This window comes from Aotus nancymaae, unplaced genomic scaffold (genome assembly GCF_030222135.1).
Source record: "Aotus nancymaae isolate 86718 unplaced genomic scaffold, 86718_ANA_hifiasm-v0.15.2.pri h1tg000020l, whole genome shotgun sequence".
Classification (NCBI taxonomy): Eukaryota; Metazoa; Chordata; class Mammalia; order Primates; family Aotidae; genus Aotus; species Aotus nancymaae.
In genome coordinates, this window is record NW_026988432.1 from 67729883 (window position 1) to 67783383 (window position 53501).

General features: G+C 46.2%; 1 protein-coding gene across 2 annotated transcripts; it reads right to left on the reverse strand.

Moving 5' to 3' along the window:
* Positions 1 to 977: 977 nt before the first annotated feature.
* CIDEA (cell death inducing DFFA like effector a) lies at positions 978 to 24321 on the reverse strand. 2 transcript variants are annotated; one of them, XM_064378999.1, is made up of 5 exons: positions 24248 to 24321; positions 15742 to 15886; positions 14271 to 14417; positions 5041 to 5222; positions 978 to 1444 (listed from the first exon to the last, which is right to left on the reverse strand). In XM_064378999.1, exons 1-5 carry the CDS (start codon positions 24283 to 24285, stop codon positions 1297 to 1299), a joined length of 660 nt encoding a protein of 219 aa, XP_064235069.1. In that variant the 5' UTR covers positions 24286 to 24321; the 3' UTR covers positions 978 to 1296. The 2 variants fall into 2 exon arrangements, with proteins under 2 accessions (XP_064235069.1, XP_064235070.1); XM_064379000.1 differs by lacking the exon at positions 24248 to 24321 and adding an exon at positions 23308 to 23375.
* Between the last annotated feature and the right edge of the window lie 29180 nt (positions 24322 to 53501).

Sequence of the window (53501 nt, forward strand, 5' to 3'; positions counted from 1 at the left end):
CTGTGATTCTCCTGCCTCAGCCTCCTGAGTAGCTGGGATTGCAGGTGCGCACCACCATGCCCAGCTAATTTTTGTATTTTTAGTATAGATGGGGTTTCATCATGTTGGCCAGGATGGTCTCGAACTCCTGACCTCTGGTGATCCACCTGCCTTGGCCTCGCAAAGTGCTAGGATTACAGGTGTGAGCCCCTGTGCCCATCTCAGATTCTTATAATGTCATCTGATTGCCTTCAGCCAGCTGTGCCTATAGCTAGAGACCCCAGCCACAGACAGGAGGGACAGAAGGACCGTCCTTGCAGCTGAGCCAGCATGAGGCACAGCTCCACTTTGGCAACCCGGTGCTCTGCCTGGCTGCAGGCAGCATCTGCAGCTGAGGGTGCAGTTTTTTGTTTTTGTTTTTTAAAGAAAAAGACTGGGCCTGGTGTGGTGGCTCCAGTCTATAATCTCAGAACTTTGAGAGGCCCAGGCAGGAGGGTTGCTTGAGTCCAGGAGTTTGAGACCAGCCTGAGCAACATGGCAAGATCCCGTCTCTGCAAAAATAAAAATCTAGGCATGGTGGTGTGCACCTGTAATCCCAGTTACTCGGGAGGCTTAGGTGGGAGAATGGCTTGAGTCCAGGGGGTCGAGGCGGCAGTGAGCCAAGATAACGCCACTGCACTCCAGCCTGGGTGACACAGCTAGACCCTGTCTCAAAAAAAAAAAGCTGAAAAAGTGAAGTCCTTTCACTTTCACAAATGAAAAAGTCCTTGAAGGCCTCCAAAATTGAGTACTTCAGTGTGAGGGCCCCCTTTGGGGGTTTTGAAAAAAACACAATAACATTTTGCAGCTTGTTATTTTTGTGGCACTAATAAAGACTTGTGAGTGGTTATATCTGTTAGCAGAATATTCCTGGCTAAGTTTTGCTTTTATATAAAGTTCTTTCTTTTTTTTCTGTTCTGAGAGACAAAGGAGGCACAGGAAGTATCACACCTTGAAGGTCATTTTGCAATGGATTTATTGCAGGAGATGACAGACCAAATGGCTCTGGCACACGCACACTTCTCCTGGGCACACCTCCTGGTTGGTCGCTTCCCATGGCCCCTGGGGCCCTCCACGCCTCCCTCCCAGGGCACCCTGGCTTACTGTCCACACTTCATGTACCACCAAGCCCTTTCCTTTCCCGGGCACCACTCCTCAGCAGGGTGACCAGTGACCTACAAGTGCACGTGGCTCAGAACATAAAAGCATCTTCAACATTCGTCACTGAGCCAAACGAAGTGCAGTGTTTGGCTCAAGAGCCCGCGGCAGCCTGCATCCCTATCCACATGTGAGCTGGACCCTGGCGTGTGACCGGAGGGATGGCCGCTCTTCTGTGTCATCCAGCACCCGAAGCAGGGATGTGCCCACGTAGATGAGAAACTGTCCCGTTACCTGGGCGGAGTAGGACAGGAACCGCAGCAGGCTCCTGCAACAGAGGGAGATGGGACACGTTAGCTTGGGATTTTGGGCCAGCGAGAAACAGACAAGATGTGGATACTTCACTTGCCCCACCAAAAGGCATTCCAAGAAGGCCAGGCTCACATTTAGAGCATGGCTGTCTGAGCACTCTCAGGGTACCTGTGTCCCGGGGTTGGCACAGATGTGGCTGCTGCAGCAGTGGGTCTGGCCGGGAGCAGGTTTCTGTGAGCTCCCTGGGGACCCCCGGCTGCTGGCCCAAGACCATCCCAAGAAGCACAGTTCCCACGAGCCACCTGAAGCGTGGCCTGCTTGTTGAGTGGCTGGCAAGCTCTGTGTGGAGCACAGCTGTGCTGTGTCCTAGGCTTCGGGCTGCTAGGCTGTTCTAGGGGCCCTGCTACTGAAATCAGTCAGGTCCGGTGAAAGGACAGGTTGGGCTGAAGGAAAGTTCTAGCAAAAACTGGCATCATGATCCTGTGACCCAGGTGGCTGAGGGTGGCCAGATATTCCAACTTGTTCCCGACATTTTGGCAGGGAAAAGCTTGCCCTGTCCTGGCCTCCCAGTCCTCAGGCTGAGTCTGCATTAGTGTTACATTGGACTTACAACACTCTGCCTCAAGTTCTCATTCTCATTCTCTACCTAGTCCAAAGCTAAAGGATTTCATTCCAGTTTTAAAATCGCTTCCTGGCCGGGCGCGGTGGCTCACGACTGTAATCCCAGCACTTTGGGAGGCCAAGGCAGCCAGATTATGAGGTTAAGGGATCAAGACCATCCTGGCCAACATAGTGAAACCCCTTCTCTAGAAAAAAATACAAAAATTAGCCGGGGTGGTGGTGTGCGCCTGGCATTCCAGCTACTTGGGAGGCTGATGCAGGAGAATCCCTTCAACCCGGGAGGCAAGGTTGCAGTGAGCTGAGGTCTAGCCATTGCACTCTAGCCTGGTGACAGAGCGAGACTCTGTCTCAGAAAAAAAAAAAAAAAATCCCTTCCCTTCCTAAGGGAGGAGCAGGACATTCAGCGGTGGCTGAATGAAATGAAATCCTTTAGCCAAGCTTGGGAAGCTGTCTTGTCAGGAAGCCCACTGCTCCCAGCACCAACAACACAGTCCCCAGCAGGCGGTGCCTCCAGTGTGGGGGCTGTCGTGAGTTCGGTGGCTGTTTGTGATGTCATCGGATCCATCAGAGGATACACATTAGTAACAAGAGGGCTGAACCTGTCTTTCAAGAAAGATTTTGTGGTCAGGTGTGGTGGCTCATGCCTATAATCCCAGCACTTTTGGAGGCTGGGGTGGGAGGATCTCTTGAGCCCCGGAGTTGGAAGCTGCAGTGAGCTATGATTGCACCACTGCACTTCAGCCTGGGCAGCAGAATGAGATCTTGTCTATAAAAAAAAAAAAAAAAAAAAATGGCCAGGCATGGTAGCTCATGCCTGTAATCCCAAGCACTTTGGAAGGCCAAGGTGGGTGGATCACCTGAGGCCAGGAGTTTGAGACCAGCTTGGCCAACATGGTGAAACCCCATGTCTACTAAAAATATAGAAGTTAGGCAGGTGTGGTGGTGTGTGCCTTTAGTCCCAGCTACTCGGGAGGCTGAGGCACAAGAATTGCTTGAACTTGGGAGGCAGAGGTTGCAGTGAGCCAAGATCACTTCACTGCACTCCAGCCTGGGCAAGAGAGTGAGACTCTCTCAAAAAAAAAAAAAAAAAAAAGAAAAAAAGAAAGATGAAAAGAAGAAGAAAAAAGATTTTGCTGAGTAGAATTTTGGGTGAGGTTAGCTTTCTTCATTATACCTTTTTCAGTTGTTGTAACGCTCCTGTCTCACTTTAAAAATCCAAGTGTAGGCCAGGCGCAGTGGCTCACTCCTGTAATCCCAGCAGATTGGGAGGCTGAGGCTGGCAGATCACCTGAGGTGGGGAGTTCGAGACCAGCCTGACCAACATGGAGAAACCCCGTCTCTACTAAAAAGACAAAATTAGTCAGGCATGGTGGTGCATGCCTGTAATCCCAGCTACTCAGGAGGCTAAGGCAAGAGAATCGCTTGAACCTGGGAGGCAGAGGTTGTGGTAAGCCAAGATCCTGCCATTGTACTCTAGCCTGGGCAATAAAAGCAAAATTCCATCTCAAAACAAACAAACAAAACCCAAAAACCAAAAAACCAAAGTCACACACCCTGGCCCACCTCAGGTGAAGCCAGGAGACCCCTGAGAGGAGGGCATTCCCCCTTTGCTGTGCTCAGCACTGATCAGAGCAGTTGTCAAGGCCACGGGGGATGGAACCAACACCCTCAAAGAGAAACGGGCAGTCCTGCCAAGGGGACACGTGGGACCACTGGAATGGCAGCAGTTGCAAAACCTGTAGACTTCAAGACCTTTCTACTGCAGTCAGCTGCTCTCCCATCCACTCTCTCCACAGAGATTAATTCTTTAAGGATCAACAGCAGATTTACCGGAGTAGAAGTAGGTGTATTTAGAGCCTTGGCAACTGTAAAGTGCTTGGAAGCAACTTTCTTATTTTATTTTATTTATTTTTTTTTTGTATATTTATTTATTTATTTATTTTTGAGACCGACTCTTGCTCTGTCGCCCAGGCTGGAGTGCAGTGGCATGGTCTCAGCTCACAGTGGTGGATCTTGGCTCACTGCAACCTCCGCCTCTCAGGGTTAAGCAATTCTCCTGCCTCAGCCTCCCCAGTAGTTGGGACTACAGGAGCCCACCACCATGCCTGGCTAATTTTTGTATACTTAGTAGAGACAGGGTTTCGCCATGTTGGCCAGGGTGATCTTGGACTTCTGGGCTCAAGTGATCTGCTTGCCTCGGCCTCCCAAAGTGCTGGGATCATAGGCCTGAGCCATCACACCCGGCCCAACCTTCTCATTTACAGATGGTAAAAGCAAGCCTCAGAGAAGTTAAGGAATCTGTGAAAGGTCACACAGCTGATTCCTTAGAGCAGGGACTACTGTGTCTCTCAGTTCCAGGTTCAGTGGCAGGGGTGCCACCTGGTTATGGAGCAGGAACACCCAGGAAGGCTCCTTTTGGTCACACGGAATTTGTTTGAATAGGTCTGGGGTATGGTTGGATTGGGAATCCCCTGGGATGCTGTGCAACCAGCCTGGCCCTCATCTTTGGGGTGACAGTGCCCTGGCGTTATGTGGAGAAGACACACGCCCGTGCCACCTTACCGGTGAGGCTGAAGTTATCAGGAGTATAGCAGACACACACAAAAGCATGTGATTCGCCTGGGTCTAGGTGGCCGCTCTATACAAACCCAGCCACAACCTCCACGGCTCTGGTTGTAGTTATCATCACCTAGAATTAAGTGCTCAATTTCTTAAAATAAGTGTGGTTCCTCTTTATGTTTAAATTTACCTTTTGTTCTAATGAATAGTTAATGGTCTTTGGAAGAAACAATTCTGTTTTGGCTGGAGACTTTCTGTTTTGTGAAATGAGCCTGTGGCTTAAGAGTTGACCTGCTTCAGACAACATAGCTCCAAGTGGCCTAACAGTAGCAGCCGGCCTGGGAGCCCAGAGGAACAGGGTGGGAACCCTCGACCTGTGCCACACTGCCTGTAGTCTCCAGACCCCTGAAGGTGACCCCCAGAGTGTGTTACCTCAGCAGGGCCTTGAGTCCTGTGCACCGGATGTCATAGGACACGGAGTACATCTCGTATATGGTGGCCTTCACATTGAGGCAGCCGATGAAGTCCTTGGGTTTCAGCTTGTATAAGTCAAAGGTGACTCTCGCTATTCCCGACCTCTTTGTTGGTGAGCAAGTGGGAACGTGCTGGCTGCCCTGCGACAATCAGAGGAGAACACACTTCAGGAACCTTCGTAACATCATCACTCTGCTCTTATGCCAGCTTCAGATTCTCCTATATGTCCGTTTAAGATCTGTGAGCTGCTCTGTGGCTAATCCATCAAGAGATGCTTTTAGCAGGACCCATCTGTGCATACTACAACTGTGTACAAATAGCCACGGGGCGTCTCTCCCTAATTTGCTTTCAGTTCCGGACTCAGGATGAGTCTGGTGTGGCGTCAGGGCCTAGATTTCAGGACCCCTTTGCTCAGTGGATAGTTATCCCTGACAAGTGGTGGGAACCCACTTGCCCTGGAGGCTACTATGGTTACTTGGTGACATGAGACTCTCCTCTCATGACTATAACACAGTTAGGGTTATGGAGAAGCAGGCAGCATTTGTTCAATTTTATGGGCGGCTACTGGGCAGAAAGTACCAGAATCATATGGCTGAAGTGAGGGGTAGAGCGGGCACCTTCCTGGAGCACTCTTGTTGTAAGAATCTCCCAGGATAAGAGCTGACTCCATGGGAAAGCCCAAAGCCATGCAGCAGACCCCCTGGGTTGGAGGAGGAAGTCAGAGACCTCTACACACCCCCAGTTTTATAAATAGCAACGGAACAGAATTTTCCCTACAAGATGCTTTAAAAATATGAGAGCAAAGCTGCCACACAGTACAAATGCCAGGCCAGGAGCTGTTCTTCCTGAGTGGCTTGTGCCACATACAAATCTTGCAGCACTCAGGATTTGGGTCTAGACAATTGACAGGGTTCCTAGGTCTTGTGAGCCTTCAGGGTTGGGAGTAGCTGAGGCTGTGAATGGTAAATCCACTAATGACAGTGACCTCATGAATGGGGACCTAAAACGTAAATACGTCTGAAATTATCCAAACCCTCCTTGTCATGGCCAGCCTTCTTTATTCCCCTGTTCCCACCATACAGACAAACCCACTTGAGGTTCCAGCTGTAGCCTCTAATTCTGATCATACAGAATTTGTTTGAATAGATGTGGGATATGTATGGATTGGGAATCTGTCTTCTAAAAGCTCTCTCTCCTGTGACACTTTAAAAATATGACAGCAAAGCTGCCTCAAGGTACAAATGAAAGACATTTATCTTTGACGTGAATTTGTCTTTCAAGAATGATTTTTGTGGCCAGGTGCAGTGGCTCATGCCCATAGTCTCAGCACGATGGGGGGTGGGGGCTGGGGCAGGAGGACCTCCTGAACCCCAGGAGGTTGAGGCTGCAGTGAGCTGTGATTGCGTCACTGCCCTCCAGACTGGGAGACAGAGTGAGACCCTCTCCACCCACTTCAAAAAAAAAAGGAAAAAAGAAAAGATTTTGTGAGGTGGAATCTCGGGTGAGGTTGACTTCATTATCCTTTTCTAAGCAGTTGTAGCTGTCTCTTCTGACTTTGAAAATCAAAGCAGAGGCTGGGCATGGTGGCTCACTCCTGTAATGCCAGCACTTTGGGAGGCCAAGGCTGGAGGATGACCTGAGGTCAGGAGTTTGAGACCAGCCTGGCCAACACCCGTCTCTACTCAAAATGCAAAAATTAGCCGGGCATAGTGGTACACGCCTGTAATCCCACCTACTCGGAAGGCTGAGGCAGGAGAATCACTTGAACCCGGGAGGCGGAGGCTGCAGTGAGCCGAGATCGCGCCATTACACTCCAGCCTGGGCGACAGAGTGAGGCTCCATCTCAAAAAGACAAACAAGCAAAAACAAAAAAACCCACCACCACCACCACCAAAAAACCAGTTTAAAAAAAAAAAAATTCAAAGCTGAGGCTGTTTCCTCTCAGCGGCCTCTTGGGAACGCTAGCGAGCCCTCGGCCGGGAAACGTGTTTGGAAAGCTCCGATCCTGGCATCAGAGAGGGCTTCTCCTTCTATCCCGCGCCTCTTTTTCCTGGCCTCATATCCCTTTCAGACTTTTGAAAGTTTTAATTTTACTCTCCCTTAATGTCTTCAGTCTTGGTCTTAAAATTATGATGCCCTCTGGTGGCCTCGCCAGGAGGGGGCTGCGGGGCTGCGCTCTTCCTGAGGGCGCTGCCACCGAGGAGCGAGACAGCTGCTGGCAGCTTCCTGCTCGGGCTGTCTGGTCTCAGTCTACACTGGCTTTGCCCAGAAAGCCCGACAGGTGGCTGGGATCCAGGGAATGGCTGGGCAGCCGAACAGGCCACGAGCCCCCTGGAGCGCGTGGCCAGCGGTGGCATCTACACCTGTGACATCGCACCGCCCCCACCACCCTGCTCTGCAGCCGGGTTCCCAGCGCCCATCACCAACTCCTCCTTGTTAGCCGAGTGTCTCCTTTAGAAAAACAAAATCTGCCTTTCCCATCGCCTACTGCGGCTGTAACAAATGACCAGAAATTCACTGGTTTCAAACCCACACACTAATGCTCTCACACGCCAGGTCTGAGACCAAGCCAGGGCGCAGGGCGCAGGGCTGCCGTGGGGGCTGCAGGACCGGGCCGGGCCCTCGCTTTTCCCAGCTTCTCCGGCGCCTGCCTTGGTAGGTACCCCACATCCCTCCTCCTCCTCTGCCTCTGGCCCTCACTCTCACCTCCTGCCTCCCTCTCATAAGGATCCTTGTGAGGACTTCTTCCTCCCCCAGATAATCCAGGACAAGCCCCCAACCCACCCCAACAGTCTTCACTTAATCCTATATGCCACGGCTGAGATTTAAGACAGGGGTGTCTGTGGGGGCATTATTCTTGCTGCTACACTTTCCTTGAGCAAAAAGCCATGCAGCCCAATATTTGCTTTAAAAGATTTATCTAATTCACCTCCAATTAATTGTCTCATCTACAGACATAATCTCCCCACCTGCGTTTTTTTGTTTTTTTTTTTTTGAAACAGAGTCTCGTGTCCCAGGCTGAACTGCAGTGGCATGATCTCAGCTCACTGCACCCTCTGCCTCCCGGATTCAAGCAATTCTCTGCCTCAGCCTCTGGAGTAGCTGGGATTACAGGCATGCACCACCACACCCAGCTAAATTTTGTATTTTTATTAGAGACAGGGTTTCACCATCTTGGCCAGGCTGGTCTTGAACTCCTGACCTCATGATTTACCAGCCTCGGCCTCCCAAAGTGCTGGGATTACAGGTGTGAGTCACCACACACACCTGGTCCCCACTTGCTTTAAAGATTACATTTTATTCTAAATATTATGCTTTTTTAATTGGTCTGTGGTTTCTTTTCCAGTCAGGAAAATTGTGAGGTTTTATATATATATATATATATATATATGAGTATATGTATAATATACATAAAAGTAACGAACAGGACATAAAAGAAAACATACACACTGCCATCCCTTAGAGATCCCATGCACCTCCAAGTCACCTCTCCCTCCCCTCCTCTCAAGAGGTTTTTATGTCATGCATTTTCACCTTCCTTTTCCCTATTTTCAGAACATGTGTATCTCAAACATTATATCGTTAACTTTGCATATTTTTGAATGATCTATAAATGATTTAATGGAGAGGTTATCAAAGTGTAATCTGGAGACACCCAGGAATCCTGAGGCCCTATCAAGAGGCTTGAGAGGTCAAAATGAGGCCAGGCACGGTGGCTCATTCCTGTAATCCCTACACTTTGGGAGGCTGAGGCAGGTGGATCACATGAGCCCAGGAGTTCAAGATTAGCCTGGGCAACATGGAGATACTCCATCTCTACAAAAAATACAAAAATTTAGCTGGGTGTGGTGGCATGCACCAGTAGTCCTAATTACTCAGGAGGATGAGGTGGCAGGATCCCTTGAGCCCAGGAGGTCAAGGCAGCAGTGAACCAAGATAATGCCACTGCTCTCCAGCCTGAGTGACAGAGCAAGACCCTGTCTTAAAAAAAAAGCAGAGAGAGAGAGAGAGAGGTAATAATCATCACAAGAAGTGCTGTTTCCACTGTACATTTGGAAATCCTGCATAACTCAGTGAATCAGTTTTTCTCAATGACCAATGCCTGCTATTACAAAATCTTCTGCAGGAAAAGGGTCCATTCAAAATGCAAGACAGACCAATGGATTCACTGTAACAGAGGAGGCCAACTTCACTGGTATACCTTCAGATTACACGCTATAGCTGAGCTTTCTGAAAACACCTCAACTAACTACCTTGAAACCATGACTTGGTGAGCTCTGGCATAATGTAAAAAGGAATATCTTTAACTCTCTGAATAGACTATTAAAATCCTCCTCCTTTCCCAGCTGCATATTTGTGTCAGAATGAATTTTCTTCATACTTCCATCAAAATAATATGTTACAATAGACTGAATACAAAAAAGCAGATATAAGAATCTTCTATTAAGCTAGACATTAAAGAAATTTACAAAAATGTAAAAAATGTCATTCCTCAATCTTTTTGTTTTGGAAAATAGTCACTTTTCATAAAAATATGTGAGTCAAGTTAACCTGTATTGGGTAATTACTTTTAATGAATTAATACGTATCTTAAAATTTCTGAATTTTAGTTTCTTTAAAAAAAAAACTCATTAGTAACTTCCAAACAGTTTAAATTTTGAATATTGGCTGGGCATGGTGGCTCACACCTGTAATCCCAGCACTTTGGGAGGCAGAGGTGGTGGACTGCTAGAGCTCAGGATCTTGAAACCAGGAGTTTGAAACCAGCCTGGGCAACATGGCAAAACCTTGTCTCTACAAAAAGATAGAAAAATCAGCCAGGTGTGGTGGCATGTGCCTATAGTCCCAGCTACTTGGGAGGCTGAGGTGGGAGGATTGCTTGAGTGCAGGAGGTAGAGGTAGCTGAGATTATGCCACTGCACTCCGGCCTAAGCGACAGTGCAAGACTGTCTCAAAACAAAAAGCAAACAAACAACAACAAAAAACAAAAATCACAGGGCACGGTGGCTCATGCCTGTAATCCCAGCACTTTGGGAGGCCGAGGCATGTAGATGACCTGAGGTCAGGAGTTCGAGACCAGCCTGGGCAACATGGTGAAAACTCGTCTCTACTAAAAACGCAAAAAAAAAAAAAAAAAAAAAAAAAGCCAGGCATGGTGGCAGGCACTTGTAATTCTAGCTACTTGGGAGGCTGAGTCAGGAGAATAACTTGAACCCAGGAGGCAGAGGATTCAGTGAGCCAAGATCGTGCCATTGCACTCCAGCCTGGGCAACAGAGTGAGACTCAGTCTCAAAAAACCAAAAACCAAAAACCTAAAACCACCAATTTTGACTATTGGGAATATCTATATCTATCTATAGCTTATAGTTTCCCAACCTTGACACTACTTACATTTGAGGCTGGATAAGTCTTTGGTGTCGGGTTGTCCTGTGGATTGTAGGGTGTTTGGTAGCATCTCTGGTCTATACCCACCAGATGTAACAGCCTAACATGTCTTCAGATGTTAATAAGTGTCCCCCAAGGGACAAAGTCTCTGCAGTTGAGAACTGCTGATTGTCAGATGTCTACAGAATTTATTGATATAAACTGGGTGTGGTGGCTTCCGCCTGTAATCCCAGGACTTTGGGAGGCTAGGGCAGGTGTGATCACTTGAGGTCAGGTGTTCGAACCTGGCCAACATGGTGAAACCCTGTCTCTACCAAAAATACAAAAATTAGCCAGGTACGGTGGTGTGCGCCTGTGATCCCAGCTACTTGGGAGGCTAAAGCACAAGAATCGCTTGAGCCAAGATTGCACCACTGCACTCCAGACTAGGTGACAGAGAGGCTATCTCAAAAAAAAAAAACAAAAAAAAAAACCACAACCCAAAACGTATCTATTGATATAACCCACACAATCAAAAGCTGTTGGGGTCCTCATTAATTAATTTTTTTTTGGAGATGAAGTTTCATTCTGTCTCCAGGCTGGAGTGCAGTGGCATGATCTCAGCTCACTGTAACCTCCGCCTCCCAGATTCAAGTGATTCTCCTGCCTCAGCCTCCTGAGTAGCTGGGATTACAGGCGCATGCCACCACGCCCAGCTAATTTTTTAATTTTTAGTAGAGATGGGGTTTCACCATGTTGGCCAGGATGGTTTTGAACTCCTGACATCAGGTGATCAGGCTGCCTCGGCCTTCCAAAATGCTAGGATTATAGGCGTGAACCACCATACCTGGCTCCCCATATCTTAAAAATAAAAAAAATCAAGAAGTTTAGCAATACTAAATCTAATGGTGTAAAAATGGTATCATTGTTTATTCTGGAGATGCCTGTCTCTGTCTCTTGTATCCTCCTTTTTTTTCCTTGAAGTTTGCTCTGTCACCCAGGCTGGAATGCAGTGGTGTGATCATAGCTCACTGCAACCTCAAACTCCTGGGCTCAAGCAGTCCTCTTGCTTCAGCTCCCAAGTATCTGGGACTACAGGTGTGCACCACCATGCCTGGCTAATTTTTCTATTTTTAGTAGAGACAAAGTCTTGCTTTGTTGCCTAGGCTGGTCTTGAACTCCTGGGCTCAAGCAATCCTTCCACCTTGGCCTCACAAAGTGCTGGGATTGCAGGTGTGAGCCACCGTGTGTGACCTCTTTTAGCTCATTTTTAAATTGGATTATTTGCTGTTTTCATAATTGATTTATATGAGTTATATACATTTACTGAATACTAATCTTTTATCAGGTGATGTTGAAAATACTTTCTCCCCATTTCGTGGCTTATTGTTTTACTTCCTTTATAGTGTCTTTTGATGAACAACATTCTTAAATGAATTGATTTCTATCTTTTTTTTTTTTAATGACTCGTGCATTGTGTCTTGTTTTAAAAAAATCCTTCCCTACCTAAGGATGCCAAAAAGAGAGATATTAGATTTCAGTCTGGTCTCTCACATCCTTTGTGTTCCTCACCCCTGTTGCTATGTGTTACATCAGAGGAAATATCTTTCAGATCTTTTATCATTACCTCCAGTTCTGTCTAACCTGAGTCTCCATTTACTTAATTTTAGTTGTTACAATTTTCATTTCCAAAAATTCCATTTATTTCAAATCTGCTTAGTCAGTTCTTATTGTCTCTTGTTCTTTCTAAATTTATTTTTATTTTTTGATACAGGGTCTCCCTCTGTCACCGAGGCTGGAGTGCAATGGCGCAATCGTGACTCTCTGCCTTGACCCCCCAGGAGGCTCAAGTGATTCTCCCATCTCAGCCTCCCAAGTTGCTGGGACTACAAGCATGTACCACTATGCCAGGCTAATTTTTGTACTTTTTGGTAGAGATGGGATTTGCCATTTTGCCCAGGCTGGTGTTTTCTTATTTTTTATTGTTTTGGAGACAGGATATTGCTCTGTCATTCAGGCTGGAGTGCAGTGGTGCGATCATAGTTCATTGCAGCCTCCAACTCCTGGGCTCAAGTGATCCTCCTGCCTCAGCCTCCTGAGTAGCTAGGACTTCAAGGATGTACCACCATGCCCAGCTAATCCTTTAAAAAAAATTTTTTTGGTAGAGATTGGGGTTTTGCTATGTTGCCTAGACTGGTCTTGAATTTCTGACTATTCTTACTTTTGGTTATTTTTAATGTTTCTTTGAGCATTTTATTTATTTATTTAGCCAGTCAAATTTAGCCATGTGTGAGCCTTTCTTTTTCTTTTATTTATTTTTCTTTAAAAAAATTTTTTTTTTTTTTTAACAGACACTGAACTATTTAAGCCAAGAATATAACTACTTCACATGCACTATGAGAATCTAAACTTGGGTCTCTGGAGATCTGCTGCCAGAGCCTGCTTGTTCTAACCTTTGTATGCACAAGATACACCACATTATAGTAATTTTGCATTTGTTATCATACATTAGTTATGTACATTTTAAGTACACTAATTATATACTCTGTATCTGATGATTCCAACATCTGCAGTCCTGGCAGGCCTGACTTTACTGCTTCTGCTTACTCTCACGAATGTGGTGCCTGAGTCCTTACATTCTGTGTTTTGACTGTGAACTTGCATTGTGAAAACATTAGGAATGAAAACTCTTTGAGGCCAGGATGGATGTTCATTCCAAGGGGATCTGCCTATGCTCCTGTTAGTTACCTGGGGCATTATCAACCCTGGAAACAGGGCTGGAGCAAAGATAATCCAATAAGCAAACCCCTCCATTGATGCTACTCCCCCAGATCTCTGAAAACTGAACTCTCAGCTTAGGGTTTGGAACTCAGCAGTGCCTAAATCTTCATAAGGGCAGCTTGTAGGCCAAATTCCCAGGAGAGAGCTCTAAGATTCCCTGCTTTGGGCAGATCTTCAAATCTCACCCCCGACTTTCTGTCAGCTGGAGGCTGTCTCCTGTCCTCCTAGCATCTGTCCCTGAGGCGAGTGGGTACTCACAGGTTGAGGGTCCCCAGAGGAGATGCCTGTGGATCTGCCAGCTTCAGTGTTTGCATTGCTCTCTGGATGCTGGCCTCACAAAATTTTAACCACTGAGGATTTATCTTTTTTGGATATCAGTTTATTATGTGAAAAGATGTTTTAATATTGTGCTTTACATTTTTAGGTGTTTTATAATGGGAAAGTTCATTTATTTATTTATTTTTGAAAGAAAGAAAGAAAGAAAGAGAAAGGGGGAGAGAGAACAGGAGTCATGCTCTATTGCCCAGGCTGGAATGCAATCTAAAAGCTACAATCCTGAGCTGCTAGTAATCGGCCATCTTGGATCTGTCTCTGGGAAAGTTTTTTAAACTATATCATCTATAGTTTTCCCAGAGACAGAAGACTTCATTCTGTCTCTTTACTTTTCTAAATCTCTGTATTCACACATGCGCAGGCATGCACACACTCTCCCTACCTTCCTTGATGGTGTTTACTTCTCCAGCCTTCCAAACTGGTGAAGAGTTGCTAGGTTGATTCCATGCATTTTATGGGATCTGTAGCTACTCACTGGCCAAAGCTTGTTCCTTGGAATTTTTCCTTTATATCAAATAGCCTAAGTTCACAGAGAGACTAAGTTTCCTAGAAACACTTATAAGAATACCTTTGAGGGCAGTGGATCCTGTTGTTAGGTGAATACAAAGTGCATATTTAGAAAGTGGGCAAGTCACACCCAAGTAGGGCGTGTACTTTTGTAAGTAAAAAATCTACCCAACAGCTGTTTGGGTGACAATGTTTTCACTTACTGACATCCACTTCTGTCCTTTTTCCAAGATCATGAAATGTGTGTTGTCTCTCAAGGTCTGAAAGAACTCTTCTGTGTCCACCACGGTGCCATCTTCCTCCAGCACCAGAGTGACCAGTCCAGTGGTGATGAGTAGGGCATCCAGAGTCTAGGTGTGCAACGCATCAGAGAAATGGAGTGAAGCCAGATAGACCATCCAATGACATTTATTAAGTTATAATTTTCAAAAATGTTGGTTGATTTTGATAAAATATTAATGGTAAAGGTAACCTTGATTGGTGTCTATGACTCAGTCTTTGCTCAGAAACAGGGAAGTTAAGAATGTTCTTTTTAAGATGGGGACCCACTCTGTCTTCCAGGCTGGAGTGCAGTGGCTATTCACAGACACAATCACAGTCCATCACAGCCTCAAACTCCTGGGCTCAAGCAATCTTCCTGCCACAGCCTCCTGAGTAGCTGGGACTACAGGTACATGCTACTGTATGTGGTCAGGAAGTTAAGATTTTTAATGGATCTGTCTTCTTAAGATACATGAGATAATGGTTACATTAAATAATTATAATTTCTAAGATTACCTACTTATTTAGATGAATAAAAAGAAACTCCTGCATGTATGCTACTGTAAGAGCTGCAGCCTCGTGTGCATAGCTGAGCGTCTCTCTTGCTTCAGACACCGCGTGTTGGTTGCTTGTTTCTTGTTTCCATGGGTGCCTGAGTCTGAGTTATGCCCCTCTGAGAGGCTGGGATTCTTCCTTATTTGGTGGTCTAGGACGCTGTTCTAGATCTCGGCCTTTATAACCAAAACCAGACTTCCAAAGTCAGCTGCTTCCCTGCATCCTCCCTTGTCAAAGAAACAAAGCGACATTCTCCATTGGTGACTCTTTATTGGTTTTTGTCTCTGTACCTAAATTCTTTATGGTACAGAGATGTAATGTTCCCCTTGATGATTTTTACCTATCCTTTGCCCTCAGAATCTCTGAGGCCAAGAGAGGGTCTGATGAGTTTAACTTGTTGTTTCTCCTTCTTTCTTTTCCTCCTCTTTCATACCAGTTTTATTGATATATAATTCACGTATCATATGATCCACTCATTTAAAGTGTCCAGTGCGGTGGTTTTTGGTATGCTCACAGAGTTGGACCACTGTCACCACACTTAATTTTACAGCACTTTCATCACCCAAGAAAGAAATTGGCAGGCAGTTGGGAAGCTGAAGTGGGAGGATCACTTAAGCCAGGAGTTTGAGGCCAGCCTGGGCAACATGGCAAGATCCTGTCTCAAAAACAGAAAAAAAAAAAAAAGGAACTCCATAACCACCAGCAGTCACTCCCAATGTCTCTCCCCGCTCCGTCCCGGTGAGGTGCTGCTTTTCTTGACCTTTGTGTCCTGACCCTGGCTTAGAGCCCAAGACCACGGCCCTGTGTGAGTGCAGGGCGCCCCTGTGGACTGGGGGAGACGTGTGGGCTGGTGGGCACCTTGCTGATGAGCTCCTGCAGGCTGCTCGCCATCACCCCACGCCGGCTGCTCCTGTCATGATTGGAGACCCGGAAAGGGCGAGCTGGATGCATGAGCGGGGTGAGCAGGACTCGCTTAGTCTGCGAACTCATAAATGTCAGGGGCCTGAAAATGGAGATGAAAAGTTAAAACTTTTTAAAAAGAGTCTCTCAGAAGAAGTTTGAAAGTACACAGAAATGATGCATTTTTAATATTTGCATCTAAAACAAACAAAATCAATGGTTGGGATTATTAAAAATTATATATACACATGTGTACACATATGATCAAAGAAGAAACAAGTAACACATCAAGCCAAAAAACACAGCCGTCTTTATTCCTATTTTACTAAGACATCCAAAGTCCTTGCCAAAACTCTGAGAAGGAATGGTTAGGGAATTCAAGTCAAACAAGAAATAAGAGTTATATTCTGCAAATACGGATGGGTTTTGAAGATTAAAAAAATCCAAAAGAATGATTTCTAGTGGCCATGAAGTAGTTATGCAGAGTCAGAAATTCAGTGCACCCAGACACATGCACATAGCTATATATTTACACAATAAGGGTAAGCCAGAAATCAATTCAAAAGTGTGATATTGGTCACTACAGCAATCAATGAAGTTTCTGAAATCAACTTAGAATGAACCAAGAATAGCAGAACCACTCTTAGAACTGTGGCTACAATCACAAAAGGAGAAGACTCTCAGGGCTTACATCACAGGACACTTTGGAGTAAGTCCACATTTATCAAATAATTAATTCAAATATTTACTTTTTTTTTTTCCTTTTAGGTATTGGGTCTTGCTCTGTTGCCCAGGCCAGTGCAGTGGTGTGATCTCAACTCACTGCAGCCTTGACCTCCTGGGCTCAAGTGATCCTGCTGCCTCAGCCTCCTGAGTAGCTGGGACTACAGGTGCAAGCCACCACGATTGGCTGTTTGTATTTTTGTAGAGACAAGGTCTCACTTTGTTGCCCAGGCTGGTCTTGAACTTCTGGGCTCAAGCAGTCCTCTCTTTTGCCTCAGCCTCCCAGATGAAGCTTTTGATAGCAATTTAAGAAATGCAAAACGTGCTGGACATGGTGGCTCATGCCTGTAATTCCAGTACTTTGGGAGGCCGAGGCAGGAAGATAGCTTGAACCCAGGAGTTTGAGACCAGCCTGGGCAACATAGTGAGACCCTGTCTTTAAAAAGAAAATAAAAATAAAAAATTAGCTGGGTGTGGTGGTGTGCCTATACTCTCATCTACTCAGGAGGCTGAGGTGAGATAATTGCTTGAGTCTGGATGAACTCAGAAGGTCAAGGCTGCAGTGAGCCAAGGTCACATCACTGTACTCCAGCCTGGGTGACAGAGTGAGACTCCAACAGAAAAAATAAAAGCAAAACTGCCTTCAGCACATGATTGCGTGCTTTTAAACCAAAAAGCATGAAGGCATGAAGCTATTTAAAAATAATTCCTGGAGGGGAGACACAGGTGCCCTGCTGCTGCCACTAGAAGGTGGGCCAGTAGAGCAACATGTAGAGCTTTCAGCCAGGACTGCAGACTTTTTTTGTTTGTTTTTTTTGAGATGGAGTCTTGCTCTGTCGCCCAGGCTGGAGTGCAGTGGCATGATCTTAGTCCACTGCAACCTCCGCCTCCCAAGTTCAAGCGATTCTCCTGCCTCAGCCTCCTGAGTAGCTGGGATTACAGGCATGTATCACCATGCCCAATTAATTTTTTGTATTTTTAGTAGAGATGGGGTTTCACCATGATGGCCAAGCTGGTTTCACACTCCTGACCTCAAGTGGTCCACTAGCCTCAGCCTCCCAAAGTGCTAGGATTACAGGCATGAGCCACTGCACCTGGTCAACTTTTTACATTTAGAAAGAGATTCATAATGAAATGATTGCAAATAACGTAATCAGAAATCAGCAAGGGTGAGGTCTCACCTAGAGCCAGGCACCATGATAGTGCCGTCCATGTGACCTCATTCAATCCCAATTCCCCACAGAGCAGCACTGGACACTGCAGTGTCCCCTCACCGGCAGAGCACCCACCAACCGCAGATGCTCGGATAGTGGCTATTTGGACAAATGCTTGTACAAGGACATTCAGGAGAATGAAACCAAGGGTTTATTTTTAGGACAACCTTGAAGAATACACAAAGTAAGCACATCACTGCTTTTAGACTCTTAGAGCAGTTTTTCTAGATTAACTCACTGAACACCAAAATCCTAGGGAACACGTGCATGGATTGCCAATGCCCGTCACCTGTGATTTAGCACTTTTGACACACAGCCATCTCTCCCTGCTTTATTTTCCTTATGAATAAAGGCTTCTTTGTTATATTTCCTGTAATACCTATCTTAGTTCTAGCCACATATATTTTAAATAGTATATTGTCTAACTTGAAGCTCTACAAATGGATCCAAGTGAAAATTCAATGACTTGCCAAATTGTTATATAAAAAACTGATAGTTGGCCGAGTGCAGTGGCTCACGCCTATAATCCCAGCACTTTGGAAGGCTGAGGTGGAAAGACTACTTGAGTCCAAGAATTAGATACCAATCTGGGCAACATAGTGAGACCCTCATCGCTACAAAAAATAAATAAATAAAAATTAGCCAGGCATGGTGGTGCATGCCTGTAGTCCTAGCTACTTGGGAGGCTGAGGCAAGGGGATTGCTTGAGCCCTAGATTGAGGCCACAGTGAGCTGTGATTACATCACTGCACTCCAGCCTGGGCAAAAGAGTGACACTCTGTCTCTAAAACAAACAAATGCAAAAACAAATAACCTGAGAGTAGAGTAACAAGCTGGCTCTCAAAAATCGCCGGGTTGAGTTCATGCTGCCAGCTTGATCCCAGTTTCAGGCTCTCCATAAAAGAGAGTGTTTGTGCTTTCTCCAGGTGTCCAACAAAGTGGCGTTCTAGAACCAGACCGAGGTCATTGGTGAGAATGTGGTCTGGAGTATCCTCGGCCAGATTGACATCAGGGTCTCATAACTGCTCGCATCTGAGCACTTGCCATGGCCAGCAGTGTGTCAGCAATTTCAGCTCCTGTTAATATTAGCTCAATTTTTTTTGCTTTGTTTTTGGAGACAGAATTTCACTCTGTTGCCCAGGCTGGAGTGCAGAGACATGATCTTGGCTCACTACAGCCTCTGCTTCCCAGGTTCAAGCAATTCTCCTGCCTCAGCCTCCCGAGTAGCTGGGATTACAGGTACCCACCTCCATGCCTGGCTAATTTTTGTATTTTTAGTAGAGAAAAGATTTTCACCATGTTGGCCATGCTTGTCTTGAACTCCTGACTTCAAGTGATTTGCCTTCCTCAGCCTCCCAAAGTTCTGGGACTATAGGTGTGAGCCATGATGCCCATCAGTTCAATATTAAGTAATATTAACAAATTATCCTCACAACCTTGCAAGGAAAGCATTGCTCCACTTCACAGATGAGAAAACTGAGGCTCAGAGTGGCTCCTCAAAGTTGCCCAGCTAATAAGAGAAAAAGATGGAACCTGATCCCAGGTCTGTTCAAAGCTAAGACTTTTTTTTTTTTTTTTTTTTTTTGGCTGGGGGAGTATGTTGTTTTGTTATCCGTTCTCTGAACTTCAAATATACATCTATCCAGAACGCTGTGCGGAAGAGCTGCTCTATGGCTGAAAGCACAGCAGTGCTTTGAGTTCATGCCCTCAACGCCTTTCCCTTTTGGGTAGACAAAGTTGCTACACAATTTGTTTTAATGTGGCAAGACCAAGGGAAATGTGCTGGATGGGGATTCTGGGCCTGTCAGAGTGACCTGCCCTCCTTTGCCAGGGACCCACCAAGTAATTCAGAGCCTCGCCTGGCCAGGCTGTGTACCAACACAGCCCGAGGACTGGCACATAGCTTCTGAACTGTCACCCCGATTAAAAGAGTGACAGCAGGGTTCTCAGTTACACAATGCCATGAACAACACTCCTGCACTGACCCCACAGGGAATTCGCACACACTCTCAGCCCTGGTGAGCTGGGGGAGAAGGTGGCAAGAACGGACTGTGTTACATTTCATATTCAGAACTATGGCGTCACCTCCACCTCATCACAGCACCTGAAACTTAAACTAGCTGAAGGCCTCACAAAGAGGGAGAGAAAAAGGTCTGCCTGCCCCTGGATGCCAAACCCTTGTATGTGTGAGCTAGCACCTTGCCTAACCGCTCCTTGGGATCCGCCTTACAGATGGTGAAACCTAGGCCTGGAGAAAGCAGGAGGCAAATCGTCAGGGCAGCAAGTGCTAGACCAGGGTCTGAGCCCAGCTCCAGCTTCCACCCAGCAGTGCGGCAACTGGCCAGAAGACGCGGCTCCTACAGGAGGTAAGGGCCCAGCCTTAGCAACAAGAAAGAGCCTCTCTTCGATCCAAAAGCAGGAAGTCATGACAGTTGTGCACCAGGCTTCTAGAACTGTCTCATGGGGTCTGGTGGTCTATTTCCTACTTTCATACAGCGCCTGTCAGTATGCCATCTATTTACTGAGTTAAAGATGCTAGGCCAAAATCAGAGAAATGGGAGAACACGGTCAATGTCTTCTAATGTGAGGTCCAGCCCCAGTAGTCAAAGGCTCAGCTTTGACCTAGTTTGCCCTGGTCTGGCATCTCCTCATTGGACAAACATGCTCACGCCTTCCTAAGCACCTGTGCTCCAGTGACCTGGCTCAGACGATTAATTCCAAGTTCCTACCGTCTTTTCCTGTTCGACAAGATAAGGGCTGGCAACCATTTCTGGTTCTCCCTGTCTTCACCTGCCCTCAAGATAGCCATCGTCAGTGAAAAAAACCTATTGTTCTCACCTGTAGCATTTCCCAACCAAGAGCTGGGTCACGAACGGAGGAAAGGCTGTTGGGGGTACTGAGAACAGGAAATGTATCCCCCACCTTCTTGTCAAGGAGGAGAGTGAGTGATTTCTGGGTCAAATTATGTAAAATGAAGACCGTTTCATATGTAACACAGAAAGGGGTTAAATGAGATGTTCTGCACGCCAGGCCTATGTAGACCAGTACTCTACAGGTGCCAAATGGGCACTCCCTCTGCTTCAGCTACATAAACAAGACACTGTCTCCGCCCAGCTCACCTCCAGCCCACTGAGTACAGTCATCTCTGTCACTGGCCATCAGCACTGTGCCTAAAAGCAGGGTCACTTAGGATCCTGCATTTAAACACGTCCCACATGAGAACAGCCGCCCCTAATTCCTGTGAAAGTGGGGACAGACAACTGTATGAAACAGAAAGGGAAATAACCCATTCATGGGGAAAATGTGAGGAAACAGGTTGTTTAAGGAAATAGGCAGTTTCAGAGAAATCCAGAGAGGGAAAGTCAGGCTTCATAGAATGCTGTGAAAGGGCATGCCTCCCAGGAACAAGTGGGAAGAGAAGGCTTTGTATTCCTCCTCGAGGGAGGTAGGGTGCCACCAACTTCCAAAAGTGTGTGAAATACACCAAGAAGCCACAGACTGCCGGTAGACCTGAACTCTTCTCCAGTAAAACAAACCTGAGCCCTACAGATAATTAAAAAGCTTTCTTTGTGTGCCACTTATAGAGGAAAAGGGCCCAGGATTAAGTTCTTCCTCAAAGCGAAATATTTTGGTGTTGTGGGTGAGGGGGCAGCAGTGCACGCTCTGTAAGATAGTGCCTGGGAATATTCACGGGGCAGTGATGAGTGAGGGAACCCCACATCTCATCATTAGGAAGGAAAGAAGGCACCCACATGGGAGGAAGAAGCAGTCTATAGGAGTAGGACAGAAGTCAACTGAGCACTGTCACTAAGCCAAGATCAGCAGGGAACGCCAAGGAGGGAAGTGGTGAGGTCAAGCACGGCCATGCAGAGAAGGAAGGGAGGGCTCTGAAAGTGCTCCGCAGGCCTGGAGAAGAGTCCCTGAGCTGTAGGGACAGCGTCAGAGGGTTGTGGGGTCCATGGCAGGAGGCAGAGAAGTGAGTGCTGCCTCAACGAGGCTTCTTGCTGCCTGGCTCCTCTAGGGCTCCCTTGGATGTGACATACACAGGTGGGAGCACACCTGTCCCCCAGATGAACTCGCCCCGACAAGGACTGCCTGGCTCGTGGCTCAGTTCTTCCCAAGCTATCTAAAGGCTTGACATTATCAAGTATTCAATACATGACCATGAAGTCTTTGACCACTTTCCAACTCCATTAAAATAAGAATTTAGATTCAAGAAGCAGAAAGCTGAGAGAGTCACTCATAGAATACTTAATTCCTTACTAATGTCACTAAGAAGACTGTGGTAACATTTGTACTGAAATAGCAGCACAAAACCTAGAGTTCCTTGTTCAAGGAAAGGAAAGATGTGCTAGATAGCTGTGAAAGCAGCCATTTCACATGATGTTTATAACATTTATCAGCTTCATAACGTCAGCCTTTGGCAGGAATGTTATCACTGGCAGGACACATGAGCAGAGCAGATTTGGCTATGACAGTCAACATGCATTGTTGACTTCTTGATGTCTGGAGCTTTGCTCTGAGACCTCAGGCTGCTTTCCTCAAGATCAAGGCCCCTTATGATTCCAGCTGACTAACAAATAGCTGGGTTAAGGTTATACCGTTGCCTACAAGTACCTGATTTTTAAAAATTGTGCACGTTGATTAAGTTCCTTCCTTGGCACAATGCAGTTACTTACTAATAAAAACAGAGTTATGACATCCTGGACCTGGTTTAAATTAAGGAACCCTGAGTGGAGGCAGAAGTCCAGCAAGAGCACAGTTAGCAAACGTGTTAGGACCCGGTCTCTGACTCTTTTGCCTGGACAGGGTTTTAGAGAAAGTCAGGGAAGAACAAGTGTTTTCCCTTCGATGAGAATTACAGATTATTTCAATGGCAGTAGCTCAGCCTGGAAGCGGGTAGATTTTAAAGAACTGCAGCAACAGTTTGTCCCTAACAGGTTAGTCATTCACTCCTGGGACCAGCTGAGCTAGAAGGAATGTGTCCTAGGAGACTCAAGGTTTCCCAGTGTTTCATTTGTCAACAGCTCATAAGCAAGTCACTTTCACTCCACACTTGACCTCATGGAGACCTCACACTGATGCATTTTGCATTTTGGTGAGCTGTTGTAATAGTCAGAGGCAGGGACAGGCTCAGCCTGAATCCTGCTCAGAGGCCAACCAGGATTGGTTAGTGCGAGTCAGCCCATACCTCCTTCCCCCATGCTCCGAGGGAACAGTGGGTGTGTTGTGGATTCACTGGAAAAGTGGTTGGAAGGACGCATTCCAAACTGCTAACAGTCCTCACCTCCTGGGAGTGGGACTGTGGATGGATGTTGTTAGAAGAACACGAAAGAAACAGGGCCCTGACCTTTAGGCCTAAGTGTGTTAATGACCATATACGATGCGGGTGTTTCTTAGCATCTCCGTGCCACTGCCTGACTTGTACTGTAGGCTTGTTTTTAAAGAGAAAGATGCTTCTAACCTGCAGTATATACAACAGCTCCCCTTTAAGAACCAGGGATCGGAAGCTCATAGATCGCCTTTTGTAGCCAGAATCCCCTTCCTTCTACCCACGCAGTCCCTCTGCCTGCCGCACATAACTTACACAATGGGACCCGGCGCCGCTGAACGCCCGCACCTTCAAGCCCGCAAGGGCTTCTCTATCCTTTTCGAGGTACTTGATGTTCAGAGAAACACATCTTAGACCTATACCTTAAAGTAGCTGCCACGCAACGTCTTAGGAGTTTACCAACAAATTAGCTTGGATCTGTTGAGATATGAAGATTAACCCAAGCAGGAAAACAGTCGTGGTCGCCCGTTCAACCACCAACGGGTGGCAAGGCCACCAGAGCGCAGGGAAGCCTCTGCAGGGTCCACTCGCCCCTTGTCCCTCTACCTTCCCCCCAGCCCCTTGGGCAGCGCCTCCGCCCTCGGAAGCCGGCGGCGGGAGGAACGCTTCTCCCAGCACCACCAACCTGGCGGGCTCCGCCAGCCGGGTCCGAGCCTTCCCTCGGAGACCAGAACCCATGCTCCCAGGAAGGGCCAAGCCTGGGCCCCTCCGCGCCCGGCTCCCGCTGCGATTTCCAGGACCCCCAGAAGCCAGATCCCCGACCACCGTGGAGGCGTTGCTCCGGGTTCCTGGGACTGCACCCTCTTCTGCGCCCGCGACTGCAGCAGCGGCCAAAAATGCAGCCACTCGCCGCTGTCACCTGCTCTGCGGACGCCCCCGCACCTCGGAGAGCCACGCCTGGCACTTGCGCCTAGCTGCAAGAGGGGGAGGAGGCGCGGGACGGGCTTGGTCTCTACCTGCGGGCGCGGCTGGACGGCTGCGGCACCAGTGGGGCGGATGAGTGTGTTCGCGGGGTGGTGGAGCGCAAGCGAACGCGGGCAGCAGGGGGACGAGGGGAGCGGAGTACAGTAGGAGAGGCGCACAGGGGACCTGAGGGCGCGGAGCGCAAGGCAACTGGAAGCGCACGGGAATGCGGTGCTCAGGGGATGCGGTGCTCAGGGGGACGCGGGGCTCAGGCGGACGCAGGGGCACTCGCCTGATGAGGGCTCCTGCGTAGTCCAGGGCGGCCTCCATGACGCGGGTCCCCTCGCAGATCTGGAGGCCTCTCTGCCTGCGCCGCCTCTTAAAGCGATGCAGCCCCGCCCCCCAGCCCGGCGAAGGCCTGACCCGCGTAGGGGAGAACGCTGGCGTGTGCTCGCTACCGCCGAGGGTAGCGGCTTCGCGCTCTGGGAACCTGCGGTCGTCCCTGGCTCCCGCCGCCCGTAGCCGCGCGTCCTTTGTTGTCTTGGGCGGTACTGAGGACCTTGGAAGTCCAGATGCTCCGTGGGTCTCTTTTGGTCACTTGTCAGCCTTTGTTTGTTTTGTACTTCCAGGGGTCGGGGCAGTTGGGGTCATCACCAATCCCGGCAGCATCGCTTTGGCCGCGGAAAGACGGGCGTGTGGATTTTAAACCCAGGCCACCGGTGGGGCGAGTGAGCAGCCGGGTGTGAGCGCCACTTGCCCCCAGCGCTGGAGTTCCCCCAGAACCCAGCGCCAGGCTCGGCGAGCCGCTGGTTCCCTGCAGGATGCGGAAGCTGCCGCGGACACCGACCTGCAGCCCTTCAGGTTCTCGGAGGCGCCTGCGCTTCCTGCCGCTGCGTTGCTCTCAAGGCCGTGTCATAAGCATTTGGGGACAGTGAAAAGGGAATGCGGAACGGGACGGGAAGCAAACCTTTGGACTGCGTGAATAGTCTTTTACCTGTAGTAAGGGACCCTCTCAGAGTGAAGAAGGAAAGAGCCAACCCCTCTGGGTCTGTGGGATTTGCGTCCACACCCTGCTCTCACGGTTGTTGCCATCAGAAGATGCAATTAGGGCCTTTGAGACCTCCAAGGAAGGCAGGCGGTCACAAGGGGCTCTTAGAGCCCCTCATTACAGGACTGAAGAGGTGGCCTCTGGCTGCGTTGAGGGGTGAGACTGCTCACCCTGGCAGTAGAGGTGTAACTAGCTTTCTGTGAATGAGACTTGCTAGGACATTCTCTCACATGAGAGCCTGTGCAGCTGTGAACAGTGGGCTCCGCCTGACACCCACACCCTCAGAGAGGGACCTCAGCATTGCCTTCCCTCAGTTCCCCACAGTATCTGTGGGGTGACTTCCTTCTCTGAAGCATGGCTGCCTCCACACTCCCCGAGTTTCAGCATGTGCTCGGCACAGCCCGTTCTCTGGAGTGCAGAGACCTGGGTCCCTAACCTGACTTTACCTCCTCTAGCTTGGTGGCCTTGGGCGAGTCACATAACTGCTCCAAGCCTCAGAACTTAATCTGTCACAGGGCATCGGCCCCTTTCTCTCACAGGGTGTGTGAGACTCAAATCCAGTGAGGGAAGGGCTGTCCTGGTCAGCCCCAGCAGTGTGAGCAGGACAGACGTTCATGGCAGTGAGGGGCTCCACCCCCACTCCTAGACAAGAGCAAGTGCCTGAAACAGAAATTATCACCTACCAGAATACATTATAAACATAGGCGCTTAGGGCTCAAAGATACTCCCGTTTCTAATCCAATTTCTGTATTTTTTTTCTTGGTGGGGGGAGGAAACAATCATCCCTCAACTTTGGCGTTGTTACTTCCAAATTCTGTCACTGTGGGTAGCTTTTCTTTTTTGAGCTTCAATTTCTTTATTCCTCACGATCCCTGATGATATGCACTCCTTATCAAGTCTCAGTGGGGTGCAATGAGAGTCAAGCAAGGTAACGCTTCTGAAATACATTGTGAACCCTCAAGCACTAATACATATTAGGTCTTATTATGGTATTGATAAGGAAACCAAGCCCTGGGAAAGGACTAATCCAAATACCGTTAAACACATAGCCAGGGCATCTGCAGCAGAATGGTCAGTAAGGCAAGTAATTTATTTCCGTTTGCTCTGCAATTTGCCAAAGCCAAGTGTCCTCCTATTTCCATATAGCTTCCAGCCTCCCTGTTTGAAAAAAAAATTTCTATATTTATTTATACTAAGGTGTAAATGATTGCTGTCCCACTCAGCAAACGTTTTCTGAGCATCTCCCTGGTTATTTTTCATGAGGTCCATTTCCTGCCTTTCTCTGTCCAGCCCCGTGCTCAGGAGGCTGCCGCAGGGGCTGCTCCTTGCCCTTGGGCTACCAATTGGTTCATGATGGGCTTTAAAAAATTAAGAACAATTGTATTGCAGAATAATGTGCATATGCTAAAGTGCAGAGATGTTTGTGTGAATGTTTATGTTTATAAACTGCTCAGACCAAGACAGAATATTTCCCCACCCATTAGGCTCCCCTCACCCTTTCTAGGCAGTACCACCCACCCCGCACTGGAGATCCTATTGTTTTGCCTTCTGTTACCATAGGTTCATTTTGCCTATTCTTGAACTTTGTATACACTGAATCACACAGGATGTTCTCTTTTGTGCCTCGTTTTGTTTGCTCCTCATTGTGCCTGTGAAATTATTCATTTTATTACATATGTTATTTGTTTGCTCATTTGTGCTGCCAAGGAGAGCCCCACTGTGTGACATTTATGTATCCACTCCATAGTCCACGGCTATTTGGCCAGTAAGAATCCACAAGGCTGCAAGAGCACATTTGTACATGTTTCCTTGTGCACATGTGTGTTGCTTTCTCTTGGATGGAGGGACAATGAGGACATGGACACATCTGAATGCAGTGGTCCCAGGGACAGATGACCCTGGGTAGAAATGCCATCTCCCAGGAACAGGTATGGAAGGTGAGGTTTGAGGCCTGACCAGGAGTCTGCCTGGGAACCTGTGTCAGGAACTCTTGGCCAGCAAGAGGATCCCAACCTGGATGGGGGAGTGCGCAGAAGAGAAGAAAGAAAGACAGACGGGGTCTGGAGGGCTGGATAGGTGATGCCTAAGCAGCAGCTTTATTGTGCACAGGGTTCTAGTTATATACATGATGACTTACGTCAGCCAAAATGCTGTTTCAGGAGATGAAAGGGGAACAAAGAATCTTAAAGTAAATTAACAAACTGACTTACATCAGATATGGATAATGGAAAAGTTAGATACACAATCGGGTATATTTTAGATGGGTCAGGTGTCTTTTCATTATCTTGGTAAGGGAACAGATGTCTATCTATGTTAATGATTTACAGGAGTTACAGGCTAGGCAGTAAACACATTTATCTACCCTTACAATGAGTTTCTATCCTTACAATGAGTTTCTACCATAAGTAAAAAAACAAAGTCATAAAGTATGTTTGTTTCAGGAACACAGTGTCTTCCATGACCATAACTCATCCTGTAATCGTCTAGTAAAGTTTTCTTTTAAGTCAATCCTTCTTTTAATTCTTACTTTCCCATAGCTCAACTTCCTCCAACGAGGCCTGTGTCTGGGCTCAAGCTCACCATATGGCGAGACCCAGCTTACAAGGTGTCTCACATGGGAACGATCCCCACAATCTGTATTTCCAGCAGTTCAGGTTTGGGTTCTAGTGCCTCAAACCTCCACAACTATGCCTTGGTCATGAGCTGGGTTACAGCAAAAAATGAAGGTGAATTTTAACAAAATCGAGGAGCATTGCTTGCAGTCAACTAAGATGTCTTTCTTCACATTGTTAACTAATGAGGTCAAGTATGGCCATTAGGAAAGTGAATGTGTTTGTAGGCAGAAGGATCAGGGCAGCAGATGGGGTTTTAGTGGGTTCACATGTGATGGCCCAAGGGTGGTGAGGCCCATGGTGTGGGAAGGATTACACAGGAAGTCAGGGCACCATCTCTCCTTGGTATTCCAGTGCCAAGCCTCAGTTCCACATACAGAATAACCATAAATGGGGAAATCGATCTCTCTGCATCTCTGTCATGTACGCAGATCACTTGGGACCAGGAGTTCAAGGCTGCACTGTGCTATGATTGTATCACTGCACTCCAGCCTGGGCAATGGATTGAGACTCTGGATCTAAAATAAAGATACAATAAAAATTAACAAAACTCAATGTTGTATTATTTCATGCCTACGATATTTAATGGGGCCCCCATACATTGATTCTTAACCGTTTGTTGCTCAACATCCCTGAAATGTCTAATGAGAGTGATAGCCCTTCTCTCCAAAAAGGCTCATATAACCCACGACATTGTGCTCACACTCTGGGGGTCCCAGGTGCCCCAGGTTGGGAAGCCTGCTCTGAGGGGAGGCATGGTCCCTGCAGGCGGCAGCCGACCCCTCTGAGCTTCCTACTATTAATAAGCTGGGCACTCCCGACATGTTTTGGTTGTGGCTGTTGCTGGGCTTGGATGTTTATTTTCCTTCCAAATATGGGAACAAAGGTGATGTTCTTTTCCCTGATTTTCATCTGTTTTTCTGTCCAAAGAAAGTGGCCAAAGAAGCCTGTGTTTGGGGCTGATTTCAGGCTTTTCCCAACTGGGCAAGAGGGCAGAGCAGACTCCGCTCTGTGTGAGGGGTGTGCCAGTGTCAACAGCAGCACATCCAAGACGCCAGCCCCAGGCTCTCCATGCAAAAAACTGTCCTGATCTTCCAGAAAGGTTTTAATAACATTTTAACTCTGTAAGTAATAAGTAGATACTGTGTTGTTATTATTAACGATTTTTATGTAAATATTATGGATAAGGCAAAAATCTTCTTGGATCACCACCACCTCCATCCTGCCCTCTCCTGCCCTTCCTCAGCTCGCTCTGAATCCTCCCACGCCTTGTCCCATACAGTGATAGACACTCGTCACAAGTGGGATTTCGCGCTGTGGCTGGTTTGCGCAGTGCTATCGTATTCCACGGAATGCTCACAGCTTGCTTTCTCACCCAACAGTGTGTAGCTCTTCTCGTCCCAGGGCACGGGGGCTGCCCCGCTGTTGTCAGTGCGTGGAGTTCCCCGCACGTGTGCAGCGCATCACAGCGAACATCTCTCTCCTGCTGCCCTCGCGCTGTTTCCAGTTGGTCCTTGGCATCCACAGCACCGTCCTGAGCATGCGCGAGCACATCCTGTCCCTGTGGGTGCCTCGCTGGGCGTAATACCAAGAAGTGGAATTGCTGGATTTTAGGGTATGTATATTTTATTTAGTTAGTTATTTCATTTTTATTTCATAACCATAAACTCTGCAGTCCAGCTAAATGTGGAGGGGAACAAGGGAACTATGGAAGAAGCCAAAGAACTGCAGCTAGACCAAAGATGGTAGGGCACTGCGAGCAACAGAGTGGAGCGGGGCGCTCCTGAGCTAAGAAGGAGTGGGCTGGTGGTTAAGAGAAAACACAAGTCAAATCTTAGCGCTGTCCACAGTCGGCAGTGGTGATCTGCTGCTGGTCTTGCCGTTCCTGGGCCCAGGGGCTCTGTGGCTTCCACCCTGTCCATATACCTAGTCAAAGATCATGTGCTTGCCATCCAGACACTCAGTCTTGGCTGAAATACTGGGACCCGTTTGTGTTGGGTCTAGCATTTGCCATGGACAAGACGCCAGGACCCGGGTGATTCAGGATGAAGTCCTCATCATCAAATGTCTCCCTGCAGACGGACTTGCCGCCAGTGTCATTATGGCATGTGAAGTCGCTGCCCTGGCAACAAGCCCTGGAATGGCTCTGTGGAAGCAGAAATCCTCATACCCAAATTCTTTCTCTTCAGGGTTCAGAGCATGAAAGTTTTCTGCTGTCTTTGGAACCTTGTCTGCAAACACCTAGAAGGAGACCGGCCCAAGGACTCACCACCAATGGCAATGGCAAAGAACATGGGGGGTTGACCATGGCAGATGGCAGGGGGCTCTGGGAGGCAGCAGCATTTGCAAAGCTGTGTATCTTTAAATCCCAGTAGATCCCGCCTTGCTTCTTGTTCCTCCCATGTATGCAGCCCCTTTTTCTGTGGAACCACTGCCGTGCTGACTGTGAAGCTGGGCTGGACAGTCTCTCAAAAATACCCTCTTTCCCCTTTCTATGACATCAGCATCGCACTAATGGTAATGTAATAGCTGCCATTTATGCCTTCCTTCAAAATATATTCAGAAACTTACCTTTTCAAAGAACAGAAAAATAGAAAATGAATGGAAATGGCTGGTGAGAAACGTCCTTGAGGAAACCCCTGGTGCATATTTGGTCCTCTCAGTCCACAGTTTTTGTGCAGAATGAGCGGGAAGGAGGTTGGTGGCAGCTGTGTGGTGACTGCGGCTCTGCACCTGGCTGGCTTTGCATGTCGCTCCTCGTGAGTGAGCCTTGCCATCTTCCCCTCCAGTCTGGAGGTCCAGTGTCTACTCTCTCTGGTGTCTCCCTTTGGCTCATGGAAATGGTCCTCTTTTGACCCTATGGTGGGTGACCCTGACCAGAAACGCCCGGTGGCTGCTCAACCCTGCCTCCTCCCTGGCATGGCCGTGGTCTGAGAGGCCCCAGTAGAGCGCAGTGACCTGGCACCAGGGCCCCACTTCAGCGTGCAGGATGGGGAGTGGCTCTCAGGGCTAACCCTGCCTTCCCTTTTTATTTTTGAGACCGAGTCTCACTCTGTCACCCAGGCTAGAATGTAGTGGTGCAGTCTCGGCTCACTGCAACCTCTGCCGCCCAGGTTCAAGCAATTCTCCTGCCTCAGCCTCCTGAGTAGCTGAGATTACAGGTGCCTGCCACGGCGGCTGGTTAATTTTTGTAGTTTTAGTAGAGACAGAATTTTGCCATCTCAGCCAGGCTGGTCTTGAACTCCTGACCTCATGATTCACCTGCCTCGGCCTCCCAAAGTGCTGGGATTACAGGCATGAACCACTGTGCCCAGCTGACCCTGCCGTCTTAGGCAGGGCAGGCCGAGTTGTGACTGCAGCACTGGGACCAGAATAAAAAGGACTTGTTTGGAAAGGGTGAAGTTTTGGCATTTCAGGGGATTTATGTTAGAGCACATGTTTCAAGTGATGACACTTTCTGAATTAGCAGCATATTCATTAAGTGACATACCTGGATTCAATAGCCAAAATTCAGAGAAAGGGAAGCTTTGGTAAAAATCATTTTAATGTAGCCTGAATCTTCTCTCCCTTGTTATTATATGACACTTGGAATTGGCTGAGAGACAGGCATTTCCTACCTTTCACCTCATAATTAAAGACAACCCGAAATGACAAAACCCCAGGGATCATGTGCATGGATGAAACTTGCTTAAAGGAGTGAAAAAATTAAAAAACTCACTAATTGTGTTCACTATTGACGTTCTAGTGCAATAATTTTTACTGAGTAAGAAATGTCTTCCTGAACTCCTCTGCTTTTTCCTCTTAAATTTGCAATCTCTGACACACCCGCAGGACATGGAATCTGATGGGTTGGTCTATGAATATTGACAAAATAGAAAGAAGAAAAACAAAAGAAGCAAGCTTATCACTTCATCTTATGTGTGAACTTAGTGTTTCTCTTTACCTACATAAGATGGAGAGAATTCAATAAGGCCTTGTAACAATTCGTAGGCACTGCTTATAATGTCTCAGGTGAGTCCTCGAGAATGAGCTGGAGTTGTTTGCAATACCCACCTCATACTTTGCACCTTACACACACACACACACGACACCTACATTCTCAGGCCTCAACCGGAATCTCAATATTGGGTTACATGGAGCCCAGCTTTTGAAGTTGCTCAGAAAACTGCTCACAGCATTTGCCTTAGTGGATGACACTGGGGATATGAAACAGAGAAGGAAAGGAAATTGAAATTTTTCCTATGATCTTTTGTTACCTTTTGAATTTTATACCTTTTAATTTTAACTAAAACCACATGCAAGTATTGCCAATATAGGATATTAATTGATTAGTGATCTTTCGATATCAGCTCAGAATGCTCTTCAGTTACTTCTGTGTAATTATATAGACATAATTGTGAAGAATTCTTTTTAAAAAAGTACTACTGACTGAGTCTACATTGACCCAATGGGGAAAGGACAGTGTTTTTAACACATGGGGCTGGGACACCTAGATATTCATGTAGAAAAACACGGGCCTCAGCCTCCTCTCACACCACCTGCAAAAGGAATTCAAGATGCGTCATAGGCCCCCATAGAGGAACCAGAACCAGAAGGCTTCTAGAGAAAAGAAGAAACTGTCTTTGCAACTAGGGTGGACACAGATTTCTTGGACATGGTACAAAAACACTGGCTGGACACGGTGGCTCACGCCTGTAATCCCAGCACTTCAGGAGGTGGAGCTGTGAAGATTGCTTGAGCCAGAAGTTTGAGACTAGCCTGGGTAACAGAGGCAGACCTCGTTTCTACAAAAAATAAAAAGGTAGCTAGATGCAGTGGTGCATGCCAATAGTCCTAGCTACTTGGGAGCCCGAGGCAGGAGGATCACTTGAGCCCAGGAGGTTAAGGTCGCAGTGAGCAGGGATTGTGCCACTGCACTCAAGCCTGGAAGACAGAGTGCAATCTGTCAAAAACAAAACCCCAAAAACCACTATGGATAAAACAAACAATTGATAAATTGGACTTCATCAAATTTTGAAATGTTCTGCTTACAAAATAACAATCCAACAAAATTGAATAGTTAAGCTACACATTGGGGAAATATTTGCAGAAAATATATCTGAAGAGGCCTATTTAGAGAACTCCTGAAAATTAACAATAAAAAGATGAGCAACCCAAATAAGAAGTGGACAAGAGACTTGAACAGTCACTTCACAAAAGAAGATACACGAATGACCAGTAAAGGCATGAAAGGTACTCATGTTAGTGGTCACTGCTGATCAAGACAGGTTCAACATTAAATCTCCATCAAGATAATTCACCACATCAGCAGACTAAAGAAGAAAAACTGTACGATCAGCTTGTTATTTATGTATATATTGAAAAAACACAATGGAAAATAGCAAGTGTTGGTGCAGATGTGGAGAAATGGGAGCCCTCACACACTGCTGGTGCTGGCGGGAACGTAAAATGGTGCAGCTGCTGTGAAAAACAGTTTGGCGGCTCCTCAAAAAGTTAAACATACATGTGACCCAGCAATTCCACTCCTCGATATCTACTCAAAAGGACTGAAAACATGTCTTCACACAAAAATCTCTACAGGAATACTCTCAACAGCATAATTCACGATAGCCAAGAGTGAAAATAACCCAATGTCCATCAACTGATGAATAGATAAACAAAATATAACATATCCATACAATGGCATAGTATTCAGCCAGAAAAAGGAGTGAAACGCTGATACGTGCTGCAAGAGGAATCAAGCTTGAAAACATCATGCTTGGTGGAAGGAGCCAAACACGTCCAGACTAGGCAAATGCATAGAGATAGAAATAGGTCTGTGGTTGCCAGGGGCTGGGAGGAGGGGGAGATGGGGAGTGACGGTCAGTGGCTCTGGGATTTCTTTTCGGAGTGATGAAAATGTTTTGGATTAGAGGTTGGGCACAATGGCTCACACCTGTAATATCCTAGCATTTTGGGAGGCCGAGGAGGGTGAATTACTTGAGGTCAGGAGTTTGCAACCAGCCTGGCCAACATGGTGAAATCCCATCTCTACTAAAAATACAAAATTTAGCCAGGCACAATGGCGCATGCCTGTAATTTCAGCTACTAAGGAGGCTGAGGCAGGAGAACTGCTTGAACCTAGAAGGCAGAGGTTGCAGTGAGCCTGGGCGACCGGTGTGCAGTGAGAAGATCTGCACTCAAAAATACACAATCTTAAAAAAAAAAGAAAAAAGAAAATGTTTTGGATTAGATAGTGATGACGATTGAATAACCTTGAGAATAAACTAAACAACACTAAATTTTTTTAGTCGTGTTTTATCACACTAATGACTTTTATTCACAATGACTTTTATTATTTGTGAATTGTATCTTAATTTTTAAATAACCGTATAGCTAACATTATAGTGAAAGATTGAATGCTTTCTGCCTAAGATTGAGAACGAGGCAAGGATGCCCCTCCCTCACCACCCCTATTTAACATCATACTGGAGGTTCTAACCAGTGCAATAGGCAAGATAAAGAAAGCATACAGATTGCAAGGGAAGAAATAAAACATTCTCTTTTTGCAATGACATGATTTTTTAATGTAGAAAACTCAAAGAGCTACTAGAACTAAGAAGTGAATTCAGAAAAGTCACTAAGAATAAGATCAATACACAAATATCAACGATTTTTCTATATACTAGCAATGAATAATTAGAAATTGAAAAATTTTAAATATCATTTACAATTGCACAAAAACCCATTAAATTCTTACTATAAAGAAAGTGAAAAGATAACTCACAGAATGGGAGAAATATTTGCAAATCATATCTCTAATAAGGGATTAATATCCAGGATATATAAAGAACTCCTACAACTCAACAACAATGACCAAAAAGCTAATTCAAAAGTGGGCAAAGCACTTGAAGAGAGATTTCTCCAAAGAAGATATGCAAATATCCAATAAACACGTGAAAAGATGCTCGAAATCACTAATCAATAGGGAAATGCAAATCAGTTCCACAATGACATAGCAGTTCATACCCATTAGGATGGCAATTTTCAACAAAAGGGGAAATAACAAATGTTGGTGAACATGTGGAGAAATTGGAGCCTATTGTGCATTGTTGATGGCAGTGTAAAATGGTGCAGCCAGTGCAAAAAAAAAGATAACATCTTAGCGCTTCTTAAAAAAGTTAAACAGAATTGGAATATGATTCAGCAATTTCACTTTCAGGTATATATCCAAAAGAAAACAGAGACTCAAATGAATAATTGTTCATTGCAGCATTATTCACAATAGTCAAAAGGTGAAAACAACTCAAATATCCATCCATAGATGAATGGATAAATAAAATGTGGCATTTCTGAACAATGGAATACTATTCAGCCTTAAAAAGGAATGACGTTTTGATACATGCTAAAACATGATTGAACTTCGGGGACATAATGCTAAATAAAATAAGCCTATCATGAAAGGACAAATATTGTATGATTCTACTTACATGAGATACCTAGAGAAATCAAATTCATAGAGACAGAATCGAATAGAGGTTCCAGGGGCTGGGGTGGAGGCAGAAGTAGGCACCATTGTTTAATGGGACAGAGTTTCTGTTTGGAATGATGAAAAAGTCCCGGCAGTGGGTGGCGGTGGTGATTGCACAGCAATGGGAATGGAATTCCATGTGAATGCCACTGAACTGTATGGATGTATGTGTCCCAGCCGGGGAATGGATGAATAAGCTGGTGTGTTTGTAAAATAGACACTAGCCAGGAGTAAACAGGAATGAACTACTGATACCTCCAACACCACGAATGAACCTCAAATGCATTGTGCTAAGAGAGAAGTCAGATTCAGATGTATAATTCCATTATGTGGCATTCTGGAAAAGGCAAAAATATAGGAGCAGATCAGGGTGACCAGGAGGTGTGACTGTGGGGAGGAAGTCTATGAAGAGGACACATGGGAATTTTGGATGTGATGGGCTTGTCATACATCCCGAGGGTGGTAGTAGTTACATAGCTGTATGCATTTGTCAAAATGTACAGAAATATACTTTAAAAAGGATGAACTTTACTGTATGTAAGACACGTCTAAAAGACTGGTGGGAGTGCAAAATGGTTCCATCGTTGTGGAAAACTCGTCGGCAGTTTTTGAAAAGTGAAGTGTACATTTATCCTATTACCCAGCACTTCCACTTCTCCCAGTGTTTTACCCAAGAGAAATGAAACATTTTGTTGATGAGAAGACTTGCACAAGAATAGTCATAGCAGCCTTATTCATAGCAACCGAAACCTGAAACAGCCCTAACCACTGTTCACTAACAGAATGGATAAGCAGTTGCTGGTGTATTTATGCAACAGAATACTACTTGGCAAGAAAAAGGAACATGCTGTTGATCTACACAGCAGCACTGATGAGTCTAAAAACATGCTGAGTGGGAAAGCCAGGCATAAGAGCTCCGACTGCATGATTCCATTTCTGTGAAGTCAAGAAAGATAGAATGCCCTACGGGGAAAGACTGCTCTTTCTGTGTCCCCAGCACTTGGCTGTGTCTTTAGGACATTGATCAGTGATGACTTTCGTAGGGGAGGTCACAGGCAGGAAGGGACAGAAAGGACTTTCTGGAGCTATGGGGAATGTCTACATCTAGATTAGGGAGTTGATTACATGGGTACAGACATTTGTCAAACTCACAAATTGTACTCCTGGAACTGTGCATTTCACTGTATGTAATTTTAAACTCAATGAGAAAAATAATGCCTAAGTGACAGAGTCAGAAAGTGATTGTCTCCTTGGGGTCAGGGGCTGATGAGGTGAAGACACGAGGAACTTTCTGGGATGATGGAAATGTTCTTCATATCTTGTTTGGAGTAGTCAAAGCTCATCAAACTGAACACAGAAGAACTGTGTGACTTACTGTATATAAACTACACCTCAGCACAAAAGAATGCAAAATATAAAATAAATAATGCCGCAAAAAGAGAATAGTAAGACCAGTAGTCATTATATTTAAAAAATAATTTTTAAAATGTTTGATTATGGTAAAAAAACAAACTTTACTATCAGCCATTCTTAAGTGTGTAGGTCAGTAGTGTTAAGTGTATTCACGCTGTTATATAACAGATCTCCAGAACTTTTCCATTATCCCAAACTGAAACTCTATGCCATTAAACAGCAACTTCCACCACCCCCTTCCTGGGCCCTGGCCACCTTGCTTGTATTTTGTCTCTGAATTGGACCACTCTGGGTACCTCATGTAAGTAGAATCACACAGTATTTGTCCTTCTGTGTCCGGCTTATTTCACTTAGCATGATGTCTTTAAGTTTCATCCACTGTGCTGCATGTCTCAGGATTTCCTTCCTTTCGAAGGTTGAATAATATTCCATTGCATGCATGCACCATGCAGTGATCACCCATCCATCCATCAATGGGCATCTAGGCTGCTTCCACCTCTTGACTACTGTGAATAGCGCTGCTGTGAACATGAGTGTGCAAATATGGCGTCACGGTTTTTAACAATAAAAAACCAGGGCAGCACAGATTGACTGTCTTGTGACCTTTTGCTTCCTTTTCTGCAATGAACTTGTGGCTGGCCAGTGATCAGTCAGCGGTCAGCACAGGAACAGAGAATGACACCCATGCCCAGCACTGAATCTGACAGGGACCCTGGGTAAGCAAACGCTCCCACGTTTCCAAAGGCTGGAATGTGTGTCTTTGGAGCCAATGTAGAAATACAGCTGGAGCTTATTCAGCACTGAAAGACAGGAAAGGCAAGACCCTCTGCACTGTCCGGGAAGGAGGCTCTCATGTCCCATGGTTTCGTCAGGCAACACTGGCTCCTGGCCCACTTTCACTGCCCAGATGGTCCCATCTCTATCAGGAGGTGGGGCAGGAAGCCCTGGGAAGAGCCATGTGCACCCATGGCTACCAGGGAGCAGGAGACACGATGGTCCCCAGGTGCTGACAACCCAGCACAGGCCCTGCTAAGAAGAGCACCCCCAGACTGGCTCTCCTGCTGCCCTCACCCCCACCCACCCACCGGGCCATCTTCCCACATCCTGGGCTTGCGTGCAGGTTCTCCAGCCACAGCTGGCAGTAGAAGATTGGTGAGATCTTGCAGAAGCCCAGAGGTTTATCAGCGTCCCTGTGGGTTTGCAAGCACGTGCATTCTATGAAGCTCTGGAGATGAGCTGTGGCCAGTGCAGTCCAAGCTTAGGGCTTTCAGGGGCGATGGTAACAGTTATGACATTTTTATCTGCCCTGTGCATGCCCCAGCACAGGTGCCGCTTCCTGTGTCCCTGAACAATGCCTTACAAGCCCACTGGAGAGTGTGAAGCTCAGCCCAGCTGCGCTTGCAGCTCCTTAGCCCAGAGGCTGTGAATGTGGCTTCCAGGTCCCCCCACTACTGAGATAGGATGGGCCTGCATGTCCCTCCAGCCTCAACCCCAGGATGACCCTTTCTGTCAGAGCCCAGGGTGAATCTTCCCCCCACTGCCTTGGGAATAAGAAACAACGCTCAGGCACTTTACATGTGTCACACACAAGCTCTGTGAGTCGGTAGCCTGTGGTAGAAACTGCTGCACTACTGAGCCTTATATTTTTCACTGATTCTAAAATGAGCTATGGGATGTTGGGCCCACTCATTACTTCCACTTATCAACTGCATTTGGCCTCTTTCACTGTGAGGACATCTATTCTATAACCCCTCACATGGGACTTGCTGCCAGATGGACTCTTTATACCATGATCCAGTTCAATGTAATTCACCGTGCATTTACCAAGAGCCTGTCATGTGCCTGTCCTTCCCCAAATAGCGATCTGCTCAGATGAGTCCGATAGCCACTCACTGGCTATGACATGAACCACAGAGCCCTTAGCATGGTTCATGCAGCCCCAAGACCTTCCAGCCTAGTGTGCCAGCCCAGGGTGAGCCTCTTCCAGGTGCCAGCTGCTCTGACTGTGGCCATTCCCCTGGGTTCACTGCCTGCCGCCCACCCCACCCACCTCTGGCCAGCCACACGGCCCCTCCCTGATTCTGAATTCGCTGCACACAGCCATGAGGACTCGGTGTCCTTGTTCCCGTGGTTTCTACTGCTTATAGTGCTTCTCTTCCTCCACCTAAATCCCAACTGATTCTCCAAGACCCAGCTCAAGAGGGACCCCTCCTGCAAAATCTCCTGGAGCCCCCACCCCAACGTAGTGCACTGCTCCTTCTGCACACCCAGCACTCGGCTGTGTTTCTACGACACTGATCACTGACGATCTGTGTGGCTGTTTGTGTTCGTGCATGTCTCCCTTTGCTTCAAACTGTCAACTTCTTGAGGACAGGAATGATGTCATTATAACTTATGATAATGTAACTCCAGCACCCAGCTCAGAACCTAACTATGGTAAATATAAAAGTAATAAGAAACATTTCATATGAGCACTCAATATGGCCAGGTATGGTGCTAAGTGCTTTGCCTATTGAAGGGGTCCTGAATGTGTACCCCAAAGTATGCCACTTTGGCATAAGGATTATTTTGAGCTGAGGAAACTTAGAATGGGCAGATACAGGACCAGCTCTCTGTCCTCCCCTTTTCCATGTGAAAGCAGGGCATAAATTCCCCTGTGAAGGTGCCCGCTCTCCATGCCAGGAGGGGAGAGTGACTCTTCTCACTGGAGAGGGAGTGAGCATGAACAAACCCTGCTAAACTCACCCTCACCTTCTGTCAGCCTCCCCCAAATGTTCCCAGCCGCTTCTCCAGGATTTGCCATCCACGAAGCCCAAATTTCCTTTTCTTTGTTAAAATGGCAGGTAAGCCCCTGAGTCTAATCATTTCTTTGAGTTTCACTTCTTTCATGTAAATTCTTATGCACATAAAAATTTTATTTAAACATTTTAAATTGGGCCGGGCGTGGTGGCTCACGCCTGTAATCCCAGCACTTTGGGAGGCTGAGGCGGGTGGATCACGAGGTCAAGAGATCGAGACCATCCTGGTCAACATGGTGAAACCCCGTTTCTACTAAAAATACAAAAAATTAGCTGGGCACGGTGGTGCGTGCCTGTAATCCCAGCTACTCAGGAGGCCGAGGCAGGAGAATTGCCTGAACCCAGGAGGCAGACGTTGCGGTGAGCCGAGATTGCGCCATTGCACTCCAGCCTGGGTAACAAGAGCGAAACTCCATCTCAAAAAAAAAAAAAAAAAAAATTTAAATTATTTAATTCATTTAGTTTTGTAGAGATGGGGTCTTGCTATGTTGCCCAGGTTGGTCTTGAACTCTTTACCTCAAGCAATCCTCCTGCCTCAGCTTCTGAAAGTGCTGGGATTACACTGGTATGAGCCACTGTGCCCCCCAGCCACATTAATTTTTTTAATTGTATTCCTTTTTTTCCTGTTAATTTGTCTTTTTAAAGTTTAATTTGCAGGGCCTCAGGCACTGAACATAAGATAGATGAAAAGTTCTTCCTTTTAGAAAGTCTTGACAAGGGGCTCACTCCAGAAGCTGCAGCCGAGATCTCCAGACACTGATCATGCTGACAAAAGGGGGAATTCTTACCACTCACCACGCCGGCCCCTCACACTTCTGCTCAGAATCTGGTCAAGCTAGAGTGGTAAAGTCTCTCCTTATATTTTCCTTTCCAAATTTGACTTGTAGAAGAACACCTTTGGAAGGGCTCGTCCTTTGGGTGACTCTTGTGAACTTGGTTTTCAGCACTCATGTGTTGGGTCCTTTCCTCCCAGGGACAGCCATTGTTTTCCTTCATCTTTTCTGTCATTTGTCATAGAAAGATGGTCACAGGCACAGGTCCCAGCAGTCTCTGCTCCACCTGGCCTCACACACGGGTGAGCTTACGGTTCTCACGGCAGCCTCTGCTCCACCTGGCCTCACACACGGATGAGCTTACGGTTCTCACGGCGGCCTCTGCTCCACCCGTTCTCACACACGGGTGAGCTTATGATTCTCATGAGCCTCTGCTCCACCCGGCCTCACACACGGGTGAGCTTACGGTTCTCATGGCAGCCTCTGCTCCACCCGGCCTCACACATGGGTGAGCTTACGGTTCTCACTGGACCAGCATCTGTTTGGACCAGTTTTGCTGTGGGTCACCAGTTTTTTAACAATCCAACAAAATTCTCCTCTGTCTCATTTTGTGTCCCAATGGGATGGCATGGATCTGGTGGGAGTGTACTCTCCCTGGCTTTCTGCTGGCTGGGGTGCAGGTCCCTGGCCTGGGTCTGGAAGTGGTTGTCAGGCAATGGCCTCATGAGCAGCACTTTCTGTCTGACTGTCCCAGTTCTCAGGGCACTTTGTCTCAATAAGGTCTCTCAGCCCATAAGAGATCCCTGTCCTCTGTCTCTTTGTTACCTTATTAACTGGGAAAGTCCCACCTCAGTATCACCAGCCTGGTGTATAAATTAGCAGGTTTGTGGGACTGGAGGTGGCTCACATTTCTGGGAGACCAGAGACCTAAGTTTGCACAAACATGTTTGTACTGCCTGTGACAACGAGGGTCTGTGCTTTCTTTCTCTCTGGCTATCTTTGGGAGTTGACTCTGGATCATGGAGAATGCAGCTTCTGCACATTTCATGGGGACACTTGGCCATCTATGGTTCAGCCATATAAACGCTTATTAGTTTTAAGTCATGTTTACAAAAGGTATACCTCTGGAGATATCCTTTGGTTTGGAAAAGCTTTTGCATTTGAAAGAATTTTTAGAGAGCTTTCATCCTAAACAAATAACTAGTAGGACCTTGGGGAGTCACTTTGGGCTGCTGTAACAAATTATCATAGGTGATGACATAAACCACAAACACTGACTTCTCACCATTCTGGAAAGCTGCAGGGGGCCGCATGGTCAGGCTCTTGGTGAGGGCGCTCTTCCTGGCCCTGTCCTCATCTGGCCTTCCCTTAGTGCATGCATGGAGAGAGATACAGAGCCTGAGGGGCACCTTGTGTCTCTTTCTCTTTTTATAAGGACATTAATCCCATCGGGGGGCCCCACCCTCATGACCTCATCTAACCCTAATTGCCCAACACTGGCCCCACCTCAAAATACCATCACATGGGGATCAGGGTTTCAACACATGAATTTTGGGGAACAGATTCAGTCCATACTATTCCATCCCTGGCCCCCCAGAATTCTTGTGCTTCTCATATGCAAAATATGTTCAATCTGAAAACAGCCGAATGAGAGGCAGCTCCAGAAAGCAGCTCCCAGAGAGAGAGATGCAGAAACTGAGTGGTCTCCACAATTCCAAACAAGGTATCGGGTTCATTTTGTGGGTCTGGTTGGACAGTGGGTATAAATCAAATAGGGCAAGTTGAGGCAAGGCGGGGCACTGCCGCACCCAGGAGGTGCATGCAACCTTCCGGAGGACTGGGGGAGCTCCCACTCTGGGACTTTGGTTCAGATACAGTGCTCCACCCAAGCCCTCTACAACCCACGGAACAGATCTTCACCGGGCTGAAAAGCCTCAGCAAGCGGCCTGAACAGGGCAGAACAGCAACTTCTGCTGGCGCTGGGGCTGTCAGCATAGATCTTGGTGGAAGCACTGGCTGATGCTAAAGCCAGAAACTCCGCTCGATGGATCTACCCACCCCACAGAGGGAAGGGGAACTGAAAACAGGGAAACAGCCCATACGGCAGGACGGGTCCGCCCCTCTCCCTTCAACAAAGCCCAGCAGACTGAAAACAACTCTCACACCAGAGTTTCACACCTAGAGAGCGACCAGAAATGATCCAGCTCGGTGAGGGGAGGGGCAGCCGCCATTGCAGAAGCCGGCCTAACTTTCCTGAGTAAATAAAAGACGCAGCAGCTCCACTGAACCTGTGGCAGCCCAGCAGCGCCTCTACAGACAGACAAAGGAAAGGCCGCCTCCCCAAGCAGCTACCTAAGATCAAAACTATACAAATCCAATGAGATGGGGAAAAAACGGTGCAAGAATGAAACCATCAAAAACCAGAACGCCTCTTCCCCACCAGGAGATCACAACTCCTCACCAGCAAGGGAACAAAGCTGGATGGAGAACAACTTCGACGCATTGACAGAAGCAGGCTTCAGAAGGTGGATAATAACAAACTTTTCTGAGTTAAAGAAACATGTTGTAATGCAATGCAAAGAAACTAAAAACCTTGAAAAAATGTTGGATGAAATGCTAACTAGAATAACCAGGTTAGAGAAGAACATAAACGACTTAATGGAGCTGAAAAACACAGCACAAGAACTTTGTGAAGCATACACAAGTTTCAATAGCTGAAGATCGAGCAGAAGAAAGGATATCAGAGATAAAAAATCAACTCAATGAAACAAAATGAGAAGGCAAGAAAAGAGAACGAAGAGTGAAAAGAAATGAGCAAAGCCTTCAAGAAATATGGGATTATGTGAAAACACCTAATCTACGCTTGATTGGTGTACTGGAAGATGGCAGGGAGACTGAATCCAAGCTGGAAAATGCTCTTCAGGATATTATCCAGGAGAACTTCCCCAAGCTTGCAAAGCAGGCCAACATTCAAATACAAGAAATACAGAGAACACCACAACAATACTCCTTTAGAAGAGCAACCCCAAGGCACGTAATCATCAGGTTCACCAGGGTTGAAATGAAGGAAAAAATACTACGGTAGCCAGAGAGAAAGGTCAGGTCACTCACAAAGGGAAGCACATCAGACTCACAGCGGATCTCTCGGCAGAAACCCTACAAGCCAGAAGAGAGTGGGGGCCAATATTCAACATCCTTAAAGAAAAGAACTTTCAACCCAGAATTTCACATGCAGCCAAACTAAGCTTCGTAAGTGATGGAGAAATAAAATCCTTTATGGACAAGCAATTGCTGAGGGATTTTGTCACTACCAGACCTGCCCTACAAGAGCTCCTGAGGGAAGCACTAAACACAGAAAGGAAAAAGCAGCACCAGCCACTGCAAAAAAAGAACCAAATGGTAAAGACCAAAAATGCAATGAAGATATTACACCAACTAAAGGGCAAAACAACCAACCAGTAATAAAATGGCAGGATCACATTCACACATAGCAATATTAACATTAAATGTAAATGGGCTAAATGTCCCAATCAAAAGACACAGACTGGCTAATTGGATAAAAAGCCAAGAACCATCAGTGTGCTGTATTCAGGAGACCCATCTCACATGCAAAGACACACATAGGCTCAAAATAAAGGGATGGAAGAAGATTTACCAAGCAAATGTAGAGCAAAAAAAAGCAGGGGTGGCAATCCTGGTCTCTAATAAAATGGACTTTAAACCAACAAAGATCAAAAGAGACAAAGAAGGGCACTACATAATGGTAAAGAATCAATGCAACAAGAAGAACTAACTATCCTAAATATATATGCACCCAATACAGTAGCACCCAGATACATAAAGCAAGTCCTTAACAACTACAAAGAGACTTAGACATCCGCACAATAATAGTGGGAGAATTTAACACTCCACTGTCAATATTAGACAGATCAACAAGACAGAAAATCAACAAGGAAATCCAGGACTTGAATGCAGATCTGGACCAAGTGGACCTAATAGACATTTACAGAACTCTGAACCCCAAATCCACAGAATATATATTCTTTTCAGCACCACATCGCACTTACTCTAAAATAGACCACATAATTGGAAGTAAATCACTCCTCAGCAAATGCAAAAGAACGGATATCATAACAAACAGTCTCTCAGATCACAGTGCAATCAAATTAGAACACAGGATTAAGAAACAAATTCAAAACCGCACAACTTCATGGAAAATGAAGAACTGGCTCTTGAATGTCGACTGGATAAACAATGAAATGAAGGCGAAATAAACATGTTCTTTGCAACCAATGAGAATGAAGACACAACATACCAGAATCTCTGGGACACATTTAAAGTAGTGTCTAGAGGGAAATTCATAGCAATAAATGCCCACATGAGGAGCAAGGAAAGGTCTAAAATTGACACCCTATCATCAAAATTGAAAGAGTTAGAGGAGCAAGATAAAAAGAACTCAAAAGCTAGCTGAAGATAAGAAATAACTAAGATCAGAGCAGAACTGAAGGAGATAGAGACACAAAAAAACCCTTCAAAAAATCAACAAATCCAGGAGGTCGTTTTTTGAAAAGATCAACAAATAGATATACTGCTAGCCGACTAATAAAAAAGCAGAGAGAAGAATCAAATAGATGCAATAAAAAAAGATAAAGGGGACATCACCACTGATTCCACAGAAATACAAACTACCATCAGAGATTACTACAAACAACTCACGCACACAAACCAGTAAATCTGGAAGAAATGGATAAATTCCTGGACACTTGCACTCTGCCAAGACTAAACCAGGAAGAAGTTGAAACCCTAAATAGACCAATAACAAGGGCTGAAGTTGAGGCAGCAATTAATAGCCTACCAACCAAAAAAAGCCCAGGTCCAGATGAGTTTACAGCCAAATTCTACCAGATGTACGAAGAGGAGCTGGTACCATTCCTTCTGAAACTATTCCAAACAATACAAAAAGAAGGAATCTTCCTTAACTCATTTTATGAGACCAACATCATCCTAATACCAAAACTACACAGAGATACAACTAAAAAAGAAAACTTCAGGCCAATATCCATGATGAACATTGATGCAAAAATCTTCAATAAAATACTGGCAAACAGAATGCAACAGCAAATCAAAAAGCTTATTCATCATGATCAAGTAGGCTTCATCCCCAGGATACAAGGCTGGTTCAACATACACAAGTCTATAAACATAATCCATCACATAAACAAAACCAAAGACAAAAACCACATGATTATCTCAATAGATGCAGAGAAGGCCTTTGACAAAATTCAACGGCCCTTTATGCTAAAAATCCTCAATAAACTAGGTATTGATGGAACATATCACAAAATAATAAAAGCTATTTATGACAAACCCACAGCCAATATCATACTGACCGGGCAAAAACTGGAAGCATTCCCTTTGAAATCTGGCGCAAGACAAGGATGCCCTCTCTCGCCACTCCGATTCAATATAGTATTGGAAGTTCTAACCAGAGCAATCAGGCAAGAAAAAGAAATAAAGGGTATTCAATTAGGAAAAGAGGAAGTCAAATTGTCTTTATTTGCAGATGACATGATTGTATATTTAGAAGACACCGTCTCAGCCCAAAATCTCCTGAAACTGATAAGCAAATTCAGCAAGATCTCAGGATACAAAATCAATGTGCAGAAATCATGAGCATTCCTATACACCAATAACAGACAAACAAATAGCCAAATCAAAAGTGAACTCACATTTACAATTGCTACAAAGAGAATAAAATACCTAGGAATACAACTAACAAAGGATGTAAAGGACCTCTTCAAGGAGAACTACAAACCACTGCTCAAGGAAATAAGAGAGGACACAAACAGATAGGAAAACATTCCATGCTCATGGTTGAGAAGAATCAACATTGTGAAAATGGCCATATTGCCCAAAGTAATTTATAGATTCAACAATATCCCCATCAAGCTTCCAATGACCTTCTTCACAGAACTGGAAAAAACCACTTCAGACTTCATATGAAACCAAAAGAGAGCCCACATAGCCAAAATAATCCTAAGCAAAAAGAACAAAGCTGGAGGCATCATGCTGCCTGACTTCAAACTATACAACAAGGCTACAGTAATCAAAACAGCATGGAACTGGTACCAAAACAGAGGCATAGACCAATGGAACAGAACAGAGGTCTCAAAAGCAACACCTCACATCTACAATCATCTGATCTTTGACAAACCTGAGAAAAACAAGCAATGGGGAAAGGATTCCCTGTTTAATAAATGGTGTTGGGAAAACTGGCTAGCCATGTGCAGAAAGCAGAAACTGGACCCCTTCCTGACCTCTTACACTAAAATTAACTCCAGATGGATCAAAGATCTAAACATAAGACTTAACACCATGAAAACCCTAGAAGAAAACCTAAGCAAAACCATTCAGGACATAGGCATAGGCAAGGACATCATGGCTAAAACACTAAAAGCAATGGCAACAAAAGCCAAAACAGACAAATGGGATCTAATTAAACTCCAGAGCTTCTGTACAGCAAAGGAAACAATCATTAGAGTGAACTAGCAACCAACAGAATGGGGAAAATGTTTGCAATCTACCCATCTGACAAAGGACTAATATCCAGAATCTACAAAGAACTAAAACAGATTTAAAAACAAACAAACCCATCCAAAAGTGGGCAAAGGACATGAGCAGACACTTTTCAAAAGAAGACATATATGAGGCCAACAAACATATGAAAAAATGCTCATCACCACTGGTCATTAGAGAAATGCAAATCAAAACCACATTGAGATACCATCTCATGTCAGTTAGAATGGTGATCATTAAAAAATCTGGAGACAACAGATAGTGGAGAGGATGTGGAGACATAAGAACACTTTTACACTGTTGGTGGGAGTGTAAATTAGTTCAACCATTGTGGAAAACAGTGTGGTGATTCCTCAAGTATCTAGAAATAGAAATACCATTTGACCCAGCAATCCCATTACTGGGTATATATCCAAAGGATTACAAATTGTTCTATTATAAAGACACATGCACACGTATGTTCACTGTGGCACTGTTTACAATAGCAAAGACCTGGAACCAACCCAAATGCCCATCGACAGTAGACTGAACCAGGAAAATGTGGCACATATACACCATGGAATACTATGCAGCCATAAAAAATGATGAGTTCATGCCCTTTGTAGGGACATGGATGAATCTGGAAACCATCATTCTCAGCAAACTGACACAAGCACAGAAATCAGACACTGCATGTTCTTACTCATAGGCGGGTGTTGAACAGTGTGAACACATGGACACAGGGAAGGGAGCATCACACACTGGGGTCTGTTGTGGGGGGACTAGGGGAGGGACAGCAGGGGTTAGGGAGGTTGGGGAGGGATAACATGAAGAGTAATGCCAGATATATGTGATGGGGGATGGAGGCAGCAAACCATATTGCCATGTATGTACTATGCAACAATCCTGCATGATCTGCCCATGTACCCCAGAACTTAAAGTACAATTTAAAAAAAAAGAAATTAAAGGAATAAAAGAATCATTACTCCATAGACAGATCAGGGCTTTCCCAAAAGTAAGAGGAGGAACACACCCACCTTAGGTACAGCGCTTGTTTATGTACAAGATAACAAAGTGAAAAGCCGTGGGCAGATGTGCTCCACTACAAGGGCTGTAATAAAGGATGGCTAATCTTTGTGTAACTACCCTCTTATGCAAGAATCTATATTATCCTTAAAGAGAAACTTATTCTTAAACTTAAGAATGCTTTTGTTCTTAAGATATTGGGTTGCAAAATGCCCATCAAAGATAGACTAGATAAAAAATATGTGGCACATATATGCCATGGAATACTATGCAGCTGTAAAAAAGGATGAGTTCATATCCTTTGTAGGGACATGGATGAATCTGGAAACCATCATTCTCAGCAAACTGACACAAGAACAGAAAACCAAATACTGCATGTTCTCACTCATAAGTGGATGTTGAACAGTGAGAACACATGGACACAGGGAGGGGAACATCACACACTGGGGTATGTTGGGGGCTAGGGGAGGGATAGCAGGGGGTGGGGAGATTGGGGAGGAATAACATTAGGAGAACGACCTAATGTAGGTGATGGGGGGATGGAAGCAGCAAACCACCATGGCATATGTGTACCTATGTAACAATCCTGCAAGATCTGCGCTTAAAGTAAAAAAACTTAAAGTAAAAAAAAAAAAAAAAGATATTGGGTTGGGTGCGGTCACTCACACCTGTAATCCTAGCACTTTGGGAGGTTGAGGTAGGCAGACCACTTGATCCCAGGAGTTCGAGACCAGCCTGGCCAACATGGCAAAACCTTCTCTACAAAAAATGCAAAAAATTAGCCAGGTGCGGTGACATGTGCCTGTAATCCCACCCAGGTACTCTGGATTCTGAGTTGGGAGGTTCACTTGAGCCTGAAAGGTTGAGGCTGCAGTGAGCTGAGATCACACCACTGTACTCCAGCCTGGATGACAGAGTGAGATCTCGTCTCGAAAATAGATATCTCAAGACATTGGGACATTTCCAGGGTTTGTTAAGTCCTGGGTTTGTTTGGTAAATGTTATTAACCTGCTCCCTTACCTGTAAATGTCCTGTGACTAAGAATGCCTAACTTCCTGAGAATGCAGCCAGCAGGTCTCAGCCTCATTTTACCCAACCCCTATTCAAGATGGAGTTGCTCTGGTTCAAATGCCTCTGACACTGAGAGAGGCATAGAATAGACATTCCCATTCCAAAGGTAGAAACAGGAAAGAAGGGATGGGTGGTGGGATCCAAGCAAGTCCAAAACATTGCAAGGCAAATTCCATTAGATGTGTTTTTCCTCCAAGTTTCAGATATTTATTAATCAGTGCAGTCCCCAACAAAGTAATCAACATGAGTTAAGCGTTTGGAAGAGAAATATTTCCTGGGTAAGGGGGAAATTGTGCAGATGGCTTCTGGAAGATATCCAGTCTAAGTAGGTTTATGGTGAAATGTTTCTGCTTCTAAGTAGAAGTTTGGGCCTTTTGTCTTCAGTTTGCTGGAATCCATATTCACTGCAGAGCTTGTACTGATCATTGGGACCCAGTTGCTTCCAGGGCTCTGGGTTATTCCTCCTGTCCCAACTGACATTTGGATTGAACAATGCCGGGTGCAAGATGGACCGTGCTGCTCTATACCTGCAGCTCCAGCAAATAAAAGAGGGACTCAAGCTCAGATACTTCCTGGCCTGACTGAGGATCTGGTGGAGCATGTGTGCATCAGAGACCTCTGGTGTAAAAGGAGAAAAGAACAAAAATGCCTGCCAAGCCCTGGACTACGTAGGCTTTGCAAATTCCACTCAATCTTAGACCTCAAGAATACTTCTCTTTGGCTTGGGGCTCTGCCCTCTGGACCCACTGGTGGCGGTGGTCCCACCTCTGCAGCTCTGCTGGGCATGGGTACACACCTTTGACTCTGCTGGGCAGGACTAGTGTCTGAGGGCTCTGCCAGCCAGCATTTACTCCACCCTGGGGCTCAAAATGGCCAGCACACCACTATGGGAACCAAGGTGATGGCCCACCCACAGGGCTCAGTGGGACTCTGGTCTTGCTCTTTGCATCCAAGATAGAGGTGGCCTTTCCCCTGGGGCCTGTGTATGGGGCTGTGATGGGAGTGGCAGCCCTGCTGATCCCTGAATCACCTTTGAGATCTGAGGAATAGTGCATATTTGCAGCCTAAGAGCTCTATGATCCAGTCCTGTAAGATCTAAAAAGATAGCCTTCCTTCATCCTGTGCTAACCCCATCCCTTCATGTCTGACTGGCAGTGTTTCTACTGGGGTTGCTGATTAGGTCTGTGGTTCACACACACACTAATCTTTCCAGATGGACAGTCCACCACACCCTTAGGCTTCTATATACACTTTCTCATTTTTTGTAATATGGACAGGTTGAAAATTTTCCAAATCTTTAAGTTATGATAACAATTCCATCTTGAATTCATTTCTCTTCTTGCATTTTACTGTAAGCAGTCAGGAGAAACCAAGCCACTCCTTCAACATTTTGCTTAGAAATCTCCTCAGCTAGATATGTAATGTTGTCCTTCGAAGTCCTATCTTCCACAAAACACTAGAACACAGACACAGTTTGGCCGAGTTCTTTGTAATGAGGGTTGTCTTTTCTCTACTGTCCAACAATAAGTTCCTCATTTTCAACTGAAACCTCATCAGAATGGCCATTATTATCCATATTTCTACCAATGTTTGGTACACGATTACTTAGTTATTTAATTTTTTTCCCAAGACAGGATCTGACTCTGCCACCCAGACTGGTTAATCTTTGTATTTCTTTTGTATCCATAAAAATGCCCCTCATTAAGTGCCTGATTGCTTGCACACATAAAGACCTACCTTTGCGGATGCACTACCCCCACCTGCACCACCACCTCCTGAAATGAGACACAGCTGTTTGACTGGACTGAGATATTCTTAGGATGGAGAGATGCCACTCCACGATGCGCCATTGTGGCATAAGAATTATTTTGAGCTGAAAGTAATGGAGGATCCGCAGATGCAGAAAAAGTGCTCTGTTTTCCTTTTTTCTCCCTGAAATTGGATCATAAATGTCTCTTTGTGAAGGTGGCATAAAGTACCCTGTGAAGGTGTCCCCTTTACCTCCACCAAGAAGATAATGGCTCTTATCACCAGAGTCAGCATCAAGATGAGTCTACATAAACCAGCTTTTCTGAAATAGCCTTGTCTTCCATCACCTTCCCCAAATTCTCCGCAGTCACTTCCCCATGCCTTATCCTCCCTCAAGGTCAAATCTTCTTCTTTGTTAAAGTTATCAGCCCCTGAGTCTCACTGCTTCTTTGAATTCCACTTCTTTTTTGTGAATTCCTGTGTACATAAATATTAATAGAAATTATATACCTTTCCTTTTGTTAATCTTTTTTTTTTTTCAGTGTAATTTGTAGGTCCTTATTAACTCGACCTAAGAAGGTGGAGTAAACATTTTTCCTTACCAGCAGTATGTGTCTCACTTAGTCCTTACCCTATCAATAGGCACCATGATTATCTTTATTTCACTGATGATGAAACTGAGGCACAGATAATGTAAAAATCCTGTCTGAGGTCTCACACAGCTAGTAACCATGTTGGTACATATTAAATGATAATTAGCACGTTCAGTTAAGTTGAATTTAGATTTTTCCTAGTGTTCTGGAAAGATTCTGAAAATAAAGCCATGGCCCTGTCCTTGAAATATTTATTTAATTGGCAACGCTCGTTATCATCACAAAATTGCACAGGTGAGTGTCCAGAAACATAACTCGGATTCCATGTTATAGTTAACCAAAACTGATTAAATGGTTTTCCAAGGTCATTATTGTAGCCATGCAAAGACAAAAACAACCTTTTTTCAAAAACCTGATTAAACTCTGGAGGAACTAGTTCTTATTTCCTTTCTTATCAGGATTAAATTTTTACTGCATAACCTTATACTTTAGCCATGGCCTGTATTGGTGTTTTTTGGTTTTGCACTCACAGTATCACGATACATGGAATAACAGTGCGTATTCTGTCACAGCCCATGCTGTCCTGCACCCCTGTCATCGCGGATACAGCCGAGCCCCGCGGTTACGCTCTGCCCAGCCCAGGGATGAAAGGCCTCGCCCAAGTGCGCAGGACGAATTGGGGATGGGAGAAGAGGAGGATGTCTGAGGCCTCGCGCGCGGCGCAGTTCGCCGGCGTGGACAGCAGGGGGCGCGCTAACTTTGGTAGAGAAAGCGCACGGGCTCGCTGAGAGTGAGGAGAAAGGCTTCGGCTCCCCGAGCAGGTCTACAGGGTCCCGGGAACCCAGCCGTCACCGCCGTCAGTGTGACCGGGTCAGAAAGCGCGGGTCGCCGGAGCGCAGTGTGGCCGCCGCGTAGGGGCGTTATGGGGGAGGTGCTGGCGGCGCTGGGGCGGGGGAAGCGGCCAGAGGCACCACATGGTCCCAGATAGCCGCGCCCGTCCACGGCGCCCCAGCCTCTTGGTCCAGCCTGGGCCTTGCCTGCTCTCGGCCGCGGGGACTCAGGGTGGGCTGCCCGGGGGCGGCCTTGGGCCTTGGAGATGTGAACGAAGTGACTGGGACGCTGGGGCCACCTGCCTCTCGCACCGCGGCGCCCAAGTGCCCTCGTGATTTCAAGAAAAGGGACACACAGTGGGAGCCCAAAGCATCTAAAGGCTGCGCTGCCGGGACGAAGCCACAGGGAGGAGCTGACAAGGCGGCACTCGTGTCTAAAAGCGCCTTCCTCCTACGCGTTCGGGGACGCTCCAGGCAGCGGCCCACCCGGAGGAACGAAAAGCCGTGCACCATCACTAGAGCCACGTGGGGGAAGAATGGGCGTGGCTGGGGAGAGCAAAGGCCCAGGGAGAGACCGGTGCCGACCTGGGAGGTGAGCTGGGTAGGGTGAGCCCCCATTTTACAGATGAAATGAGGGAGACGTTCAGACGCTTAACGATTGGTTTAAGTAAGATTCCATACTTAATAAGGGGCAGATGGACACTCCCAACATAAAATGCGGGTCGTCTCTATATTATTTTATGTGTATTGGCTAACAGTGATTAGCCATGCAAGAATAAATTCTAACTGTAAAATCGTCAAACAATGCAGACATGGAGAGAATCCCTTCTTAGAGTTTGCCCTTGTCAGGCAGATGTGGAGAAACCTGGGGTGGAGGTAACAAACTGTCACCAACTGCGCTGCTGACAACAGCAGAAACATCATTTCCCAGTGCAGGAGGCTGGAAGCCCACATTCAAGGGCTTGGAAGGGCTGGCTCCTTGCAGAGGCTCTGCAGGAGCCCCTGTTCCCTGCTTCTCAGCTTCTACTGTTCACAGCAATTGCTGTTGTCCAATGGCTTGTAGCTATGTCACTCCAGCCACTGCCTCCATCTGCACACTGCCTCCTCTTTTCTTCTTGGAGATAGGATCTTGCTCTGTCACCCAGGCTGGAGTGCAGTGGTGCAATCCCGGTTCACTGCAGCCTCAACCTCCTAGGCTTAAGCAATTCTCTTGCCTAAACTTCACCACTAGCTGAGACTACAGACATATGCCACCATGCCTGGCTAATTTTTTTTTATTTTGTTTATTTTTGTAGAAACGTTGTCTCCATGTGTTGCCCAGGCTGATCTTGAACTCCTGGGCTCAAGCAATCCTCCTATCTCTGCCTACCAAAGTGCTGGGATTACAGGCATGAGCCACTGTGCCTTGCCAGTTCTGATTATATCTACATAAGCATCCATCAGTCTTCTGGGCTCAGCATCCTCCCAGGGAGATGATGGACAAGGAAGGAGGTGATGACCCCACCCATGCCAGCCCAGGGTATAGGCCTGACAGCATCTGGTCAGTCACTATGTCCAGTGAGCCCCAA

What these genes read in the sequence shown, in the direction of transcription:
- CIDEA (XM_064378999.1), bottom strand. Translation starts at nt 24,285, where the DNA reads ATGGAGGCCGCCCTGGACTACGCAGGAGCCCTCATCAG. An exon ending in TACGCAGGAGCCCTCATCAG is followed by an intron (nt 15,887 to 24,247) that starts GCGAGTGCCCCT and finishes CTCCATTTTCAG; the next exon opens with GCCCCTGACATTTATGAGTT. An exon ending in TGCAGGAGCTCATCAGCAAG is followed by an intron (nt 14,418 to 15,741) that starts GTGCCCACCAGC and finishes TTGCACACCTAG; the next exon opens with ACTCTGGATGCCCTACTCAT.